This window comes from Carassius gibelio, chromosome A25 (assembly GCF_023724105.1).
Source record: "Carassius gibelio isolate Cgi1373 ecotype wild population from Czech Republic chromosome A25, carGib1.2-hapl.c, whole genome shotgun sequence".
Lineage (NCBI taxonomy): Eukaryota > Metazoa > Chordata > Actinopteri > Cypriniformes > Cyprinidae > Carassius > Carassius gibelio.
In genome coordinates, this window is record NC_068395.1 from 10,845,392 (window position 1) to 10,917,480 (window position 72,089).

The window sequence follows — 72,089 nt, forward strand, 5'->3', positions numbered from 1 at the left end:
CTTCTGAACAATGTCTTGAACGACCCATTTTCCTCAGCTTTCAAATGCATGTTCAACAAGTGTTGGCTTCATCCTTAAATAGGGGCCACCTGATTCACACCTGTTTCTTCACAAAATTGATGACCTCAGTGATTGAATGCCACACTGCTATTTTTTTGAACACACCCTTTTCAACTAATTCAATTAATTGCCCAATTGCACAGCCTTAAGAGCGTGCATATCATGAATGCTGGGTCTCATTTGTTTTCTGAGAATCTACTGAACCTACTGGTAACTTGTTTGCCACATAGCAATAAAAAAATATACGAAAAACCTTGATTATTCTGGTTAGTCACATTGTACTGCTATTATTTTGAACAATACTGTATATATATATTAATCATATTCCTGATGAATTATTCAAATTCCCTATATATCATTTGAGTTAATTATTCTGTACAACTCTTTGTTGTTACAGTTTTGGTGGAGAAACGCGGGCATTTCAAACGTCGTTTTGTGAGCAATCAATCTGTGTATATGGTTTTTAATAATTTCTGCACGTGCGCTATGAAATTGTAACGTTACTTGTGAGATAAGTCGCAAGACGCAAACTCACTCCTAACTGACTGAGGGAAAAAGCTGATCAGTCAGCACGTTAGGTATTTATAGAAACTTAACAGTATAGTCACTGTTATTTTTAATGAAAGTAAACTGCAGTATAATGTTAAAAGTCTCCTGTTAAAGAAAGACCAAAATCTTTTTACAGTGAGAACATTTTAATATGAATAGTTAAAAGATGAAGAAATCTTTTATTAGTTGCAACATGTAAATCTTAACATGAGCGATGTTCCTCTGATTCAGTTAAAAAGGCCTTGCTTATTAAATATCGTTATTGAATTTATGGTAAACCACAGTGATATTCAAAAAAAAATTAAACAATAAAAACTCCTGGTCTAAAATTGGCTTAGCTACCCGATTTTTAAACCTAAAACGTTTAAATAATAAGTGCTATTTTGATAAATGTCTATTGGAGTAAACAGATGGAAAATTCCTGTTTTTTTTTTTTTTTTTTTTTTTTACATTTGTGTTTTGGAAGTGAACGGATCCTTCCTTCACCTTATGTTTAATATAGCACCACAGAATTAAAACTTTTTGTTTGTTACTCATGATTTGATGCAGAAAATCAGCCTGACAAACGATCAGATTCTAAGTCCTATTTAAACTCTGTAATTCCGCTATCTAAACACCATTGTGGTTTAGAAATTTCAGGTTACGCCCTGCTTTCTGATTCCAGCTTGCATGAGTGCAAATCGGCCATCCCGTGGCCGTTTCAGATAATGTGCTCTAATTGCTAATCTTTTCCCCTTGAGGTATTGAATTAGCTGTTTACATTCTCGATAATTATTTGCATTTACAGCTTTGCTCGTGCGAATATTATTACAGGGAAACAAAAGAATTTTCCCTGCCTTTGACTGTTTACATTTACTTTGAGTTTGGTTCAAACATGATTTGAATTAAAATGTAATTGTTTAATAGTGGAAATCTAGATGTTTCAGGTCAACTACTGATTGACCCACTTAGAAGGTAAGCCATCTAGTGGCAGTCTCCTGTTAAATCGACTAACAGACCTCTGTCTTTTCCATTCTGTTTTGAATTGCATGTCCACTTTTACCCTTTTTGATTAATCTCACCCTGTTTGATTAATTTCATAATTATTAATGATAACTTACAGCTATCATTGCATTATAGGATATTATTCAGATTTTCCTTTTAATTCTCACATGCTTATTTAAAATTTTGATTTAAACCAGTTTTGAATTTTTAATTTGAATTAAGTTTTCTTTATGGAACATTAGCACGTTTATCAAACAGCCTTCGATACATTGCTATGTTATAACTTACCGAAAACAAATACAAAAACATATAAAACAAACTTCTAGCGAAATAGTAACAGCATCTAACTTACTGTTAGAAATGTTGCAAGTTCGGAGTCGAGCCTCATTTCTTTATGGTCCATCAGTTGTCTCCAGCGATTTAAAACAGTGCCGATGTTTACTCTGGTTTGGCTCCTTTTCTTATCGGATTTGATTTGTGATTCCGAGCGCGGTTGTTTCCCTGTAGCGGGTGGTGGTGGTAGGGGTCTCTTGCCAAGGGCTTGAGACATCATTTCTCTCTCTTCCCTGAACTGAAATGAAGTAGTGGGCTGTACTTTCCACATGATTGACATCAGGTTCAAGTACACGCCCAAAAGCCGTGCAAGTTATTTGTGTATTGCAGGTTGGCTGGTGGTTATGTTGCCCGCATACCGCCTCCCATGGCCGAAACTGGTATTACGACACCTGTCGGGCCGGGGCTAGTAATGCTAATGCTAATTATGGTTGATATCTCTGCAGCACTATAACTTGACATTTTTTTTATGACATCATCGCCCTTATTTCTTCTCATTCTTTTGATGCGTCATGTTATGGTTATTTTTACCTCAATTTTTGCATATGGCACCCTAATCCACATTGAGTGGGTAGGTGACACAGATGATTTCCAGTGCATTAGAAAGAAACATCTACAGGGCATTGTTTACTGATTTAAAACATAATTCAAGTAATCAAGTTTATATATATATTGCATCTTTGCTAGTTCACATTTCTCAACCATGCAATGTGAGTATTTAGGTGCAATAGACACAGAAACAATATATTTTTTTATGTGACCCACAAGTAATGGTTGATTAACATCATTAATCTTTTAAATGAAACCACCGTTTAACAACTGACCAACAACATGCTCATGAGGTCATCAAACCACAGCGATAAAGCGTGGTATTTAATGATAGTAACTCAAAAAGGTGTAAGATGTGCAGTGAGAGACATGAAATGCTTGCAAACCACAAGTTCCCATGTGTATGCAAAAGAAACGCTGCAGACGTGCAAATGTAACTATGCATTGTTTTATTGTGGTTTTCAGGCTATAACAAACACACGTCTGTTTTCAAGTTCACATGGCCTTTCACAGCTTCATACGTTTATATATTTACACTTACAAACAAGAATTAATTATTTACAGTTGCAATCCTTCGTGATGTTCGAAATACAGTACCTACAATACTTGCACAAAAATAATAACTTAATGCTTTTAGTGTCATAACCTCAAACAGATGAACTCGGTCGAACACTCACAAACATATTCGTATGGTTGATTGTTCAAGATAAAACATTGAGACTTGTTAAGAAGCATCATTCTGCTTTCCAGCATTGGGTCATAAAAAGTGCTCGGTATCTCTCGAGGTCAATACGAAAAAGCATGTCAAACGATCACATTCAGTGGTTGTTGCATTGGATGTTGTAAAAAATGTGAAAAATTCATACAGATTTACTGTACATTACATTTCTAGGTTTCTTTGGAAGCTCATTTCCGCCACGGGATAAAAAGGGCAATTGCAACTTTTTATCCCACAGTTTACTTTTTTTTTTTCTATGAAGTAAGAGATACTGTAAATACGCAATTGCGAGTTACAAAGTCAAAATTGCGAAATATAAATTCGGAGTTGTCTTTTTTTTCCTCGCAAACATGAATTCATATCTCACAATTAAAACGTTTTTTTTACTTACAATTGCGAGTTTATATCTAGCAATTCTGACTTTATTGTGCAATTGTGAGTTTAAAATTGTCAGTTATATTAAATACGCAATTGTCAGTTATAAAATCTGAATTACGATATAAACTTCACAACTTAGATTTTTTTCTCACAATTGCGAGTTTACATCACGCAATTTTGACTTATTAATATAAACTTGCAATTGCGAGTTCTAAAGTCAAAATCTGAGGAAAACAATTTCACTCAAAATTCTGACATTTTCTTACAACTGCAAGTTTGTCGCAACGTTAATATCATGCAATTCTGAAAAAAAAAAAAAAATCAATTGTTGATATAGTTACAGTTTTTTAATTCGTGTCGGAAACGAGCTTCCACAGGTCAAAACATCAGTGGTATCAAGCAGGCAAACAGTATAAAAGTTGTTAATGCGAGAACTTTGGCAGAAGGTTTGTGGCAAACGCAAAGCAATGCGTAAATACAAAAACACTGGAGTCGATCAGAAAAAGTTCCAGATAAATAATCAAAACACGTGACGAGAAACATCTGCGTAAACAAACCAGTTTTGTTCGGACAGTGCATCTATCAGCATGAAACTTCATGGACTGAGTGCGTTTTCTCCCTAGCTGCATGTAACTTCGTAAAAAAACACATTTCATAAACTAGAAGTCCTTTTCTGTAAACAGTACGGAATTTTAAATACGAAGACGTAACAACCTACACAAAACAGCGACAGTTCCAGTGATTTGAACACATTTTAGTCATTATCCCATTGCTTGTAAACAGAAACACTCAAGCGAAGGCGCTCCCGCCATCAGGAGCCGACGTGAAATGCATTATGGGAGGAAATAACAAGCTCAGAAATGGACATTTCAGCCACTTTATCTCACTCTCACTGCTCTTGAGATAAAGACCATCAGCACGCCGTGAAACAAAGCTTCCTGTCAATCAATCAGAGGCTAAGAAAGGCCACGTTGGCAGCATCCCCGTCGTGCTCCGCCTCTCCTCCGCTGTGCGCCGCCGTGTTTTTCCTCTTCACCTGTCGGCGAGTCCTTTACGCAGGTGGCAGCAGGAGAAGAAAACCGGCGGGATTTTGAGGAGAGACCAGAGAGTTAGAGACAGATGGACTGGGAACGCTTTGGATGGATGAGTAGCCTGAGCTGCGGCGGTCTGTGCTCGAGGAGGAGGAAGAGGAGCTCCCACCCATCAACTCCTCCTCCTCAGTGTGCTCTTCACAAAGACTGTCGTCATCACTGGAGAGCGTACAACAATGCGTCTGTCTGTCAGCGCACTCGAGCACAGGCTCCATCTGCACCTCCATAGCCGAAACTGTGACAGAAAGAGATCTGGTTACTCATCAAACGGCCTTTAAATGAGTGGGATTGAAGAGGTGTTTGGACCGTTCAAACATCATGAAAGAAGTAGCCATGAACATTTACATTTATATTTGCTCACATCATAGTAACTACTTTCACCCATGATGCACAAAATGACCTCAAGGGGCTTACAGCTTTTATAAAATGGTTATTCCATATACGTAGTAAGGTTTCACAGAATAAAACAGAGCAAATAAAGTGTAATGATATAAATAAAAACAGCATTCTTCCACCAAACAATGTAGTTCCTCAGAAACAGTTGTGGCTGTATATATTGTATATATTTATACTATAAAAATAACTAAAACTGAAGTGGTTACTCCGAATCAGTGCATCATGAATTTCAAGTTGATGAGCTCAAGATGTCGTGACACTGATGTGACTCATGCTTTAATAACAATTGGTGTTGCCTTATTGCTGAATCAGAATAAGGTGTATGATATAAGAGCCATTTCCCCCCACTTACTTTTTCCGTCCTTCTCGCCCTCGCTCTCCTGGTCGCCCTCGTAGCCGGAGCAGGAGGTGTCCAGGCTCCAGTCCAGGATGTCACCCAGCAGCGTCTCCTCATGAGGGGACAGTTCGGCTGTGGGCGTGGCCAGGAAGCTGCCCCGGTGCGCCTGCATGCTGTCCGCTCGCCTCCTGAACAACAACAAAAAAATTATTATTTGGAAATAATAATGACAAAAAAAAAAAAATAATAATAATAAATAAATATATATATATATATATATAGTTGATTAAAAAAAAACATTTAATATTTTGAAATATCATTACTGTTTAAAATATTCAGCAGCCTTGATAATTTACTTGAAATAGATATGTAAACTAAAATTATTTTAAAATGTTTTACAATTGATGCAATTATTTAATAATAAAACAATAAATATTATACTTATAACTGATGCAAAAAAAAAAAATATATATAAAAATGAAGAAATTTAACTAAGAATAAAAATTATAATATTACATATTATAGCTAAAAAAAAAATAAAAAGTAAAACAAATTAAATGATGATGTAATAAATATATATAATATATGAATATTGCATGCAATTTATCGTGCAGCCCTACAATTAAATAATTTATTAGCAAACACACTTATTTTAAAATGAGCAAGATTTGTCTGTTTATATGACATACAATATTTTTCCTAATATTTTTCAGGGCCCTAGCACTTAAAAAAGGGCAAAATACATTCATGTATACAATTTTGGCAAATTTTAACCATTACAGTTGCAGAATTTAAAGGATTTTCTTAAATGATAGCACCCCTTACAATCTGAAATGAATGCTATTTGAAGTTTCCTCCAACTGTCTTTGTGTTCATGCAGTAATACTGTGATTCCAAGAGTGCACTCATGAGATAAAGGACATTGCTCATTACAGGCTTCACATAATAAATGCAAACATTACCCTGCATCTCTAGACAGGATATGAGCATATGCAGATAGCGTTCGTCCTCACCTCTTGCTGTTGCTGGAGGGAGAGGACAGGAAGGCATGCATCTCTCTGTGAGCTGACTGCTAGCGCTGGGGGCCTCCACCTGCGGCTCCACCTCTGGGACCTCAAGCACCTGACAGAGCTCCTTAAAGCCCATCACCTGAGACAGAAACACACGTCACATCACACACACTTCAGCGCAGAGCGGACTCCGAGAGAAGACGACGACACTCACCGCGTCTCTGCTGATCTGATGATACGTGTCGTCCTCAAACCTCTGCTTGACTCCGGTCAGAGACACGTGTCTGTAGTCTTTGGGCACATCTTGACCGAAACTGTGCACGGAGAGAAAGAGTTCAAAGATTGAACGCATTTGATTTTGCGACTATTGCATGTCAGGTTGTAACACTAATAATAATCACAAAAATATTCATTATTGATTGAAAACAATATATTAAACAAATTACGATTAGATATGTTATAATATAAAAAACAATAATATTAGATATTTGTAATCGTTATGCATTTAACATTAGTATTTTAATTGTTTTTACATTATTAGTTATAATTTACCAAAGTTTTCTTGTTATATTAGCTACATAGCTGTTACTAATTAAAGTCTGAAATTGCATATAACTTTTTATATTTTAATACATTTTCTGTTTCCACTTTAATTTCCGTCGAAGTTTCAGCGCGACATCTTTATTCGCGTAGTTAGTATTTATTTAGGTTTAATCACTGAGGATGTGTCCAGTTCTTCAAACAAATGATAAAAACCATGCTAATAATGATAATAAATATTCTAACTAATAATTAATCTAAAAAAAGAAATGAACAATGATTACAGCCAATCACACGCTACTGAAAGCGTCTCAAATCAGCCACATACGAGGTTCCTCTTCAGTGAGGGCCCTGCCCTAGAAGGGAGCAGCCCATGTAGAACCACTTGCTTCTCTCAGGGTCAGAACAACCAGAAAACTTCCTGTGTGCATTAATTAGACAGATAACGACGGACACTCACCACTTGACATAGAGCGATAAAGCGCAGGAGACCAGGTCATGCTTGGAGAAACCCGTGTTCTCCTCCAGCTGGACGGGCCACACAGGAACTGTTGAGAAACACGAGTTAGGAAACCTGGTCCGAGTCAGTCGTATGTTTGGGTCTGGTCTTAGAGGCATGTGATCGTGGTACCATAGTTGTGCAGCGCTCTGGTGAGCAGCAGGATGGTGCTGGCGAGTCGGGACGGTCCTGGGACGGTGAGGGGCGAGCAGAGCAGAGACAGTTCACAGATGTAGCTGAAGAGATAAGAGGTGCGGCGCTCCACGGGCATCAGCGACTGCAGCACCTCACCGTAATCCAGCACTGTGGGGGTCTGAAACACAACATTAACATGTTAATTAGTCGATTAACACAACAGTGACAGTAAATAGGTCATGCAAATGAAAAAAAGGACCCTTTAAGGCTTAGAAAATTGACTTTGAAGATCTGTGAGATTATATTTTCCTAAAGACGGACTGATAATCTGTCTTTGGTGTAATTAGTTCTTAAATATCATCTTTACAGATAAACAGCGCCATCTAGTACGTCTTTGTCATTACACTGCTGTGCATTCAGCAGGAGGTAACATTGTTTGTAGACTTTATTATTATTGTTCAATGCAATATTAGTCGTTGGTTTTGCATATCATTTATGAGAAACGTAAACGAGTATCAGCTGTAAAGAAAATACATTAATCTGTCAATTTATGACAAATCATTTAATGACAAACGACTTCAGTTTCTTAGTTTTCTGCCAGCGTGCTACTAAGAAAGCTGCATAGCACTCTAAATGTAAGTCTAGAAATATGAAAAATAAAATAGTTAGAAATAATATTAATAAGAATATTTATTAAATTTATATAGTATAATACTCTAAAAATTGAGAATCAAACAAATACAGAAAAATTATTTAAAATTAGAAACAACATACGGACTATACATTTACATGTATATATCAAAATAAAATATCAATTATGAGTGCGTGTGTATATATATATATATATATATATTAGGGATGCACCGGTTGACCGGCCATAAATCGGAACCGGACGGTTTTTGCTTAAAAAACGCGATCCGCAATCAGCCGGTTTTTGGTCTTCTTTCGGCCGATTTTTCCGGGAGTGCGGCCGCGTGCACAGAATACATTGAGATCGTTCACCATGTCATTTGTGTGGAAGTATTTCTAAATCTGTGCGCAGGACACGGGCAGCCGATCAGTACTGGAAATGCAGAGCTACATGTCTGAGGCACAGATAGCAGGAAGCGATCAGCCTTTAGTGTACTGGCGCACAAATAAGAGCCTTTCCTGCGCACTGAAGCTGCGCGAGCTTACTGTTACCGGTCCGAGCCCTGAACACGAGCAGACCGTGAAGAGATGTTCAGATCAACTTCTCACGTGTTGGATGAGAAACGAAACGGACTCTACCATGACGAAACTTTTTTATTTTTTTTTGTAAAGTGGAACTTGCATACACGTTTGAAAAGCCAGAAGTAAACGACAGTTCTGTATAGGATGATTATTTTTATTTTACCTTAAAATTACATCGACTTAATTTGATTTAAAAATCACCTGCTGTAGCACACTGAGAAAAAGTGTTTCATTCATCCAATAAAATTTTTTTAGGGTAATTATTCACATCTAGATTTTTTTACTTGAGAGAATACTTATTTATTTTTCCTTGGCTCAAGTGAAAAAAAATCTAGATGTAAATCATTACCCTACTTTTTTTTTTTTTTATTATTGGATGAATGAAAACACTTTGTTGGTGTTTTATTCGCACCAACATTATTTGATTTTAACATTTTGGAATAATCTATTTATTTAGCATACTTTTATTTAGTCTGTAAATAAAGACACTGGTAAAGACCTTTTTTTTTTTATTTAAAACCAAATTTAAAAACTAAAATAGCCTACTGAATACTTATCAAGAAACATCTTATTGAATATGTGTTGATTTTGTTGTTTGGATTGCAGAACTATGCAGTTGTTGCCTTTAATTTCACATGGTTACAGTTAATCTTTAAATTTAAGGCCAGTTCTCTGTAGGTTCAACCCAATTCAAAAACAAAAGCTAAATGCTGATGTCTGTAACATCTATGTTTGTATTGAATAGGGATGCACGATAATATCGGCACAACATCGGTATCGGCCGATAAAAGCTTAAAATGACCATCATCGGTATCGGCCGATATGAATATTTCTGCCGATGAGCCAAACCGATATTCTCCAAGTGAAATAATTGACCTGTTTTTCAGATGTGAATGTCTGTCTACATTTGTAAAATAATACATTTATGGTAGAATCAGTACAGAAGAGATGCATGGATTTCTCTTCAGTAAAATTAAAGTTTAAATATATCAGTATATATATCGATATCGGTATCGGCATCGGCCAAAATTATTTTGAAAATATCGGCATATCGAATATCGGCCAAAATCCAATATCGTGCATCCCTAGTATTGAATGTAGGTTACTTACTGTGCATATACTGCCGTTAATTTCAGATGGTTGCAGTTATTGTTTTCAATAGCCAAAAGCCAGTTTGGCCTATTAAATACCAAATAAACATCTTGTTTATGCACACTTTCCTTCTTTCTTGTTTGTTGCTTAAAGATTAAAAAAAAATAATAATAATAAAAAAAAAAAAAAAAAAAAAAAATCGGAAATCGGTATCGGCCATGAAAAATCATGATCGGTGCATCCCTAATATATATATGTGTGTGTGTGTCTGTGAATTATAGAAATACTTATTTAAATTAATATATCATAGCTAAATGTTTGTAGAATATTTGTATATTCCTGTAAAATATTTGTATATACAAACTATTTTACAGAAATAAATACATTATCATTAAATACATGATCTTAACATGCTGTCTAACAAGCAGCTCTCTCAGTTTTGGCACTGGACTCTAAACTTCAGACACAAGTTTAGTTTATGTTAATCTGAGTCGGCAGTCTATAAAGAGGGTTCTGTGCTGGTGTGAAAGTGTTAATGTCCGTGTGTAACTGACGCGAATCTTCCCGTCCAGCACGGAGATGACCTCCCCCATCATGCGCACCAGGTCCTCGTACTGATAGGTGTTGTCTGTGAGCCACACGGCCTCGCAGATGGTCAGGATCTCTCTGCTGATGTATCTGAGGGGTCAGACGAGTCAGAGAGTGTTCAGCGGAGCACAGGAACAGTGTGAACAGAGCGTCTCTGTGGCTGTGGCGGCTCACCGTGCGCTGATCACCATGCAGGCGATGCCCAGCAGCTGCAGCTGTGCCTTGGGCACCGAGCGCCGGCTCAGATAGCGGTCCACACAGCCGATGGTCACGTGCAGCACCTGACTGGAGAAGTCCTTCATGGTGGTCACCTCCACCAGCCAGTCCACGAGGATATACCTGGAAACACAGCGGCGATGATGAGGGGGCACATGAAGCCGGAAAAAAACTAAGCATAAAGGATTTGTTCAATACATCTGTGCTCTAATGAACAGACATCGAGAGTTAAATCCACTGAGGCCAAGCTGACCATTACAGGCTGCAACACTGCTTGAGTTATTGACATTCATGGACAAGTCTGGCTTTTTCATTTTTGTTTTAAACACTACTAGGTCTTGTACTACTATTCTACTACTAGGAAATATACATTGAACATTTATATTCACAAGGATATTGCTGGCAATAAAAAAAAAACAAAAAAACACATGCAACGCTCATTGAGTAATGTATTTAGATTTTAGCTATTTTGTTATGTGCTTTTGTCATCTATTTTTCAAAAACATTTGGTGTTTTAGTAATTTTGTTATGTGCTTTTGACATTTTTATTATTATTTTTTTTTATATTTCTATATAGCTTCAGGGTTGCTTTTGTCATTTTTATTCGTTTTTTATACATTCCTATATAGCTTCAATTTTTTTAATTTTGTTATGTGCTTTTGTCATTTTATTCATTTCTTTATATTTCTATACAGCTTCAAGTTGGAGTAATTTTGTCATTTTCATGTTTATTAGTATTTTTTAATATTTCTATATACTGTAGCTGCAATTTGTTTTTATTTTCAGTTTTAGTAATATAGCAACATATTTTTGTTTTTTTTGGCCAAAGCAACAATACTAATCTTTGTTATCAAATTCAAATTAATATTTTTTTGATAATTGTGTTCCAATTCATATTTTTATTTTATTTCAATTCACTTACCAAATATGATTTGACAGATTTAGTTAACAATAAAAATACTTCACTCATTTTCAAGTCAACATGAACAGGTGTTCACAACCCATGTTGTAACAATAATAATAAAGTAAAATATATTACTAACAACAAGAACAATAATAGAAATAGATATTTTTAAATACTTTAAATTCAGAAAAGAAAAAAATTATAATAATATTATATAAATGTACAGACGGATGGATATAGATAAATAAAGATCTAAGTGAGCGTTCCAAGCCTAGAAATCACATTCTTAAATGCGCTTCTATTTCCAGGTTTTCCCTGAGTGTGAACCTGCAGGACTGTTTAGAGACGCTGTACCTCTTCGTGGTGATGTCCTGTCCCTGCAGGTGCTGTGGGTATCTCAGGGGTGACGGTCCCGAGAGGAAGAACTGGGCCACGAGGTCAGCACAGGCTCGCGGCTCCAGACCCAGAGGGTTTGCTGTGCCACAGGACTTGGCGAATGCCAGCTGGGAGATCACAACCGACACGTTAGACAAACACAAAAGACTTTAGCATAGAAAGCATCACTCTTCATTTGAAGCCCCCATACAAGCTTATTAACCCACGTCAGAGTGGCATTCAATCTGGCCCAGCTGCTGATTATTATTATAAATAAATGACAACAATGGCACAGAAAAAGCTCCAGATGAGATGACAGGAATGGTGACGCAGCTTTCCCAGGCCGAGCTCTTCCATTATGAGCGCACTCAAAGCTCAGACATTATGAGAATGAAGTATAATAGAGACGGATGATGGGTAATGACTTCAAACACAGACAGCAATGGTCAAAACATGAGAACAAACTGAAGACAAGATGTTTGTTTACAATATAGCACCATGCAAGCTACCATGGCTATATTCATAGCATGAAATCAGAAAAAAATAGAAATAAATAGAAATATTATATATAAATGTAAATATTATATATGAACAAATACATACAAAATAATATTATACACATTTAAAATAAATTGTTTTCATTATAAATGAAAGTGAAATGCTGAACAAAAAAAAAAGCTTAAAAAAATCTAAAACGAAATCTGGTCCTCAAAATAAATATCATGTATATTAATAAAAATATATATTTATCCTTTAAATGCTTTTATACATAGAAAAAAAATCTAGTATTTATTTTCATTCTCAAAGCAAGTTAAATGTTCAACATAAAATGCAATAAATAAATAAATTTAATTTTTTAAATAATAAACAAAACAAAGTGTGATATTCTATTTTAAAGTAAAAAAAGTATTAAATACAAATAAAATTATTTTATAGTAAACCTAAAAATAAAATACTAATATTTACTTTTTTTTTTGTTTTTTTCAATTTCATAGTTTTTCTACCTTAAAATCAGCAGGCTTTTATTTTGGCGAGTTGCCGGCAAGTAAGTAAATATATGCGCTTCTGGGTTTAGCTGGTTTTGACTCCGTTGAATAAACATCTATAAACATTTCAAAATCAAAACGCGTCGCGGGTGTTTTTATATGAATGTTGATTTAAAGGTGCCATCTGTAATGTTTGGCAAAAAAAAATCAAGTCATACTCCACATTCCATACCAGATGGGGGCAATATGCCTCAATAAAGTGAATTGGTCTACTCTAGAGTAACTAACGAGAAATGGCATATTCTCTATGCTCCGCCCCTACCTTCACAACAGCCATAGCCGAAGCCTAACTGTGCGTTCACACCGCCGGCGTCGAGAGCGTCAAAAATCGCTCTTGCCGCTCTGCTCACGACGCTGCAGAAAGATTTGTGAGCGCTCAGACGCTCTAACGTAGATCGAATGCTTATTTTGTATTTAAAGCGGCCACAAAGCAAAATATAGCTGCAAGCAGCGATGGCGGGCTCAAGCCGCCAGTGCAACGCCACCCCGGTGGTATCGGGAAAACTGTGCCCAGCGGGCATAAGCATTTACAGTAACCCTCTGGCAATCAAGTTTTAAGGGATACGGCAGTTAAAGGGTTAATCCGACCCATCTACACTTTGAAATCACATACACAGAACAATATATATAACTTTAGTAACACTTTATTTTAATATATACAAAAAATGTATACAAACATTTAATTTTATTGTGCATTATAGCTGTCACGTAGATGAACAATTACAGTTGTTTTTATGACTGTAAGTCATACTCTTCAAATGCTACTGATGTTAGAAAAGTGTATAACAAGATCACATATAACTTTAGAGACGGTCCCTAAATTTGAGACTCTCTAATGTCCAATGTCAAGCCAAATTTATGCCTGTTTTTTTTTTTTTTTTTTTTTTTTACTTTCTCTAATTTTCTTTTCTCTGTGCCTGATTGCTTATGTCCTTTACCCGGGCTGATGTCCATCCAAAATTCAAAAATTGAGCCGCAAACATGAGGTGCGAGTGATCGCGAGCGCGGATGGGAGAATGGTGAATGTTTTTTTTTTTTTTTAGCAACTGGGATGGTGTCCCCTCTGGAAGTTGGTGCCCTATGAAGACTGCATACTCTGCATATAGGGAGTCGCGGTACTATCTGGAAGATATATTCCTCAAACCGTCGTTCAAGAGGAGGGGATGCTAGTCCTTCAAGAATCACTCAAAATATTCCGTTCATAAAGCCAATATATAAATTCTTAATATATAGTATTCCACAGTACATCATGTTATTCTAATTAAGTCCTTTTTTTTGGGATCTTTTACATCTCTCAGAACCTGACACATTGTAATTCTGAGAGTCCAGGAAAGTTGCAGTTCTGGAAAATGGTGGCACTCTAGACTAAATGCTCCATTATAGTGTCACACCTAATTCTTAACTTTAATTCTTTTGCAATTTAGGTGTTTCTGTTCTTCTCCATCTGTTTTTTTTTTCTTTCTGACCCTTCTGACCCAGTAAGCATTTTGCTGTCCAGTGGTCATGTCTTTACTTTGTAATTACTGTAGTGATCTAATTTTGAATATTTCTCATGAGGATCTAATAATTTTTATTTTTTTTTTCAGTCTGAGTGAAATGTCTTTTTTGGCTCATTTTATCAGTAAAGGAAAAGTTCCTTCATAGTTATTTTTTTCTCTTCCAGTCTTCATGGTCAACTACGTGTATATCACACTCGTTGCCTTTTTTTATTGCAGCTCAACCAATTCACATCCCATTCGTTAATATTTGTGATATCACAAATCCCGGAAAATGCTTGTTGTAGTCCAAACAAATTTTTTGTTGTAGTTTTTAAAAAGTGATTTTTGTATAATTGTGCATGTTCAAATTTCATATATATATATATAATTAAACATAACCACAGCACCACCAAGTGGACAAAACCTTTACCATCCCCAACGTGTCTCCTACTATATATATATATATATATATATATATATATATATATATATATATATATATATATATATATATATATATATATATTTCAAGTGTACAGTTTACTTTTATTGCATATTGAAATAAATATGTGCTTATAAATCAAGAACAAGCTATTTATAGCTGTATTTATAAACTGCTTAGTATTGACTATTAATGTTAAAACAAGGCTTTATAAAGCATAAACTGACTATTTACTAATGAGTGCAGTTATTATAAAGTGTTACCAATGCATTTACTAATGTTAACAAATTAGACATTATTTTACAGTGTTATCAAATCCTTAAATGATTTATAAGTTTTTTTAATAATGATTTTATTGACCTATAATAAGCTTGCATTACAGCTTAGTCTTGATCTGTGAGCTGAACAGATTTACTGTTACATCCATGAGATTATGTAAATTCAAATAAATATCATGTCACAGGATGTCATAGGTCAGTATCAAATGAGTTTGAAATTATTATTTGCAGCACAAATAAGGTTTTTTAGGATTTTTAAAAATCCCTAAAACTGTCAGAAAAGGATAAGGCCTAAGATATTTCTATGTAAGTGGCTAAATGTATTTATGTTTTTATAATTATAATACATAAACTATGAAATTATACAAAATGTATAAAAAAGTAAATAAATAAATACGCACAGACATTTAAAAAAAGCAGCCAAGACGAATGAGTTTCCTTTTTTATATATATAGATTAAAATTGAAGACAGAAGCAGGTAAATGCGGTCACTTAATATTCAAACCGAGTAGATCCACTTCAGATTTATTTCTCAAAAGTTTATGTTCACGTGGCTGTTTTCGTTTATATTAGCCAAGCTATTATGTATTTTGAAATAATCTTGTCCGTGATGTGTTCGTTCGTACGACGAAAGGCAGAACCCTGCAGCTCAACGTTATTCTGCCAGTCGCGCTTTCAAATAGTCTTGCACACATAAACGGGGCACAAACACCTGCATTTAGCTTGCTGTGTTATAATGGGTGTATTGTGTGCATTTATGGCAATATTTTATTTGAAAAAGCTCTTAAACAAGAACAAATTAGTTTGTTTTGAACTAGTGACACTGTACACGCTGGTCGGAGGCGGTGATTTCAGATAGGCAGCCGGGAATATTTAGTTTTCACACAAACAGTTCAAAAACATCTGAATTTAGCTCTTGGTGTGTTCTAATTGGTGAATTGTGTGATATCGCTGCAATACTTTATTTTTAATAGCTATAAAACAAGAATAAACTCGTTTTTTCTGAGCTCATCATTCCACACGCTCCTGCTCAGAGCGTGATTCATCTCTCGTGTTTCTCACGTATCACTGACCACACATCAATTATTAATGAGCCCTGACATGGTAATAATCATATATGTTGGTTTAGCTTGTCAGTGTGAATTAAATCCAAGTATTTATTTGTATTTTAACCGATTTAAAAGTGAAAATAAAAGAGAGTCTCCTCCCTTTTTATTCCGGTAACTGCACCTGTAGGGGCGCTATTTCTCTCAGACAATGGAAGTCTAACCACACACACTCAAACAGGGGGATAGAGTGAGATCAGATGTCTGACAGTTTTTTTATTTTCTGTTATCCATACAGTGTTGTAAAGTCATGAAACTATGCATATTTCCTCAGAATGACTTTTTTTTCTGTATGAAAAAAGGTTTTGAAGTGTTTGGAATTTAAAAATGCAGGAAAATTAATAATTCCATTTTTACTGTCATTTAAAAAAATCACCACCACTAAACCATCCAAGCTATCCAAAACCCATTCACAATTTAAGTTCCTCAATGTTTTTTCAACATGTATACAAAGTTTGGTGTGTATAGTGTTACTCTCCTCTGAGCAGTATGCATTAATTCACAGCTAAATGTAAAAAAAATCCACATTCAAATCAAAATAGCCGACTTCCTGTTGGTCGTAGCTGATGACTGTGAATAAGAAAGTTGTCCGTCTTAAAAAGAACAATTTTTGTACTGAGTTTGGTGTTTGTAGCTAAAACTAACCCCCCCCACTTTTGACAAAAGGTGGCGCTATAGAGTGCCTTTTCCACACCCTCTTATGAACTTTTGCCAGTGTCTAGCTGTCACTAATACTGATATGTGTTCTGAGTTTGATGAAATTCTAAGCATGTTATATGCCTCAAAATCACCTGAGAAGTATTCCAGTTTGACATGTTGCCACGGCAACAATATTTTTAGATATCAATATCCCCCCAGCAGATTTATATCGACTGTGTTTTAACATTATTCTGATGAAGTTTGAAGCAAATCGAGTAAAAATAAGATGCTGAATTCAAAGCATTTTGAAAATGACACACTTCCTGCTGCCAGTTGGTGGCGCTATAACTTTGACTCCTAATAGTCACATATATGCGATCGACATCATACAATGAATAATCTGATGAAGTTTGATTACAATTAGGAAATGTATGTTGATGGTATTAGACACTTCCTGTTTCTCAATTCTCGCCGTAAACTCAACGCCTCGCTATGAGCAAACCGTTCGAGATATCAAAAATCCCCTGGCAATTTTTTAATCCCAATGTCTTGAGATCATGTTGACCGAGTTTGGTGGCAATCGGCAAAAAACCCTATGACAAGTATTTCAAATTCCAGAGCATGCGCTTTTTACATAACTCTAAATAGCTGACTTCCTGTTGGGCGGAGCCTATGACATGCAATACGAAAGTTGTTCAGCACGATGAGATCTATATGTGTCCTGAGTTTGATATTAATATGTGCAAGTATGTGTGAGCTATGCATCAACATTTCTGACTGTGATCCAGGGGGCGCCGTAGAGCCCCTGTGCCACGCCCGGGTCCCAGCCTCTGCAGGCTCCTAAAGGCCACAGATTCTAAAGTGTGCGCAAATTTTCAAGAGTTTTTGAGTATGTTAAGGACCCCAAAAGCCCCCACAACTTTGACGACAAATATGAATCCTAAACCCTAAATATCCAACTTCCTGTTGGGCGGAGCCTATGACATGCAGTACGAAAGTTGTTTGGTTTGATGAGATCTACATGTGTACCGAGTTTCGTGTGTCTACGTGCAAGTATGTATGATATATGGCCCTCAGTATTCCAGGGGGCGCTGTAGAGCCCCTGTGCCACGCCCGTGTATCAGTCTCTGCCCGGCCCTAATGGCCGCAGGTTCCAATCTGTGTGCCAATTTTCAAGACTTTTTAAGCACGTTAAGGGCCCCAAAAGCCCCCGAGACGTTGAAAAAAAAAAAAAAAAAAATAATAATAATAATAATAATAATAATAATAAAAAATAATCCTAAGGAAAACAATAGGCCTCTCGCCCTTTGGGCTTGAGCCCTAACAAGCTTGTTGATCTCGTGCAGACTAACCACAAGGAGTTATAAGTTAACCTCATTAAATATTGTTGTGGACGAAATATTATGATCCTTTACTTAAAATGAACAATCTCAGACACCTTGGTCCACGTATCACTTTTAATTTATTTTTTATGTCCTTGTACGCAAACAGGGACAGATCATAGATTAATACAAACGCTAAACAGCAATAATCAACCTGTCCTTTATTCTGCTTGGGAACTAATGTGGCAACCCTCAAGCATTCACCGTGAGACACACACAATTGACTCTTTTCACACGCTTTCATAAATTTTTTTACGCACAGAAAAACCACAAAGCAAACAGGACAAGGAGACCAACAGACTAGACAGAGCAGGTTAGTTATGAAATAAAACAACGGGTAAGTTACAGCTAGCTAATTATCAAATGCAGCTACGGTTAGCCATCGCTAACATTAGCACGTTTATCAAACAGCCTTCGATACATTTCTATGCTATAACTTCCAACAAACCTCTAGCGAAATACTAACAGCATCTAACTTACCAATCGAAAAGAAATGTTGCAAGTTCAGAGTCGAACCTCATTTCTTTCATGTCCATCAGTTGTCTCCAGCGATTAAAAGCAGTGCCGATGTTTACTCTGGTATTCTTATCGGATTTGATTTGTGATTCTGAGCGCGGTTGTTTCCCTGTAGCGGGTGTTGGTCTCTTGCCAAGGGCTTCAGCTATCCTTCCGCTCTCTTCCCTGAACTGAAAGTAGTGGGCTGTACTTTCCACACGATTGACATCAGGTTCAAGTACACGCCCACAAGACGTGCGAGTTATTAATGTATTGCAGGTTGGCTGGTGGTTATGTTGCCCGCATACCGCCTCCCATTGCCGAAACTGGTATTACGACACCTGTCGGGCCGGGGCTAGTAATGCTAATGCTAATTAAGGTTGATATCTCTGCAGCACTATAACTTGACATTTTTTTAATGACATCATCGCCCTTATTTCTTCTCATTCTTTTGATGCGTGTAGGTCATGTTATGGATATTTTTACCTCAATTTTTGCATATGGCACCTTTAAAGGGAAGCAACTGTCCTTAGAAAGATTCGATGTCACTTTCATTTCACTTTACCAGTAATACCCAATAAAGTAGTGTTTGTGTTTTATACACTTTAATGACATATTAATAATAATAATAATAATAATAATAATAATGTTTTTTAAAGTAAAACGCTGAACACAAAATGCTAAAAAATTCTAAATTTGTTTCTCTTTTGAAACAGCTGGTTAAGAAAAAGATTAATGGGGAAAAAAGGGGGTATATTAAAGAAATAAAGGTGGTAAATTCACCTGAGCTTCCCAGCATCCTTTAGCAGCGTAGTCCCTGAGTGTGCGCATGCACTGCAGATGTCTGCCGGGGTCAGCCGTCTGCAGACAGAGCATCACAGCAGCCTTCAGCATCAACAGCAGAGAAACAGAAGCACCGAGATCCTGAAGAAACTCTTACCGACGTCCCGCGGTTCATTTCCCACAGCAGATACGAGCTCTGCACGCTCCCACAGCGCGCAGACTCCTTCAGCATGGCCCTGGCCTGGTCACGCTTCTCCTCATCCTGACAAACACACACACACACACACACACAGTTAACAAACAGGTTTGATTTGGATTCAGTCTGAGGGCTGTGAAGAGCTTCTATCATTCCTCTATGAGACCTTTTGACTTTGAAGCACAAATGATAAAACCCCTTGACAGAAAACATCAAATGAGCGACCCGTACCCAGCATTACAATCTGACCAGGTGTCTGAATAAGAGCAAGACTCACATCAAACAGCTGAAGGACTCTAGCCAGACAGTACAGTAACGTCCCTCTCCGGCCCTGGAGAGAAGAAAGAGACATTAGAATGGGTTTAGAATCAGATGGTAATGAATCCTGCCAAATCTGGGTTATGATTAACAGATATATACTTGATATGACACTTCCTGTCAATTTTGTAGTCAACATGAAAAAGAAAACATACATTTATTTGACCAAAAGAAAGTAAAAAAGCCAATATTTTTAAATATTTAAAAAAAATAATAATTTGTGATTAATGACCAAATTTAAATTTTTGGGTGGAGTATCCCTTTAGTCATTTCACATGGAATTTAATTAAGTAAACGCTTACATTAAGAAAAAAAGTCTTAAAACTGTAAGACAGAGAAACTGTGAATGGTTCTAGGAGGACGTGAACTGTACTGGCAATGCATGCTGGGATATTCAGCAATGGCTCACCGGGTTGGTCTCAGACTCGGCTTGGAGCCGGTCGTACACCACAGCCTTACAGCAGCCGCCAGACATGGACCACGGCGGCCGGATGAAGAGCCAGATGAAGGGGTCGGCCAGCGGGGACCGCAGGCTCATGGCCAGGCTGAAGTACCGGGACGCCAAGCGGCCGCACAGGTCAGCACGCCCCTCCTCACTGGGCGAAGCTGCAAGACACACACACACACACACACACACATCGTGAGCACATGACGATTAAATCAATCAATCTGTGCACACATAAAGACACAGGAGCACTGGGAATGAGAGCAGAAACTTACGGCCTTCATTGTACAAATACGCAATTCCTAGTTTGGCAGCAGCTTCAAAGTTCCCTTTGTCCGCAGCCCTAGATATTGTAGAGGACGAGCAGTTTAAAAAAAAAACAAACAAAACAAAAAAAAAAAAAACAAGGACACTTATTAAAATAAAAAAGTAACTTTTTGGACATATATTAAATAGTCCATGTGGTACTCTCATGATCGAATGATGGAGACTGACAAGCAAGAGAAGAAATCATTGAATTAAGTCATTATTTCAGTTTTCTTTGCACACAAAAACTATTCTTGTAGCTTCATAACATTACGGCTGAACCACTGATGCTGATGATATTCTACCGATGTCCTTACTACCTTTCTGGACCTTGAACATGTCAGTTCCCCTGTGGTCTATTCAGGAAGAAAGCTCTCGGATTTCATCAAAAATATCTTAATTTGTGTTCTGAAGAAAAAAAATTGAGGTGTTATGCGTTTGGAACTATATGAGGGTGACAGAATTAAAAAATTTGGGTGAACTATCCCTTTAAGGTTCTTATCTGAATCTCAAAAAACTGAAAAACATGGTAAAAATGTTGGTAAATAGCATACCTCTCAAAGAGCCAAACGGTTTCGGGGGCCGGCCAGCGGTCTTTGAAACTCACTCTAGCCCAGACACTCGAGTTACTATCGATAATGTCACGGAGATGAGAATGAACCTGTGGGATCACATGATATTCATGATTATAAAACCACTTTTGGTAAACAGATCATTTTTTGAGGTTAGATGTCTGCATCCGGCGTGACTTACAGCTCTGACGGCGAGGAGATCCTCAGCGGAGAGGCACTGGAGGACACACAGGAGCAGCTCTTCAGGAAGGGACAGCAGCGTGACGGCAGACGCACGCTTTCGGACACGCTTCCGTACAGGGAGAGAGACACATTTGGCACATCGACAGTGAAGCACTGGAGACGGGGAAGAAAAAACTCACTATTAACATGCAATAAAGAAACCGTGATTCACCAAATAACTTTGTGAATTGCAATTCTGCACTCGTTTCGATTAACTGGTCATTTACAGATTATCATTCAGTGTAAAAAAGAATCCGTAAGATTTACGGTAAAAACACAGCAGCTGTGGTTGCCAGAATTATACCACAAAAAATACGGTAATCTGTTTTAGGGTTTAATGGTTTTACCTTAACTTTATAGTTTAATACCGTAATATAATGTTAATACGCCAACTTATGTATTGAAGTACTGAAATCCTTTTTTGTACCTTTGTAATACACTGGTAAACACCAAAAGCAGATGGTGATGAGAAAGTAACGTGATGAAACAAAGCCCATCACAATAATAAGATAAATGGAGGGTGCACAGTGTCATTCACACAAGCACTAAACACCATCATGGTGAGACTCATTAAACTGAAATTTATGTTAAAATTAAAATAAATAAAAAATTAAAACTTAAAATTAATTTAACAGCATTATATGTAACATACAATCCCAATAAACATAAAAGATAAGGAAAAAAATAAGAAGAAACAGTTATTTCAAAGAAAAAAAACATCAAAAATTAAAAATAATTTTGAAATGCAACACAGAGAAATCTGGGAACGTCAGTTTACGGTAAATTTAGTCCCGGTAAATTTTACAGGACATTACAGTTTACCATTTAACAGTTTTTTACTGTTAAAATACCAGTAATTTTTTACAGTGACAGTAATAACTGTGTCTGTGTCCAGTCTAATTATCAGCATTAAAGTGTGTTTTATATGACATATATCTCCATTACATTACTCACTATGCCCACTATATATATTAAAATTGGCCATTAAACATAAATAAATGCTAATCTTAATTAGTCGAATACTGCACAAAGTAGTTTAGTGGTACTGTGGTACTATGGTATAAGAGATGGCAATACCATGGGACTTAACCACACACTATGGTGCCAAGAGATCACTATAATCAAACATTTGATATTTAGGTTATACCAATGTACTTCAAAGATTATCATCATGGTCCAAGCCCAATAAAACATTTTGATTTTAAATGCTTAAAAACTACTAACTTTAGTAGAAAACACCTATTTTATATAAAAACAAAATGCGTTTTGTTGCTTTGTAATGGCAGTTTTGACATGCTAACAGCTAGTAGCCAGTTTTCCCTCCTTATTGATTAAAGCAGTCCTGGGACACAGGATAACTGACCTCTCTTGAGGAGAAATCACATTAACATTTACTAAAACGACTTCATCAACGCTCTTATGATTGATATAATATGTATATTTAGATGATTAAAAAGTATATTTCAGTTACATACCGTTTAGCAACAGTAATAACGTTAGCTCTTTCTGAAGTTTTGTAACGTTAGCTATTTAATCAAATTCAACCCTGATTGTGATGAAATATATATTTTTTATCAACTAAATATGTAATTATACACTCATAAGGTTAGATAACTGAAAATTAATAATTTAATTAGATTAAAGTAAGTTAAGTTAGTTACTTACCGCCCGCTTTCATTTCAAGGAAGGATTTGAGAAGTCAGCTTTCAACAATAATGCTTCACAGTGAAGTGAAATAAATACGTAAACCCTTGATTACTGTACCTTAAAAAGAATAAAACCAGTTTTACTGATTAACCTACTAAATTACTGTTAATTAATAGTGTTGTACAGTTTAAAACACAACGGTTTAAACATCAACTCTGGGCGCTCACTGGACAGATCACGGGCACGCCCATCGCGGCCGCTGCCGCGTCCTGATTGGCCATCGTGTGAAGCTCGAAGTGCCATTGGTCCGCTTTTCTGAGCGGATAAAAGACGTTGATGCATTGGCTGAAAAGATGCTATTTCGAATTACGCGCTTACAGTCCTCTGGGACCGGAAGACTGATCGAGATGGAGGATTCTGGGAGATGTAGTATGAAGTATAACACTGGCAAAATAACTCAGTGAAAATAAATACAAATAGAACATGATGCAGTTAAAAAACAAAACAAAAAAAAAATAAATAAATTAACTGAGATAAGATTGATTTTAGTTTCAACTAGTTTATGTGAGAAGAAAGAGAATGCAGAGTAATGCAAGAGACATAAAACCAGCCCAGCTATGTAGGAAACAGACTGCTTAGGTCAAAGGTCAATACAAGAATCATTTTACAAAAATATTGATAGCAAAACGCTGCCATTAAAAACTCTGAATCAAGTATTTTAGGGAGGAAGGAGTGCAATACATTTATTTTTACTCCAAGGTTTATAAGATGTCACAAGTAAGTTCTTTGACACAACGTCTTTTATTTCATAAGAGCAATGTATTTCTCTGTTCATATGTAAATATGTCCAGCGTTTGGGTGGAACTGTGTCCCTAAATGTCAGACTTTCACTCAGTTTGTGATCTGTTCTGAACACAGGATGCAGGTCATAATGAGACTTTGTCATAAATGAGGGTTTTGTATTCATGGTAACCATCACAAAGTGCTGACGATTTGCTTTCATCGAGCCTGTCACTTGTGACAGAGGGATTATTAATGGCTTTCACCACAGACAAAGAGTAGGGGGGAAAACACCACATATTATGGAATGATTATTCATTTCATAATTCAAGTCATTTTTTGTTAGGTTATATGATGAGTTCCAAAAAATTAAATGAACAGTTTTCCCAAAATGAAAATTTGTTGAAAATGTGTGCCCCCTCAGGTCATTCAAGATTTGTTTGTTTCTTCATCAGAACATTGGAGAACTGGAGAAATGGATCCTCTGCAGTGAATGGGTGCCATCAGAATGGGAGTCCAAACAGCTGATAAAAACATCACAATAATCCACACCACTCCAGTCTATCAGTGAACGTCTTGTGAAGTAAAAACCTGCATATTTGTAAGAAACAACTCCATCATTAAGACGTTTAATGACGTTTAAGTCCATAATCCGTAATATCTCTTCCTCCAGTGAAACAGTCCATCTCTTGTTGTCTTCTCATGTTAAAATCTACCAATATATTTGTTCAGAACTGTTTTGGACTGTTTTGTTTGTAAACAATGCTTGATGCATATTTCTCGCCTGATTCAGACAAGATGACCTTTTCCCTGAAGAAAGCAATATTATGTTTAGAGGGCTGTATTTTAGCCAAAAAGCAGTGGTTTAAAGTAAAAAAAAAAAAAAAGGATTTTGTGATTATTTTGATGTTTTATCAGCTGTTTAGGACTCTCATTCTGACGGCTACCCTTCACCGCAAAGGATCCAATGCTGAGCAAGTGATGTTATACTACATTTCTCCAAATCTCATATAGAAACAAACTCCTCTTGGATGGAGTGAGCCTTTATTATGTATCTATTATGTATTAAGTATGTATTTATTCAGATACTAATATCACAAAAGGTAAATCAAGTCCATGCACGACTGTCTGAAGTGCATATATTATATTCAAGACATATAAAAGCTGTTCGTCTTGTTAAAGAAAGCAACTCAGATGCATTTGACCCAGCTCATGTAATCTAACAAGGTGATATGTGAAGAGCCAGAGGTGCTTCAGGTGGTCATTGAGAATTAGATTACTGGCAGCAACAAGTAAATGAATATAAACAACACTAAACAACTTCATTTAACTGAGTTACAGGAGTAGCCTACCTTTATGTGATACAATATTTGTATCTGTTTGTTTTTCTCAAACAGATACAAACAAAAGATGTTTGTTTGTTTATTTGTTCGTTTGTTTGTTTTGTTTTTTTTGCACACTTAAGCATTTGACTTCACTTAAATCTGAACGAATGTCTGAAGGCTTTTCAGCCGGTGGTGGTTGCCGAGTCTGCCAAACAAAATCATCCCAATTGCTAATCAAACTAGCCCAAAACAGCCCAATTCTGTGTCCCTCTTTTCCAGTGTTCATCCATCCTAAATAGTGTGTGAGATTAGATAAACTGTGTCCCAAAGCATAGAATGTTAAGAGTATGCCAAAAGTCCCTGGAGGGTCTACTATTTCCGGTACATTTTTGAAGTATGGATCCGTGCACATACTAATGGATAATATTACCCAGAATACATTGTGTTTTGGCGAAGGACTCAGTTCAGAACTTCAAATACACTTTCCTGCTTACTAAGTCTTTCTCTATGATTTAGCAGCTCCCACGTGCTTTTTATGTGGTTTAGACATTATAAATTAGTAGAACAATGTCTTCAGTTGTAATTTAACTCCTGCAGTCCATGCGGTTGATTACATCTCGAATATGGCAGCACATCCGGGTAACTGACCAAGACATCAAGCAGTTTCGGCCCAGAACCGGCCCATATGAAATCCATGTGGGCCAGGTCTGGGACGAAACTGCTTGCTGTCTGGGAACAAAGGTGCAAATGCCATACAAAGCAGCTAGATAACTGAGAAAACACTTTTAAAGGAAGAGAAATTCAATTCAATTCAATGCAAGTTTATTTGTATAGCGCTTTTTATGATACATATCATTGCAAAGCAACTTTACAGAAAATTAAGTTTCTAAAATCTTTAGTAGTAGCTGTCAGTTTACGTGCAAATGACAGGAATTTTCTGAAAAATTAATGAAAGAAATAGTCAGCCAGACGATGAACACTATTAACTGCAATTATAATGTGATTGCATATTAAGTAGCAATATTTGTTAGTTCTGTTGTTGATTCAGGGTTAGCATCATCTGAAGTCCTCTGATGGTCAGCATCATCTCTTCTCAGGTGTTCTGGATCCAGACTGGAGCTTGTGTAAATCCTAGAAATACACCTACCAAATAATCAGCATCACTAAACAAGAGTGTATGTGCCTGCTGAAGAATGAAGGGGTCCAAATGAGGTCTGAATTAACCTTGTGTGTGTTTCCATGGCAACATGAAACAATACTATAGTTGGAAATAGTAGGAGTAGTGCGTAGTTGTGGCTCTCTGCTGGGTTCTAGTTGATCGCCAGTGTTTATTGGCTCTCGTTTGTGAATTCGGTGGAGGAAAACATAACATAAACACAAAAATGATACAGCAGCCCATGTAAAATTCTTCTTTAGGGTCATTAACACAAGACTACTGAACTGTGTAATCTTCAGAAAAATAAATATCCTTGTGTTGTAGTTAAACAGACGGTCAGAAATATGCTCTGGTCAAGATCAGGCACTTTAACTTTAACAAATAAAACTTTGACTACTTACACAATGATGAGGAAATGGAAAAATTATGGAAATTAATCTGTGAGGGACTGATAGTTAGCTTACACTCTAAAAAACGCTGAGTTGTTTTTTCAACCCAACTGCTGGGTTGAGGCCGTTGGATAGGACTTTGGGATGTTTTAACCCAAGTTTGGGTTGAAAATAACTATCTTTTTTAACCCAGCGGGGGTGGGTTGAGGACGCGGACGTGAAGGAGAGCACGCACGTCACGTCAAAATCGTACGTCTCCAGTGCGAGCAGCCGCCATTTTCTCAGCGTGATAGAAGCGAGAAGCGAGTGAAAGACTATGGTAAGTAACGTTAAATATTCAAAATGTAAAGTTATCTTTTATTGTTTACCCGGTTGTATGAAAGGCGGAAGGTTTTATGAAAGGCGGAAACAAAGGAGCTTAACGTTATATCTAACGTTATATAAAAAAAACGGACGCGGTTTTCGCCTCGGACACGGAGGTCTTAACTGCCTCATGTAACGTTACTGAACGGAGGATGTACTTTTAATATAACGTCTGTGAATGTATTTTGTCATATTTACATAAGATTTTACATTATCTGTTCTCTTTGAGGCGTTAACAGACGGTTATGGTCACGCGGTTTTCGCGGTTAAACTGAATGTATGTTTGTCTCCTAAAGGAAACGATTTGTCTCTACTGATAATACTTACCCACATAAAAAATACAAATTATGGTTGTGCTATTGGTTTCATAGATATGTATATGTATATGTATATTCATATCTATGGTTGGTTTCACTTCAAAAAATGATGTCACTTCCTGTACAATGATGTCATCAAGGAACTGGCTTTTGTTAAAGTGATTTGACAAAAGACTGAAAATAAAACCCTAAGATGTAAAGTGATATATTTAGAGTGATATATATATATATATATATATATATATATATATATATATATAATTCTGATAAGGAATTATAACAATACTCCCCCCAAAAAAACGTGTTTGACCAAAACTAAAAAAGAAATATACAAAATTGTCCCTTGTTTACTTATTCTAAAATAATATATATTTATGCAATTATTACTGGTTATTATTAATATTGTGAAAATAAAAAATAAAATACTAACATGATTTCCATCTCCCAATTTTTTTTATTATTATTCAGGTACCCATTACACTGATTAGCGATGTTGTAGGATCTAATTTGAAACATAACTATAACTGAATTTGGCTGAAAGAAGATACACCTAGTATGACTTGAGGGTGAGTATGGGCTAATTTTCATTTTTGGTTGAACTAACCCTTTAATGCAAGCTACAGCGCCTCTAGTGGTACTGTTGGAAACATGCTTGCATTCTTTTTCAATGCTTTGATCAATGTTTTTATGTGCCTGCACAGAGTACTTTTCTGACCTATTTATAATAAAACCTTAAAATGTCATCAGTTAAAGCCAGAAAACCTTGTGACATCTTTCTCTCAATATGCATGTTCATGCATTTCCATCAGCATGTTTATGAGAGATTTGATGCTTATTTGCTTATTTATAATTCAATATTCTCTTTCCAATCAGAGCACAGATTTTAGTAATCATGCATTGATCCAGCTGGTTATTTTAGACGCACTGACCCGTATTGGTCCAAATATTTCTCTTGGTGAAACAGGAAACAGATCATCCTTATTTGTTTTGACATTCCTGCCGTGCGGTTCTCGCCGTGTGAGCTGAATCTGAGGATAATTGAAGAACCCAGACCAGGCGGTTTTCCAGGAAACTCTTGCTGCTTAATTGGTGGAAAAAATTCTGGGGAACATCTGGTAGACTTCACCCTGCCATCTGATGCTACAGTCAATTTAGCGCCTCCATTTACCCTGCTCAAGTTCTCCTCACAGGGATAATTCACCCCTTTCTTCCCCACCCCCCACCTCTCGGAAAAAGGCTGTTTGATGGAACAAAATGGGACATCTAAAAGCCATGCAAGACGCTGTAATTTTAAATTAGCTGAGAAAGATTATATCAAAATGCATTTTTCCTCCCTGAGCTGTCATTGTGAATTCAGGAAAAGAGATGTTAAGTGTTCAGCTGATAAAAACAGAAAGACATAGCTGTCAAAACACATTCTACGTTTCTAGCAAAACTGGGAGGATGTCCAATGCTGAGGGGAAAATGTTTTTTATTTTTGGATTAAAGTTTTACATTTTTGGATATGAATTTGGACCTTAAGATATAAACTCGTTAACGCAAGGGAAAGAGTGAGAGTTGAGATATAAACTCACAAATGTGAGAAAAAAAGAATTTCAAATTATAAATTCACAAATACGAGAAAAAAGTCAGAATTGTGGGTTTTTGATGTCGCAGGTCTGAGATAAAGTAACTAATAGTGAGATATAAACTCAAGTTAGAATTGTAAAAGAGTCCGAAATTCTCATCCGAAATTTTTGCAAGTTAAAAAATAAATTCTACAATGCAAAAAATGCAGAAAATTTAACCAGAACCAATTTTTAGGAGCAGTATGTAAACATGATGCCTTAAAATATAAACTTGCAAATGCAAGGAAAAGAGTGAGAATTGCGAGATATAAATTTGCGAATGTGAGAAAAAATTCAGAACTGTGGGTTTATATCTCGCAATTCTGAGATAATGTAAGAATTGTGACATATAAACTCGCAAACAAATGTGAGAAAAAAATATTTTTGATATATAAATTCAAAAATGTGAGAAAAGTCAGAATTGTGAGTTTAAGTCTCGCATTTCTGAGAAAAAAACAAGAATTGTGAGATATAAACTCACAGATGCGAGAATTTATTTTTCGAAATATAAATTCACAAAAAAAAAGAAAAAAAGTCAGAATTATGAGATAGACTATAAAAAAAAAATGGAAAGGGAAAATGTATATCTTGTAATTCTAAGAAAAAAAGTCAACATGGCAAGATGTAAACTCCCAAAAGCAAATAATAAAATAATAATCAGAAATGCGAAAAAAAAAAAAATCGCAATTACTCACTACTCAATTAACAACTTGAAGTTCAGCCAAACATTACCTATTTTTTTTAAAAGCCGCCCTTCTTTTCTCAGCGGAGAGGAAGCAGGCGTGCTGAAGTCGCGCTGAATCTGCGCGCATGTGATGAGGCAGGAAAGGGAGCTGCTGTAATTGATCGGAGAGTTCAGTTGGAGCGGGACAGGTCAGCGCTGGCCGCCTCTAAACTCAAGACTGGGTGGAGCAGGGAGGAAAAGCTTCTCTGCCAGGATTCCTGTAATCTAGCCGGACCATCACACGCCCAGAGTCGCCTCCTGTGGCCTTTTCCCCTTTCCTCTAAATCAACCTCTTTCCTGCTCAAACATTCACACGCTAACCAGAGTTTAGAGTTTAGGACACGGCCGTTCCACACGTCATGCTCGGTTTGTGAGCAATTACCTGCGGTTTGGTAAGTGCTCGAGAGGACGTAGATGGGAAGCGTTCGAGGTCGTACTAAACTGATTCTCACACAGAAGTGGTGCAGAATAAAAGCAGCACTGTCGATCCTGAGTTTGTCATGTCTGATCAAAATATTCGCTCATATCATGCAATCCGCACATCTGGAATTTCTCTAAACAAACATGAGCCTGAGAGGGGAGAAGTGAGAGCGAAGATCAGCAAGTAAGCATAATAACTAGCAATTTCATATTGTTGTGATAGATAGATAGATAGATAGATAGATAGATAGATAGATAGATAGATAGATAGATAGATAGATAGATAGATAGATAGATAGATAGATAGATAGATAGATAGATAGATGTGCTATGCACGCAGTAGACGGTGTCTGACTGAAGCACATCTGCTGACTGGAGGGATTTATTGGGATGTGTTTTGGGATTTACAGGTTGAGATTGTTTTTCCATTGGCCGCGGCTGTGATGTCCAAATCAGTTACCTCAGATTTAACACGTCTTGTCTGAGATGCCTGCAGAAACCCAGCACATTCTCTGGCTATTGATTAGCGTTAAGCTCGACAGCAGCTTGTTTAGGTTGGTAAAACGTCTTCATCTGGGGGGGAATGTCATTTTCAATAACTTTCAAAGGCATTAAAAGCATCAGTATTATTTCCTTGCAGCAAAGTGAACAACAACAGCCAAACAAAACAATGTTCAAAGCTCAAATTTAATCATGATTCTTCAAAAGATCTCCCGTGAGCACACATTCCGAGAGAAAAACCCTGTGACTCACAAAAAGGAATTGTAGGAGAAACATCTGAGAAATTCATCTGAGCTATGAAAGAGCAATTTTCCTCAAGGCAAGCTTAGCACATAGGCTAACAGCTAAATGCTTATAAAAACAGCCTTTTTGAAGTACTCAAGGTTGTTAATGCTGTCACTTTTTGCTTTCTCTCATGCACAAGGATTCTCAAAACCACTCCTCAACACGGTCAAAGCATTTCAATCGATAAGCTTTCTGTGTAAGGAAAAGGGTATTAACCTCTGAATTGGTATGGATTTTTGTCCGTCTCCGAATTTTAGTGTTAACAGGATTTATGAGTTATCTGAAGGCTAAACTTTCCCAAAAAGGAAATTTCTGTCATCGTTTCCTTACCCTCAGATTGGTACGACTTCCTTTCTGCTTTGGAACATAAAAGAAGATATTTTGAAAAATCTCAGTGTTTTTTTTTTCTTCACAAACAGATCATCAAAAGTGTTGTTTTGAAACCCAGTTTCAAAATATATATTTTTTTGTCTTACCCAGAATAAAGCAAGTCATACAGATTTGGAACAAAACCACGATGACAGAGTTTACATTTTTAGGTGAACTGTCCCTATAATTCATTATCCGTTACCCACCCACTGTATCCATAACAAAGAGTGCCAAATGCTTCCCAGATCAAGGCAATGTAAATAAGCAGTATTCCCATTGTGAAAACGGATGTAAGCTTCAGCCTTTGTGAGCTCTGACCAGGTCAAAGTGACGACATATTTATGCGTGTTGTTTTTGGGGGTGAGGAGACCATGCTAAAATAGCTGAGTTTGAGTTTTAAAGCTGGCACTGGAATAGGAAAAGAGAGACGGAGGGGTGAAACAGAGCTACTGTACCATGCTAAGTCCTTTCACTTGCTCAAGGCACTGGAACAAGAACAAAACTCTACTGACACTTTTGACTTGTCTACCCTTGTACCCCCCGCCACCCCTCAAGTAATCCTGTTCATCTGTCAGACAGGAAATGAATTTTCTTTGCAGGCTATCTCAGAACAAAAGACCCTTAGGTTGCTTGCCTTTCTCTGAACCGTGTGCGTTATAAAATTCCTCTGTTGTTTTTCCGAATACCAACTATATGAGGTCCTTGAAGAGTCCTGGATTTGCCAGATAGAATCACACACACACACAATCCAAAGCAAAACTCCTTTAACACACTTTACACTATGTAAAATTCCCAATATATCAAGCTTGGGTCTTTGGGTCCTTGATATCGGGTGCTGCACCCCTGTCCTAAATCATTAGCGACTACGATTGAAGGAGGGCTGATGGCGAAAGAGGCTGAGCAGGTGTTCTGTCTCTTAAGTCAATCCAGCACACATATTCCACACACACATGCAGACGGACACATTCTCGACCTCTCCAGTCTGTGCTTTCGTCCTATCCTGATCTGCAGCTGCCGGTTCTAGCTTGCAGACACAGGTTCAAGTTCCACTGCGTAAAAAAGCTTGCACATTGCTACGGTGTCACCAGATGGGAGAATGACGTGTGACGTCGCGTTGTCCGGTTGCCGTCGCTGGTCCACTTCTTCAGCATAACAGGAATGCAGGAGACTAACAGCAGCGTTGATGGCAACAGAGGCTATGCGAGAGGCTCGCGGTTAGTGTTAAGTGTCCTGTGTGTGTGTGTGTGCAGGGATGTGTGTCCCTCTCCAGGCTTGTTTTGATACCAGACACCTGCTGAGCAACGGTAAACTGCATGTGTGAATCCGGTGAACCCTCATGCCAGCCTACGTCGTATTTTCCGCAGGATTCTCAGAGAGGACCTGTACTTCGCGACTTGTCCACCGCGGATAACTGAGTGGACGGAGATCTCGGTCTATTATCCGCCACCGTTTTCTTTGGCCGCCGTCACAAGGGACACTGTTCGGAGCTGAAGGAACCCCCTTCCTTCTTTTTCCTGCGCTTCTTCTTATGGACCGTCCAGCAAGCAGCCGCCATCAGTACCAGGACCAGCCCCATGATCAACAGGACCACAGAAACCACCTTGGTCTGCGGGAGATCGTTGTACGTATATGTTACCCCGGTTCCAGCCACTCCAGTCACCAACGAGATGATCCCAAATGGGAAGATGCAGCGGTACCAAGACTTCTCCATCCCTCCCGTGGCTTGCGAGAGCTTCACTAGGGACGACAGCACGTCTGGGACTTTAGGAGTTCCTTCTTGCGACTGGCCTTCCTGGGTTGGGGCCGCTGCTGCCGTCTGTGGTTGGCAAGTGAAGTGCCCCGTGGTGCAGCCCATCTTGCTACAGGATGCTGCTAAATGCAATCTAGGCAAGGAATTGTGGAGATCCACTCACTATGTCTGTGGGGTTTGTCAGTGCCACGGCTCTCTATCTCTCGAGCCCACAGCAGCACGTTAAACACTCGGGCAGACAGAAAGAGCACTGCTATATATGTGGCCAGAAGGAGGGGTGGAGTCAAGCAGCAGAGGGGGCAGCCCGGAGCTTCTGATTGGCTGCAGCTGCACTCTGATGTAAAATGCCATAGTATGAGACTGGGCAGCGAAGCGCAAACAGGAAGGAGGTGGGAGAGGAGGGGTGGAGTTAACCATTCAAGCACCGTTCACTAAAATCCACCCACTCCTTTTCCATACTCTTGCTTGTAAGAGAATGAGTGCATGCATCCTATAGAGTGGATTCTGGGATGGGAACGAGACTATTTTAGTGCTCATTAAATAAGGAGATTGTTTTATTCAGATGCGCAGCTATGAGAGCATGTGATTTATTCATTCAACCAGACAGCATGGCAAAACGCATGCCGGCAGATATCTGATGAATCCAGAGCCTCTGCTCACTCATGTGCCTGCCACGCACCCACGCACTTTTGGCCTCCTACGCTGCACTAACACAAAACACTGCCAACCGCTTGAAAAACGGGGTCTGAGCGGGTGTCCATTTTTAATCCTATTGAGTTTTCCCCATCATGGATTGTGCACTGGAGGGAAAACCAATTTGTAGGAGAGTGAGCAAGAGACAGAGATCCTACGCGCTCATGGCAATGGCGGCGTAATTTATCTCCCAGCCTCATCTCTTTTGTGAAATCATTTCTCCATTTACAGAGCGGCAGTATTGATAAACAATGAGGTGTGAAGATTTGTGATTATTTCAATGGGCTACGACAACAAAGGGGCGAACAAAAGGCACTTCTCGGGTAATTAGAATTGGTTAAAGAAATTCTAACTGCATTATACATGTCACCATGTCCTAACGAAGGCCTCCAAGTGAAACTAATGTGTCCATCCGAACTAAGAGTAAAATGTTCAGCACAAAATGATAAAATCAGGCAATCACATTATCAATCAGGATTTAGGATTCACTGTGGGTGCAAAACCTGCATGACTCCACAGAAATCAAAACCAGGCGACTGGAAATTTTCCAGTTTGGACAGATACTCAGATTAACAGATTAATGGTAAGAGGGTTGGACTCCCAATCAAAGGGTTGTGAGTTCTAGTCTCGGGCCGGACGGAATTGTGGTTGGGGATAGTGCATGAACAGCTCTCTCTCCACCTTCAATACCACGACTTAGGTGCCCTTGAGCAAGGCATCGAACCCCCAACTGCTCCCCGGGCGCCGCAGCATAAATGGCTGCCCACTGCTCCGGGTGTGTGCTCACAGTGTGTGTGTGTGTTCACTGCTCTGTGTGTGTGCATTTCGGATGGGTTAAATGCAGAGCACAAATTCTGAGTATGGGTCACCATACTTGGCTGAATGTCACTTCACTTTCACTTTCACTTTCAACATGGAAATGCATCACTTCACTTTATATTGATCTGCCTGGTTTGTGTTCTTGTAAATCAAACCAAAGAGCATGGTGTACAAAAAAACATGGTCAAGGGTTTGGACAGGAATCAGGGTTGCGCAAAATTGTGTATATTTCAGCTATGCTTTGCATCATGTCTTCATCCATTCCCAATAAAGCACAGTCTTTCACCTTACTGATTAAATAGGCTTAACGGATCAATCGCTGATCCCTATTTCTTTGTTAGTCAGACATTGTTGATGCCGTCTGCTGCAGAAAACCTCATCAGTTATTCTCATGGCATCAAATTAAAGACAACAAAGCCTGAAAAGATCATAATTATGGTTTAAGAAAGCCTTTGTTAAATATTCCTCCAAGATCCAAGCCTCTCTTCCATACACAGCCAAATACGATGTCTAATATGACTGACGTTCATAAGTGGTTCCTGCTCAGTTTATTCCCCTGGCCAAATGACTGGGGTAAAATCAAATGTCGTGATCGTAAACCGGATAAACTGATGTCTGGTGACTCACAACACGCCAGCTCAGACATACTGTAAGGAGAAATCAAGATGTAGGGGAGAAAGAGAGACGGGGTAGGAAAGATGGATAATAAAGAGAAGTAAAGGATCCATGAACGATTGCATTACTCCTGCTGACTTGTGGCATGCTGTTCAGTTACTACTCATCTATTATTGTTGGTTATGTTGTCATTTGCTCTGTAAGAAATCATCTGCTGAATGAATAAAGGTAAATGTACTACTGAAGCTCAGTTGTTTAAATGAATGGGAAATGCTTTTACAGTAATATGCTCACTGTCTCTTACATCACAGCTCTGCCTGGGACTTCCTTGTGCAGTTCCTCCACCTAAAAGTGGTGAGACACTTGCCAGTTTAATTAACAAACCAATATTTTATGAATAATTAATACCAGTTCACAAAAGAAAAGCTTTACCTCCCATTCAGTTGCTTGCAAGCTCCCATCCCAAGCAAGCTGTAAATGCATTTCCTGTTCATTTTTACCAAATGATGGAAGGAAATCTGAAAACAGTTCAATCTATACAGAGACATAGACATTTCTTATAACAGTGTCTTCTACAGGAGATATTTGAATTTATAAAATATGAATATAAATCAGATCATAAGAATGTGCAACCAGAGGATTTTTTGTAAAAAGCAATAAGGATTTCAAACAGGTTGACAACATTTAAACAGATCAATTTGCACTAAATCCACCCATAAAATTACAAAACACTATAATTTAGACACTTTACAGCTCAGTTGACAAACTTATTTTGTGAATAATTCATGCAAGTTCACTAAAACACAACTTCATTAAGCATAAGTACTGCTAAGGCATTTCTTGTGCATTTAAAAATATATTTTTTTTCTTCTGGTGAAATGATGAAGAAAGCTAAAATATTATGAATATTTACTGAGATATTCATTATTTTGTAGAGGGGGGTCAAAACGACAATTTTCACCTGAGATTCAGAGCCAAATTACAAAGGGGTAAAATGACTTAAGAAAGATGCCAGCATCTTTATATTATTTTTACACAGAGATCAGTAGCTCTATTAGTAAAAAATGACTTTAGCTGTCTTTGTTGCATTATATGCTAATAGTGACCATTCAAAAATGGGAAAAAGCTCTTTTCAAGTTTGCATGCCTGTAACTCAAGAAGTATTAAAGATATCTTAATGCCCTTTTCGATTGTGGGTCTTATCACTAATATGCAATCTATATGCAGACTTGTAGAAGTAAAAATCAACATCAAATGTTCCTATAATATCATCTTCTACAGGAGACTTGTCACAAGATCTAGGGAAGACAAAAAAGCAGAAAAGCCTTTTGAACATGTGCCATTCTTTATTATGTCCACCAGATTTGAAGATTTGTCTCTATGGGTGGACAGGGCATTTTAAGGATTTCTATGTGACTTCACTGTTCCCTTTCCTGTACATTAGGGTTGTGTTTCCCAGGAAGGGCTGATGATATTCCTGGGAAGCTTTGGATGAATGTTATTACTGGACTTACAGGGAATAGACTCTGCAAACCTAAGAATTCAAGCTCTGACATTTCAACTAAATAGCTCATGCACAACATTTTGTCCCTTTTTTGATAACACTATTTATTCTGCTCTGTTCATTATTATTCTTTCCTTTCTCAAATTATTGTATGACGTGGAAGACCCCTGGAGCTCTGCTGAATGAAGACCTGTGCAAGCAGAAAATATATTTTATTGACATGGTTTGAGTAGAAACAGCAGAATGTCCCTTTAAAGCTGTTGGAAAGGCAAATGTGATGCAAGTCAAGAGCAGATCAGCCCTTCATTCTGCAATATGAGCTCAAAAGCTGAAAGTCATGTATCTGTAATAACTCTTGACTCATGCGGCAAATAATATTCTGCACAGAGTGCAGTAATTCTGTGAAATGGGAAAGAAAAATGAAAATTCTGTCATCATTTACTCACCATTATGACATTTCATATCCGTTTGACTTTCTTTTTCCTGTGAAACACAAAAGACGTCAGGATGAATGTCTGAGTTTTTTCAATGAAATCATGAAGCAAAAAGGCACCATCAAGAGCACCATATATATATATATATATATATATATATATATATATATATATATATATATATATATATATATATATATATATATATATATATAATGTTTTTATCTGCTAGTTGTTTGTCTCGATTCTTGCCTCTTGTGTTTATTATTATTATTTGTTCATTTATTTTGTTCATCCTCGTGAAGGTGTCTTACACTGTTAGATGCTCCCTGTCTTATCTTGTATAATCTGTGATCAATCAATCAATCAATAAACAAATATATTTTAAAATAGTATAAATCAGCTATTAAAGAATTCATCAAACAAAAAAAGCAATGAGGATTTCAAACAGGTTGAATGCATTTTAATAGATCAACTTACATTTAATACACCAATAAATCTGAAAAAAATATTAAAAATTAAGAAATTAAAGCCTAATTGAATTGATACATTAATTTGTAAAACAGTTGTAACAAATATTACAATATTATTTTATAAAAGTCATGAGGTGGGATTCAAATGAATCACTGGTTCATATATAATAATAATAATAATAAATATATATATATATATATATATATATATATATATATATATATATATATATATATATATATATATATATATATATATATATTATATATCCCAGGCGGTCTACCATCCAAGTACTAACCAGGCCCAAACCTGCTTAGCTTCCATGATCAGATGAGATCGGGCATAGCCTTTTTTTTTTTTTTTTTTTAGAAATTTCAATCAATAAAATACAATAGATTAAACAAAGTCAATAGAAAATACAGAACATCGTCTTTACACATCTTTCCTTTACATCGATAATTTAATAAACTCTTCCACTTTCTGGCAACTTCCACATTAAATCGATTAAAACACAACAAACATTTGGGGTAAAAACATCATAAAAAAAGTCTAACATATTTACACCTTTAAAGTACACATACAGTCTTTCAATATATAATTCTGTTTTTCTTTTAAACACACTGCAAACATCCAACACAATTTTTTCCTTTTTAGCCACCTTTCTTCGGTCCCATATTGCACTTTTCATTAGCATTACACACAGATTGATGAAACTTTTGTTTTTACACTTTTTTTCCCAACCAAACATCACAACTCTGTTCCATTACATCACATTTTCATCCCACTCCTCATTCACATCTTTAATTAAACATTTACATTTCCTTAAAAAGTCCTCCAGCTCCCTACACTGTAAAAACATATGTAAAATACCCTCTTCTTCTTCCTGGCACAGTTTACACAGAGCATTTTCTTCCATTCCTATTTTATTTAAAATAACATCAGTAAAAAACACTTTATGCCTTATAAAATACTCCAAACATTCCAATTTTGTTTCCATACATTTCCCCGTCATGTTTCTCCATATGCAGTCTTTTTTTAAATCTTTGAATTTCTGCACCCAGTATCCATTTACAATCGGGTCTTTAAAAACATCATCTCTAAAAGCACAATAAATCATTTTCACAGTACATTCCTTAAAATCATACAGTTTTTCCCCTAATTTCACATTAATACATTTCTCTTTTGGTTATCCTTCCATCCTTTCTATTATTTTAATCCACTCTTTAGGTATTGCATTTTTAATGATTTCATATTTATTTTTTATTTCTTGTTCACTGTAATCTTCTTTTGTCTCTTCCATTGCATCCACAATAAATTGTGTCGGTAAAAATCCTTCTTTAAATTCATATAAAACATCTCTCACTCTTGTTATCCCCACATCCATCCATTTCTTTAAAAACATTTTTTTGTCTTGTTAGGGCCCGAGCACCGAGGTGCGAGGACCCTCTTGTATCTGCTTTGTTTATTATTATTAGGGCTCAAGCCTGGAGGGCGAGAGCCCTATTGTTTTCCTTAGGATTATTAGGGCTCAAGCCCAAAGGGCGAGAGGCCTATTGTTTTCCTTAGGATTATTTTTTATTATTAGGGCTCAAGCCTGGAGGGCGAGAGCCCTATTGTTTTCCTTAGGATTATTTGTTATTAGGGCTCAAGCCTGGAGGGCGAGAGCCCTATTGTTTTCCTTAGGATTATTTTTTATTATTAGGGCTCAAGCCTGGAGGGCGAGAGCCCTATTGTTTTCCTTAGGATTATTAGGGCTCAAGCCTGGAGGGCGAGAGCCCTATTGTTTTCCTTAGGATTATTTGTTATTATTAGGGCTCAAGCCTGGAGGGCGAGAGCCCTATTGTTTTCCTTAGGATTATTTTTTTAGGGCTCAAGCCCAAAGGGCGAGAGGCCTATTGTTTTCCTTAGGATTATTTTTTATTATTATTATTATTATTAGGGCTCAAGCCTGGAGGGCGAGAGCCCTATTGTTTTCCTTAGAATTATTTTTTATTATTAGGGCTCAAGCCCAAAGGGCGAGAGGCCTATTGTTTTCCTTAGGATTATTTTTTATTATTAGGGCTCAAGCCCAAAGGGCGAGAGGCCTATTGTTTTCCTTAGGATTATTTTTTATTAGGGCTCAAGCCTGGAGGGCGAGAGCCCTATTGTTTTCCTTAGGATTATTTGTTATTATTAGGGCTCAAGCCTGGAGGGCGAGAGCCCTATTGTTTTCCTTAGGATTATTTGTTATTATTATTAGGGCTCAAGCCCGAAGGGGCGAAGAGCCCTATTGTTCCCCTAAGGATTATTCTTATTATTAGGGCTCAAGCCTGGAGGGCGAGAGCCCTATTGTTTTCCTTAGGATTATTAGGGCTCAAGCCCAAAGGGCGAGAGGCCTATTGTTTTCCTTAGGATTATTTATTATTATTAGGGCTCAAGCCTGGAGGGCGAGAGCCCTATTGTTTTCCTTAGGATTATTTTTTATTATTATTATTATTATTATTATTTTTTTCTAACGTTACGGGGGCTTTTGGGGCCCTTAACATGCTTAAAAAGTCTTGAAAATTGGCACACACATTGGAACCTGCGGCCATTAGGGCCGGGCAGAGACTGATACACGGGCGTGGCACAGGGGCTCTACAGCGCCCCCTGGAATATGGAGGGCCATATATCATACATACTTGTACGTAGACATACGAAACTCGGTACACATATAGAACTCATCAATACAAACAACTTTCGTATTGCATATCATAGGCTCCGCCCAACAGGAAGTTGGCTATTTAGGGTTTATTATTCATATTTGTCGTCAAAGTTGTGGGGGCTTTTGGAGTCCTTAACATACTCAAAAACTCTTGGAAATTTGCACACACCTTTGGATCTGTGGCCTTTAGGAGCCTGCAGAGGTTGGGACCCGGGCGTGGCACAGGGGCTCTACGGCGCCCCCTGGAACACAGTCATTAATATTGATGTATAGCTCACACATACTTACACGTATTAATATGAAACTCAGTACACATATAGATCTCATCGTACCGAACAACTTGCGTATTGCATGTCATAGGCTCCGCCCAACAGGAAGTCAGCTATTTAGAGTTATGTAAAAAGCGCATGCTCTGGAATTTGATATACTTGTCATAGGTTTTTTACTCGATTGCCACCAAACTCGGTCAACATGATCTCAAGACATTGGGGATGAAAAATTGCCAGGGGATTTTTGATATCTCGAACGGTTTGCTCGTAGCGAGGCGTTTAATTTATGGCGAGAATTGAGAAACAGGAAGTGTCTAATACCATCCACATACATTTCCTAATTTTAATCAAACTTCATCAGATTATTCATTGTATGATGTCGATCGCATATATGTGACTATTAGGAGTCAAAGTTATAGCGCCACCAACTGGCAGCAGGAAGTGTGTCATTTTCAAAATGCTTTGAATTCAGCATCTTATTTTTACTCGATTTGCTTCAAACTTCATCAGAATAATGTTAAAACACAGCCGATATAAATCTGCTGGGGGGATATTGATATCTAAAAATATTGTTGCCGTGGCAACATGTCAAACTGGAATACTTCTCAGGTGATTTTGAGGCATATAACATGCTTAGAATTTCATCAAACTCAGAACACATATCAGTATTAGTGACAGCTAGACACTGGCAAAAGTTCATAAGAGGGCGTGGAAGAGGCACTCTATAGCGCCACCTTTTGTCAAAAGTGAGGGGGTTAGTTTTAGCTACAGACACCAAACTCAGTACAAAAATTGTTCTTATCAAGACGGACAACTTTCTAATTCACAGTCATCAGCTACGACCAACAGGAAGTCGGCTATTTTGATTTGAATGTGGATTGTTTTTTACATTTAGCTGTGAATTAATGCATACTGCTCAGAGGAGAGTAACACTATACACACCAAACTTGGTGTACATGTTGAAAAAACATTGAGGAACTTAAATTGTGAATGGGTTTTGGATAGCTTGGATGGTTTTGTCGTGGTGATTTTTTTAAATGACAATAAAGATGGAACTATTAATTTTCCTGCATTTTTAAATTCCAAACACTTCAAAACCTTTTTTCATACAGAAAAAAAGTTATTCTGAGTAAATATGCATAGTTTCATGACTTTACAACACTGTATGGATAACAGAAAATTAAAAAACTGTCAGACATCTCATCTCACTCTGTCCCTCTGTTTGAGTATTATGTGCTGAGACTTACATTGTCTGAGAGAAAATGCGCCCCTACAGGTTCAATTCCTGAAAGGGAAATTCGACTGAAAGGGAGGAGACTCTCTTTTAGTTTCATTTTTAAATCGGTTAAAATACAAATAAATACTTAGATTTAATTCACACTGACAAGCTAAACCAACATATATGATTATTACCGGTTCAGGGCTCATGGATAAATTATTTCTGGCCAGAGATACGTGAGAAATAGGAGAGATGAATCACCGCTGTGACCACGAGCGTCTGGAGTAAAGAGCTCAGAAAAAACGAATTTATTCCTGTTTTAAAGCTTTTAAAAATAAAGTATTGCAGCGATATCACACAATTCACCAATTAGAGCACACCAAGAGCTAAATTAAGATGTTTTTGAACTGTTTGTGTGAAAATGATATATTCGCGGCTGCCTATATCTGAAATCACTGCCTCTGATCAGCGCGCACAGTGTCACAAGTTCAAAACTAACGAATTTATTCTTGTTTAAGAGCTTTTTAAAATAAATTATTGCCATAAATGCACACAATACATCCATTATAACACAACACGAGCTAAATGCAGGTCTTTTGTGACCCGTTTAAGTGTGCAAGACTATTTGAAAGCGCGACTGGCAGAATAACATATATCTCTCGAGCTGCAGGATTCTGCCTTTCGTCGTAAGAACGAACACATCACGGACAAGATTATTTCAAAATACATAATAGCTTGGCGAATATAAACGAAAACAGCCACGTGAACATAAACTGTTGAGAAATAAATCTAAAGTGGATCTACTGGAATTTAATATTAAGTGACCGCATATACCAGCTGCTTCTGTCTTCAATTTTAATCTATATAAAAAATTAAACTCATTCATCTTGGCTGCTTGTTTAATGTGTGTACGTATCTATTTATTATTTTGCTCTAACAAGACTTAATCTATATTTAATTAAATCAATTACATTTTATTTTACATTTTATTTTTCCATTTCTGCATCTAAACGCCTAAAAACTATTGTATACTATTGTTAGCAATTTCTTTATCGTCCAATTTATCCGGTGTACACGCTTTTATTTTCATAATAAACTTGTTTGTTAGATTATACACAGTTATAGTGGTCTATAATAAATATTGACAGGTTTTATTCAAGCTGTTTAGAATGATTGCCTTAGGCTAATTTTTTAAAATGTAAATCCAAAAAAAAAAAAAAATAATAAATAAAAAACATTGGAAAACAATAACTTGTACTTTTTTATACATTTTGTATAGTTTCATAGTTTATGCATTATAGTTATAAAAACAAACAAATTTAGCCACTCACATAGAAATCTTAGGCCTTATCCTTTTCTGACAGTTTTAGGGATTTTTAAAAATCCTAAAAAACCTTATTTGTGCTGCAAATAATAATTTCAAACTAATTTGATACTGACCTCTGACATCCTGTGACATGATATTTATTTGAATTTACATAATCTCATGGATGTAACAGTAAATCTGTTCAGCTCACAGATCAAGACTAAGCTGTAATGCAAGCAGAACTTTCACAAATGCTTATGAGTCATTTAAGGATTTGATAACACTGTAAAATAATGTCTAATTTGTTAACATTAGCAAATGCATTGATAACACTTTATAATAACTGCACTCATTAGTAAATAGTCAGTTCATGCTTTATAAAGCCTTGTCCCAATATTAATAGTCAGTAGTAAGCAGTTTATAAATACAGCTATAAATAGCTTGTCCTTGGTTTATAAGCACATTTATTAAAAAGGAGAGTAAAGTGTCAGTTATCTTCCTATGAAAAATAAAAGATAAAAATAAACAAACAACAACACAGATTGATACAGAACTCAGAAATTTTATTGTGGATTTTTGATAAATCCTCATACTACTCCATACTCCTTTTTCAACATGATGGCAATATACTGAGATGTTAAATTGCGAATGGGTTTAGGATAGCTTAAATGGTGTTGCCATAGAAATTTATTAAAGTAACATAAAAAAATACAATAGTTATTTTACTATATCTTTAAAATTTTTCATTCTAACTCTTCATAATTTTTTATATAAGTAGAAGTCATCATTTGAAGGAAGCACAGTAAGTTTCATAGCTTTATCATTTTCAAGAGCCAGCATAAAATTAAAACTATCATAACTTATAAATGAAGCTTGCAATTCTTAGTACCAATAATGGCCACCAGAGGGAGCTATAGGATTACTTTTAAATAATTATTGTAGAAACGAGTATGATTTAAATCATTTATAGAAATCTTTCAAAAAAAATAATATGAATTGTATGTATTTTACTGATAAAATGACAATCACTTAATTAGAATAACAAGCTGAAGTATTGTGAACTGTATATTAAGAATAATTCTTAATAGGCTTTATGGACAGATACGTTTTAAGTGACTCTTGAAGGTTCAGCACCACATCCTCTTTTACCACTGTTTAAAGAATTAATCTTACAGAACAGGTGTGAATGAATTTTGGATAGCTTGAATGGTTTTGTCGTGGTGATTTTTTGAAATAATAGTAAAAAAGGAACCAGTAAAAAAAAGTGCAGCTTCTAAACACTTCAAAAAAATGTACACATAGAAGACAAGTCATTCTGAGGAAATATGCATAGTTTCATGACTATACAACATTATATGGATGACAGAAAATTAAAAAACATACATCTGATGTCACTCTGTCCCTCTGTCACTGTGTGTGTGTGTGTGTGTGTGTGTTAAGTGAATTAGGTGTGAAACTATCAGTGAGCATTTAGTCTCCAAGCGCCAACATTTTACAGAACTGCCACTTTCCTGGAGTCTCAGAATTACACTGTCTCAGGTTCTGAGAGATCTAAGATTCCAAAAAATTATTTAATTAGAATACCATGAAGTATTGTGAAATACTATATATTAAGACTTTATATATAGGCTTAATGAACAGATTAGACTGACTCGTGAAGGACCAGCACCACCTCCTCTTGTTTGATGGTTTGAGGAATATATCTTCCAGAATCCGGGATTAAGATTTAGGAGCTCATTTTTATTCCACCTCCTTTCCTGAAAGTCTGTCTTGCAGAATTGACTAAAAATTAATCTTCACATTAATTCCTAATTCTTTTGCAATTCTTTTGTCAGTTCTTCTTGACCTGTTTTTCTCTTCCAGCTTTCCTGGACTATTGTATAGCACTCATAAATGATTAAATAAAAAATAATGGTAGTTATTAAGATTGATATGATTTGGAATTGGTAAAATGTGCTTGGAAAAAAATCACAATAAAACAATGTTTTAATGTTTAAGTTTGGAATATTAACTGACATGAATGAATGCTATATAAATATTGTTCATGTTAACATAATGTTTATAAATGAAATCTTATTGTAAAGTGTTACTAAAGTTATATATATATATATATATATATATATATTGTTCTGTGAATGTGATTTTAAAGTCTAGATGATTCGGATTAACCCTTTAACTGCCATATCAAGTTCAAGTTCAAGTTCAATTTATTTGTATAGCGCATTTACAACAGCCTCCTGGCTGACCAAAGTGCTTTAACATAAGAGCAAGAATATTACACATACATAAAAATAGACCAGACAAAAATTTTAAAACCACCCATTTCAAAATGTAGCATAACACAGTAGTCAGTACACTAAGGAAAATAAAAAAGTTTTTAGCAAAGATTTAAAAATAGACAAGGAAGGGGCCAGTCTGATCTCTAAAGGCAGGGTATTCCAGAGTCGTGGCCCAGCCACTGCAAATGCACGCTCCCCTCTACGCTCCCCTCTATCCTTTAAAACCTCACTGCCAGAGGGATATTGTGAATGCATGTGCCCGCTGGGCACAGTTTACCTGATGCCACCGGGGTGGTGATGGCATTGGTGGCTTGAGCCCGCCATCGCTGCTTGCAGCTATATTTAGGGCTCAAGCCTGGAGGGCGAGAGCCCTATTGTTTTCCTTAGGATTATTTTTTATTATTATTATTATTATTATTTTTTTCTAACGTTACGGGGGCTTTTGGGGTCCTTAACATGCTCGAAAACTCTTGAAAATTGGCACACAGATTGGAACCTGCGGCCATTAGGGTCGGGCAGAGACTGATACACGGGCGTGGCACAGGGGCTCTACAGCGCCCCCTGGAATACTGTGGGCCATATATCATACATACTTGCACGTAGACACATGAAACTCGGTACACATATAGATCTCATTAAACCAAACAACTTTCGTACTGCATGTCATAGGCTCCGCCCAACAGGAAGTTGGCTATTTAGGGTTTATTATTCATATTTTTGGTCAAAGTTGTGGGGGCTTTTGGGGTCCCTAACATACTCAAAAACTCTTGAAAATTTGCACACACTTTGGAATCTGTGCCCTTTAGGAGCCTTCAGAGGCTGGGACCCGGGCGTGGCACAGGGGCTCTACGGCGCCCCCTGGAACACAGTCATAAATGTTGATGCATAGCTCACACATACTTGCACATATTCATATGAAACTCAGTACACATATAGATCTCATTATGCCGAACAATTTTCGTAATGCATGTCATTGGGCTCCGCCCAACAGGAAGTCAGCTATTTAGAGTTAAAAAGCGCATTTAGTTGTAAAAAGCGCATGCTCTGGAATTTGATATACTTGTCATAGGTTTTTTACTCGTTTACCACCAAACTCGGTCAACATGATCTCAAGACACTGGGGATGAAAAATTGCCAGGGGATTTTTGATATCTCGAACGGTTTGCTCGTGGCGAGACGTTGAAATTATGGCGAGAATTGAGAAACAGGAAGTGTCTAATACCATCCACATACATTTCCTGATTTCAATCAAACTTCATCAGATTATTCATTGTATGATGTCGATCGCATATATGTGACTATTAGGAGTCAAAGTTATAGCGCCACCAACTGGCAGCAGGAAGTGTGTCATTTTCAAAATGCTTTGAATTCAGCATCTTATTTTTACTCGATTTGCTTCAAACTTCATCAGAATAATGTTAAAACACAGCCGATATGAATCTGCTGGGGGAAATTAGATATCTAAAAATATTGTTGCCGTGGCAACATGTCAAACTGGAATACTTCTCAGGTGATTTTGAGGCAAATAACATGCTTAGAATTTCATCAAACTCAGAACACATATCAGTATTAGTGACAACTAGACACTGGCAAAAGTTCATAAGAGGGCGTGGAAGAGGCACTCTATAGCGCCACCTTTTGTCAAAAGTGGGGGGGTTAGTTTTAGCTACAGACACCAAACTCAGTACAAAAATTGTTCTTATCAAGACGGACAACTTTCTAATTCACAGTCATCAGCTACGACCAACAGGAAGTCGGCTATTTTGATTTGAATGTGGATGGTTTTTTACATTTAGCTGTGAATTAATGCATACTGCTCAGAGGAGAGTAACACTATACACACCAAACTTTGTCTACATGTTGAAAAAACATTAAGGAACTTAAATTGTGAATAGGTTTTGGATAGCTTGGATGGTTTTGTCGTGGTGGTTTTTTTAAATGACAGTAAAGATGGAATTATTGATTTTCCTGCATTTTTAAATTCCAAACACTTCAAAACCTTTTTTCATACAGAAAAAAAGTCATTCTGAGTAAATATGCATAGTTTCATGACTTTACAACACTGTATGAATAACAGAAAATTAAAAAACTGTCAGACATCTCATATCACTCTGTCCCTCTGTTTGAGTGTGTGTGCTTAGACTTCCATTGTCTGAGAGAAATAGCGCCCCTACAGGTTCAGTTACCGGACTAAAAAAGGGAGGAGACTCTCTTTTGGTTTCACTTTTAAATCGGTTAACATACAAATAAATGCTTGGATTTAATTCACACTGACAAGCTAAACCAACATATATGATTATTATCAGGTCAGGGCTCATTAATAATTGATGTGTGGTCAGTGATACGTGAGAAACACGAGAGATGAATCACCGCTCTGAGCATGAGCTTGTGGAATGATGAGCTCAGAAAAAACGAGTTTATTCTTGTTTTATAGCTATTAAAAATAAAGTATTGCAGCGATATCACACAATTCACCAATTAGAACACACCAAGGGCTAAATTAAGATGTTTTTGAACTGTTTGTGTGAAAATGAAATATTTGCGGCTGCCTATCTGAAATCACATTTAAAATAAATTATTGCCATAAATGCACACAATACACCCATTATAACACAACACGAGCTAAATGCAGGTGTTTGTGACCCGTTTATGTGCGCAAGACTATTTGAAAACGCGACTGGCAGAATATATAACATTGATCTCTCGAGCTGCAGGATTCTGCCTTTCGTCGTACGAACGAACACATCAAGGACAAGATTATTTAAAATACATAATAGCTTGGCGAATATAAACGAAAACAGCCACGTGAACATAAATTGTTGAGAAATATATCTGAAGTGGATCTACTGGATTTGAATATTAAGTGACCGCATATACCAGTTGCTTCTGTCTTCAGTTTTAATCTATATATATAAAAAGGAAACTCATTTGTCTTGACTGCTTTTTTTAATGTGTGTACGTATTTATTTATTTACTTTTTTAAAAATAAATTTTGTATAATTTCATAGTTTATGTATTATAATTATAAAAACAAAAATAAATTTAGCCACTCACGTAGAAATATCTTAAGGTTTTATCCTTTTCTGACAGCCACTGGATGCCTGTTTGATTGTATATATTCCCTATTGCTGTGAACCGTGTTTTCAGAAATAATTGCAACATTTTAGCATTTTAGATGGATATACTGGCTGTTTAGTAGATTTTGTATGTAGTTTTGTTATTTCATATATTTATTTATGTTTGACAGAAAAAGTGTGAAGATTTTTACAACCATGTAGGTATTTTTTTTTTCACATGGAAAGTGCCACAAAAAGTCATTGTTCCATCACATTCCTAAAAAGTAAATATTAATAATAATAATAATAATCAGTCAAATAATTTTTTTTCACACGAATCTCTGGGTTCTTCCAGATGCTGGCTTATACAAGTGAGATCTTCCAGTAACCACTTTAATGTTTACAGAGTTTACAATAACACTTTGTTAAAAATGTGAGTTCCTCCAGGAACCTCCAGAGCACTTTGAGGTCTCCATGTAATGAAAGGAACTCCAGAACCTCAGAACTGGAAACAAAGTGCTTCAAAGATCGCATGAGTTCTTGCACGAACTGCAAAGAGTGTAATCGTTCCTCCAGGAACCGTATTACGAGTAAAAGAGCTTTGAGACACTTAAGATACATTTTAAGGTTCCTGGAGTACTCAAAAGGATACCTGAGGCACCTTTATTTTTTACAATGGCAGCATCAATCATAGCCTCTATGAACCGTCAGGAGGACTACTTTTATTGTTCTTTGTAAGTTTGCACCCATTTGATATTTAAAAAGGTAATGCCAATCACAGTTTTTTATTGTATTTACTTATTTATTTATTTTGCCGGGAAAGCTTCAGGACCAGACATGCAGTAGCGTTCGAACGCTTTTTTTTATTGTTTACGTATTTGAAATGGGCTATAGCAAACAATAACAAACAATTACACTGCAGGGAGTTGAACCCCATCCTGGTGGTTAGTCAGGAGTACCAATACCAGTGCATTTTTGTTTTTTGTTATTATTAGCCTATATTGAAAAATAAATATTGTATGAAGAATATTATGGTATTTGTGAAGTATTATAAATGTACTATATATGTCTGTTTCTAATTAAATTAGTAATATACTGTCATTAATTATGCACACTCACAATACACTGAGCAGAACAGTGAAATCGTGTAAATCTGATAATGGCTTAACAAGGATCCAGAAAAAAGACATAAGCTCTATCATCGTGGTCCTTGTCTCATTCACCGTAAAATCAGATCTGTACACAACCAAATCAAGTCTTTTTAAGAAAATGTATTGTTTTTTCTTGTTGTTGTTAATATGTGTTTAAAAGCAAATATAATGTTTGCTTTGATGTTGTTGATTTAAAATGCTTAGAGAGCATTAACTTACATTTGAAAAAAATCTAATTATATGTAAATGTTATGGGTTTAAAAACAGGTTCAAAATATAAATAAAGTAAGTAATAATTGTATATAATGACTTTTGAGGGAGTATATAGGGAGAAAAAAAAACTTTCAATGCCATAACACCATCATTAATTATGCACACTCACAATACACTGAGCAGAACAGTGAAATTGTGTAAATCTGATAATGGCTTAACAAGAATCCAGAAAAAAAGAGATAAGCTCTCTCATCGTGGTCCTTGTCTTGTTCACCATATAATCAGATCTGTACATAACCAAATCAGGTTGATTTTATTTTATGTGTTTAAAAGAAAATGTGTTGTTTCTTTCTTGTTGTTGTTAATAGTGTTAAAAGCAAATATAATGTTTACTTTGAAGTTGTTGATTTTAAATGCTTAGAGAGCATTAATTTATTTGTGAAGAAATCAAAGTATATGGAAATGTTATAGGTTTAAAAAGCAGGTTTAAAATATAGATAAAATAGTTGCATATAATGACTTTAGAGGGAGTATATTAGGGATAAAAAAACTTTCAATGCCATAACACCATCATTAATTATGCACACTCACAATACACTGAGCAGAACAGTGAAATTGTGTAAATCTGATAATGGCTTAACAAGAATCCAGAAAAAAAAGAGATAAGCTCTCTCATCGTGGTCCTTGTCTTGTTCACCATAAAATCAGATGTGTACATAACCAAATTAGGTTATGAAAAAATCTTTCTGTAAAGATGTAAATGTGTTAGCCTTGAAGTGAACAGAGAACTCCCTCATGTGTGCTAAAGTACACTGGTACAACATTGGTGTTTATTGAACACTCTTTGAAGTTCTTCACGTATACATGGTCTATTAAGGTGCCTTTTTCAGTTGTTGGCTTTTTAACAAGTTGAATAAAACCCTTATCTGACATGAAAGAGCACAGAGATTTTGATTTCAATGCGTCATTATTAAAGTCTCCTATAAGTATATTTTTATTGCATACTGAAGACATTAAATTGATCAGTTTGCTCAAATTTTCTTTGAAAATTGACAAAGGATATGTTTGGGGTCTATAAACAACAGCGAGTAATATGTCATTTTTAGTAAAATGTGTCACCAAGCACTCCAAGTTAAGATTAGGGAATGTTATAGTAGTGTTTTCCACATCACATGCTGTATATAATCCAACTCCACCATGTTGTTGGGTTTTTAGATCATTAAAAGGAGGGCAATTGCTTGTGTATGACACAGAGCGAGAAAGTCCCTCAAAGTTGTAATTGTTTAAGTGCACCATATCTGATTGATAGCATTCAGGCAACCATGTTTCAGTTAAACCAATGCACATGGGCTGCAGCTCTTGAGTACAAATCATCAAGTCTTGTTTATGACACCGTAAACTCTGTACATTTAGCAAAAACACCGAAAAATTACTTTTGTGGTCTGTCAAAACGAAATCATCATGTGTCATAAAACAGGGCATTTCATTAAGAGCCTCAAAGACTTTTTCATTACAATAAATACTTTTTTCACTAAAATCTTTTATTGTCAAACCAGGCAAACTTCTTACACGACTCAGTGCTACATAAGCCTGTCCAGCAGCAAAAACTTTTTTTAAGCTAACAACTGCACTATCAACAGTTAAACCTTGTACCTTATGAACTGTGCATGCCCAAGCCAACTTTAAAGGAAACTGTCGACGAAGACCTCCTTTACTACAAACATTTTCCTCCTCTGCATATATTGGTGTAGATTGTAATGATCTTGTTGGCTCAGACATACAGTGTTTACGTCTTTGTAATCCTACATTATTATCATCAAAACAGATGTAGATGACTTCAGGTAACTTCTTTTTATCAGAACGTGCAATGTGTGTAACAGTTCCACAAACACCATTAACCAATCCATCATTAATATCTATATTTTTTATGAGCATAACACGTGCATTTATGCCTAATAGCAATGTTGGAGACAAGCACGTATTGTAAACTTTTACGTGATGACCATCAAGTAATTCTGTTTTTCCAGTCTTTTTACTACGCGCATAATCTTCAGACTCTATAGTTTCAATCTCTTCACAGGTTTTAATTAACATCTCTAGGTTGTGCTCATGGACTTCATCATTTGTGGAAAAAATATGTAAAGAATCATTATTTTCTTCACCATTGTCACAGTTTGATAATATTTCTAAATCTTCATTTCTCAGTTGAGTTTTCCTATTTCGTTTTCTTAATCGATTTAACAATTCTGCAAATGTGGGGTCCTGCTGTCTAACAATTTGTGTTAATTCAACAATACTAAAATAATTTATCCATAAGTCGAGTCCAGGTACATCTACAAAGAGAGGTTTACCTTTCACGGGAGCCAATTGGAAAAAGTCACCCGGTTTGTTTAATTTGTCTTAATCTTCCATGAATATATGCTAAAAGTTTATGATCTACCATTGAGATTTCGTCTATAATTAAAATCTGAAGGCCATGGAATTTTGCACGCAAAGAATTTAACTTCTCTTCACCCAAAGGTGCGTATGGCAACTTCATATTTGTGCCGATACAGAAAGTTTGATGGATTGTAGATGCCTGGAGTTGGAAGGCTGCAATTCCCGTTGGAGCAGTTAAAAGAACACAAATATCATCTGGGTTCAAAGCAATTTGTGACAATAATCTTGTTGCTTCATATTTTATGGCTTTTATTAAATGGCTTTTTCCTGTGCCTGCTCCGCCAGTAATAAAAATATGAAATGGTTTTGGGTTTTCTCCTCTAATTTTATCTAGACACCACTGTCTAATTTTATTGAAAATTGCCATCTGGGTTTTGTTTAAAGAACGAATTAAACTCAAACCATCTACATTACTCAGAGTATTTTTTTTCTCTAACTGAGGAAGCTGTTCACTACTGAAGGCTAAATCTGGAATACAACTTTCAGTTTCGTTTATGTGTTTGAGAGATTCATGTCTTAATTGCGCACATTCAAAATGCTCTAATCGTTGTTCAGGACAGAGCAAACACCATGCATTTTCTAATATGCCATCATTATCTACAGCTGTTTGTGCAGTATCCAGCATATCTGCATCTTTTTCAAAAAGTGCTCTATTTGCATCTACTACAGTGTGCACTAAATGTACAGATCCATTGCTTAAACAAACTTCACCTTCCCTGTAAAACTGTTCAAAATGATTAAAGCCCTCTGGTTTTAACTGACTATCTACACGATAGGGAAGAAACAATTGTAATAAACTTTGATAAAATTTTTCAGGAGTCTTTGTCACTGAGAATCGAGCAAAACGCACAATAGCTGGTTGAGTACGTGTTCTTTTTACAATGAAGCCTAAATTGTTTTTTAACTTTATTTTATTAGCAGAAGATGTACCTTGGTATACAATGCGATACTCAGATGCAAATGTAGCTAAACACATATCATCAAAAGCAGTCTGATTTGGTCTATTCTTGTAACGATCCACAAAACTTGTCATCCATATTTCTTCGCTTTTCAAATGTTCAGACTCCAATTTGTTTTGAATAACACTTAATGGTAAACTCATACGAACGGTATCGTCACCTGTGGGAATAAACTGAACATGTCTTGAGCACTCCTTTAAATGCATATTTGTTAATCTGTACACAGCTTCTTGCGCACTAACTTCACGATTGTGCAAATACACACTGCCTAATTTCCTCAAAGCTTGCCTTGCATCCGTATTTCCTTGAGTTGATGCTTCCCGCTGTGTATTGGCTAACAACAAACCCATTTCTCTTTCCGATTTTGAAATGTAAGAAATTATATAAACAATGCAGGCATAAGCATCAGTTACATATTGAATATCCATATTAGCATTCCAGCACTGAAGGGCAAACTTGTTATACTGATTAACCCAAACTTCATTTAACTGTCGTTTTAAAACAATGTGTGTGTTATTATGTATGCACTTATATGCCATTTCAAATAAATCCTGATTTATACCTACACTGCCAAACAATTCTTCCAAAGAGTTTATGTTCTGATCTAAAACAGCTTTCTTCACTGTAGCCATTATATCATGAGCATATTTTACATTTATTTTGTCGTTAATATCAGGATTTGTACAATCATTTAGTTTTTCACTGTTGTTATTTTGAGAACTATCACATGAAACATCTTCGTTGGACACATCTTTCTCTGGCACATCTTCAACTTTTCTACGACATATAAATGTTCGCAACGATGGAGGTTTTGGAAAATTGAAACGACAAACTGTGTTTTTCTTTTTACAACTTTTAGAATGGTGTTTACTATGAAGTTGCACAGATGTAACAATGCTATGTAGCTCTTCATTTTCAGTTGGCACCTCACATGAAACATATCTGTCTATAAATTCAACTACTTCTTCATCAGATTGTTTATCTATTTGTGGAGCGTTTTTTATCCAGAACAAACAATGAACATGAGGTGAACCTCGCTGTTGAAATTCAACCCTATAGAAATAATCAACAATTTCCCCTATAGGTTGAAGAGGTGACATAAGGACCTCTTTAAGAAAGCAATGCCACCTAAAATCAAACATACGTGCTGCAGTGACAGGATTATTACGCAAAATCGCACATCTTTCAGCCCATTCTAACTGATCTGATGTTTCTGCTCTACCTTCTTGTTTTAAAATGCTTGACATTAAATTTGTCCATCTCATGTCAGCAGATGAAAATGAACAAAACCATGTGGGAATGCCCAGCTGTCGAACCATTGCAAACAAATCTTTTTGTACACCTTGCCAAAATGCAGGGGTGCCTCTTATTGGCTTTAAAAACCTATAGCCTTCATCAAAATTAAGTATTTTCTTCAAAGAGTCTGTGTCTTTAAACATGTCATTCGATATGGACTTATGACATCCTTGGCCTTTTCTTAGAGCTATGGAGACATTAGATAAAACCTGTTGTACCTCTGATAAATATTGTGCAAAAAAAATGTATTCAGTATTTTGTGCAAATCTTCCATCTGCATGCAATATTCTATTGTTAAAATATCTTGATAGTGTTAATCTCTTTGCCCTTTTGTCATGATATGTTGGACAACCGTTAGGAAATAAAACAGGAAAACATTTTGCCTCATTAGTTTCATCTGTCAGCAGTTTTACAGGATTATTTCCTTCAGCAGGTGCAACGCACAAGATATTGTCAACATATTGATCAAGTACTTCTTGCCCAATGTCAACTGGTTGTAAGCATGTGTCCATAAAAACACAGTGCTGTTGTCTGTCATGTAACTCCTCATCATCATTTGCATTTTCCACAGTCTCCTCTATGCTACTATCATCATTTTCTGCAATATCTTGCCTATAAAATTCATTTAACCAATCTTCATTAAACATTACGTCTGCATAATACTTGTTATGTTTTTTTAAGTAACACAATGCAAGTTTAATATTATTTGCATCAACATACTGATATTTATAATGACCTTTATATGTTAATTTGCGTTTTAATTTGATGCACACTAATGAATTGTCAGTATTTGTTCTGGGCAAAACATTTGTTGTGTGTCTAAGATTAGCCAAACAACATGTCACAGGACCATGTACTCCATTTTGACCACCTTTCGGCAATGCCAACATCTTCATAAATGGTATATGCAATGCTATTAAATGTTGTTCCAAACTATTGAGAGAACACAACTCTTCTGGTATAGGTTGTAGTTCTAGATTGTTAATGGCACTTTCTGCTGGCATTTCACCCTTTTTCAATTTAGAGTGACAAGTAAAGCAAATCCAAAGCTGACCTTTACTTGATTTCGTCAATTTACAAGGCAGAACACATTCATTGTTGCACTTGTGTAAAAACACATCAGTAATACATTTCTGAGCTAATAACATTGTGCTTGAATTTTGATTGTAATGATCTCTTTGACAACATAACACTTGTTGCCTAAATAACAATCTGTGACAAACACAACAAACAAAGTCTAGATCTGAATCAACCTTTTGTGTAAAGTTGTTTTTGACAAAATCGAACAACTGTTGTGTTTGTTTTATGTGCTCTTTCTTTGTTTTGTTATATTTTTTTATAATTTCTTTATGTACTGGATTATTTGCATACTTTACCTTACTTCTTTCCTTTACTTTATACCTATATTTTTCATTAGTCCAATATCTCAACCTGCTGTACTCTTTCAGTTTCTGTTTATGTTGCACATTGCGACTATATTTTAATTTGTTGTAGTCTTTCAGTTTATTCTTATGTTCCAGATCTTCACGATACTTTATTCTGCTGTACTCGTTTAGTTTATGCTTATGTTGCCGATCTTCACGATACTTTATTTTGCTGTATTCTTTTAGTTTATGCTTATGTTGCCGATCTTCACGATACTTTAATTTGCTGTATTCTTTTAGTTTATGCTTGTGTTGCAGATCTCCACGATACTTTAATTTGCTGTATTCTTTTAGTTTATGTTTATGTTGCAAGTTGTTACGATACTTCGTTCTGTTGTATTCCTTTAGTTTATGTTTGTGTTGTTCATTACGATATTTCAGTTTACTTGCTTGTTTTACTGATTTATTATATGACACCTCACTATGATACCTAGTCCTACTCACAGCTTTTGCATGTTGCTGAAACTCCATGTTCTTATGATATTTACATTTCTTGTATTCCTTCATTTTGCTTTTGAATCTTTTTAGTGAATAATATTTTTTAAGGTGGCTGCTAGTATTAACAAATACATCTTTATTTGAATTTTCACCAACAGAATCTAGTATGTCCAGTGTCTTGTGTCCTCCACTCTGTGCCTTTACACTTTGTCTTGTTCGTGTATGTTTATCATCAATATTCTTTTTATTGTGACACAACTCATAACAGTTATGAGATTCAAATTGTCTTACACAAACAACAACTTCATAATGATTTTCATTGGAGTGTTGCAAGTATATGCCTTGGTTGCACATCTTTTCATGCAAACAACTAAACTTCAACCATTTTCCAAGGTGAAATGTAAAAATGTCAACCCCTAAATAGTTTGCTGTGGATTGAATTTCAACCTCAGTGGCCCATGTTCCCACGTACTTCATTTTTGAAGAAGATAAATAATCTTCCATAGATGTGTATTGAGATCTTAAGAGATTCTTGTATTCAACGCTGTGCAACTGCATATGTTTCACAATTGCAAGTCTAAGTGTTCTGTGAGCTTTTTGTGTACCACATATCACTTGTGCCACTGCCCGGAAAAAACAATTCCCATCTTCAAGAATTCTTTCTGTTTCACAAGGAGAGCCCATTGGTCCACTGTCTGATGGCAAAGGTAGATTTTCACCCTGGAACTCTACATGTACTTTACTACACAAGTTTTGTTTTGTTTCAGAACACAAGGGACTGAAATAATACACTGTGTTAGCTCTATCTCCTAAGCAAATGACATCTGCATTTGAACTGCATTCAGAAATTGATTCAATTATCTCTCTGTTTTCTTTAAAATTGTATTTCCGTTTCTTAACATCCTTACATTCTGTCATTTCTTCTGAACTTAAAGGCAAAGTTTGAATTTTTCTCTTCTTACCAACACAATACCTTGTTTCAGTCTTATCAGTTGAGATTTCTGCTTGACTGTGACATGTGTTACTGATTTTAATTTGGTGTACACAAACACCAGTTATTTCAAAAAACTTTTCATGTCCGCGCATACATGCAGCTAAATTTTCAATGTGCCTCAAAACACTGGCCAAAGTTTTGTGATATACAGCTACACTGAAGCCATTACCATCAATCATTCCAGAACTGCTACGTGCATGAGAATCGACAACGGCAAATTGTGTATTCTGTTTAATAATGGCACAAGTATTACCATTCAGGTTAAAAAAACATGTGTCATATTTGTCAAGTATAATTTGCAAACCATCAGCTAATGTCACCCATGCACCAGATCTAAGAAATTCTCCATCAACAACATCTACACATCCAGAAACGCATCTGCCATATTCAAATTTGAAGGCATTTGTATTGAACACGTATTCTTGAGGAAGATCTGGAATACATAGGAACTTATCGTCAGTTGGATCAGTGATTGAACCACTTTGATGCAAATCTGAATACAAGCTATCACCAAGATTTACCACGTTGTCTAAATCACAGGTTTCCCATGAGAACACACTTTGTACGTTGTGCATTGCCATAGCAGCCAAACTAACAGCAACACACTGTCTTCCTGCCCACTTGAACTTAAAGTCTCCTTGATGAAATGATCCACAAACACTTTTCCTTTCATTTGATGGAAACACCGTACTTTCGTCAATGTTCTTTGCAGGGCATGAATTAGTTTCTACCTTGACATTGCTGTTACATGCAGACATTTCTGATTCGTTAACCTGTACCTTCACACCACATATATTCAGGGTATCTGCATTCAAACTCACCATAAGAGCATCTATGTGCAAAATCAGATCTTGCCAATTAGTGTTAAAAACCACAACTGATGTACCTATGTCTGATCCCAGACCAGATGCGTTACGAACATTACAGTCTACAACGACATAATAATCATTGTGCTTCATGATCGCGCAGATCTCTCCGTTTATGGTTAACAGGCAAGATTCATTACTAAAGAAAATTTCCTGTACTATTTCATACAGCTCAATCTTTTTTACATCCGGTCTCTGTTCTACTGATACTTCGCATATTTTGTTAAAAACAGTGTGTTGACCACTGATCCAATGAGAAAAGTGGAAATCTCCATAACCTTCCTGCATTTTCTGACATAAAGATCCATCACTAAATAATTTTGTTCCCTCGCTATGAATGTCTTTAAGAACTGATTTCTTCCAGCTACACACATTTTGCATTTTATGCTTTACAATTGAAGCAACACTGGAAGCTGCTCCTATAAACTCATTTTTCATGTCTGTCGATCGTATTCTGACCTCATTAGCCGCAATAATGCCAGACACATCTGTACACATACAATTCTCCTGTGTTTCATAAACTTCACTCTGTGCTTTGACACTTTGTCTTGTGCGTGTGCGTATACCAACATTGTCCTTTTTATTGTGACACAACTCATAACAGTTATGAGATTCAAATTGTCTTACACAAACAACAACTTCATAATGATTTTCATTGGAGTGTTGCAAGTATATGCCTTGGTTGCACATCTTTTCATGCAAACAACTAAACTTCAACCATTTTCCAAGGTGAAATGTAAAAATGTCAACCCCTAAATAGTTTGCTGTGGATTGAATTTCAACCTCAGTGGCCCATGTTCCCACATACTTCATTTTTGAAGAAGATAAATAATCTTCCATAGATGTGTATTGAGATCTTAAGAGATTCTTGTATTCAACGCTGTGCAACTGCATATGTTTCACAATTGCAAGTCTAAGTGTTCTGTGAGCTTTTTGTGTACCACATATCACTTGTGCCACTGCCCGGAAAAAACAATTCCCATCTTCAAGAATTCTTTCTGTTTCACAAGGAGAGCCCATTGGTCCACTGTCTGATGGCAAAGGTAGATTTTCACCCTGGAACTCTACATGTACTTTACTACACAAGTTTTGTTTTGTTTCAGAACACAAGGGACTGAAATAATACACTGTGTTAGCTTTATCTCCTAAGCAAATGACATCTGCATTTGAACTGCATTCAGAAATTGATTCAATTATCTCTCTGTTTTCTTTTAAATTGTATTTCCGTTTCTTAACATCCTTACATTCTGTCATTTCTTCTGAACTTAAAGGCAAAGTTTGAATTTTTCTCTTCTTACCAACACAATACCTTGTTTCAGTCTTATCAGTTGAGATTTCTGCTTGACTGTGACATGCGTTACTGATTTTAATTTGGTGTACACAAACACCAGTTATTTCAAAAAACTTTTCATGTCCGCGCATACATGCAGCTAAATTTTCAATGTGCCTCAAAACACTGGCCAAAGTTTTGTGATATACAGCTACACTGAAGCCATTACCATCAATCATTCCAGAACTGCTACGTGCATGAGAATCGACAACGGCAAATTGTGTATTCTGTTTAATAATGGCACAAGTATTACCATTCAGGTTAAAAAAACATGTGTCATATTTGTCAAGTATAATTTGCAAACCATCAGCTAATGTCACCCATGCACCAGATCTAAGAAATTCTCCATCAACAACATCTACACATCCAGAAACGCATCTGCCATATTCAAATTTGAAGGCATTTGTATTGAACACGTATTCTTGAGGAAGATCTGGAATACATAGGAACTTATCGTCAGTTGGATCAGTGATTGAACCACTTTGATGCAAATCTGAATACAAGCTATCACCAAGATTTACCACGTTGTCTAAATCACAGGTTTCCCATGAGAACACACTTTGTACGTTGTGCATTGCCATAGCAGCCAAACTAACAGCAACACACTGTCTTCCTGCCCACTTGAACTTAAAGTCTCCTTGATGAAATGATCCACAAACACTTTTCCTTTCATTTGATGGAAACACCGTACTTTCGTCAATGTTCTTTGCAGGGCATGAATTAGTTTCTACCTTGACATTGCTGTTACATGCAGACATTTCTGATTCGTTAACCTGTACCTTCACACCACATATATTCAGGGTATCTGCATTCAAACTCACCATAAGAGCATCTATGTGCAAAATCAGATCTTGCCAATTAGTGTTAAAAACCACAACTGATGTACCTATGTCTGATCCCAGACCAGATGCGTTACGAACATTACAGTCTACAACGACATAATAATCATTGTGCTTCATGATCGCGCAGATCTCTCCGTTTATGGTTAACAGGCAAGATTCATTACTAAAGAAAATTTCCTGTACTATTTCATACAGCTCAATCTTTTTTACATCCGGTCTCTGTTCTACTGATACTTCGCATATTTTGTTAAAAACAGTGTGTTGACCACTGATCCAATGAGAAAAGTGGAAATCTCCATAACCTTCCTGCATTTTCTGACATAAAGATCCATCACTAAATAATTTTGTTCCCTCGCTATGAATGTCTTTAAGAACTGATTTCTTCCAGCTACACACATTTTGCATTTTATGCTTTACAATTGAAGCAACACTGGAAGCTGCTCCTATAAACTCATTTTTTACTTCTGTTGACCGCAATCGAACCTCATTGGCCGCAACAATCCCGGACACCTCAGTGCACATACAAGCATCAGAAGGAGAAATTTCAGCCTTACTTTTGTTGAGTGATTGCGTGCGGCGCATTCGGAATCTCTTTAGCTTAGGCATCTACAAGTAAAAAAAGCACATTGTTATTATAGTAAAAGTGACATCAAGCTAAAAATGTACTGTAAAAGATAAACAATATATTGCTACACACATAACAACACCAAAATAAGCTACGTTTGAATCAAAATTAAGTACAGCAATTCTTCCGATTGTTTCTGACTAATCTCTGACTATCTTTCCATTTGGAAAAAATTAGATTACTCAGATTAGTCAGAAATTAGATTACTTAGCAATTACCCCCAATTCAAAGCTAAGATAGAATGTTTTAAGTATGATAATATATCATACTTAAAACATTTGACCATTACACACTTTTAAACCTTTTCAAAAACACCATTAACAAACATTATTAATCGAGCTGTCTACAAAATGAAATAAATCATTTACTATTACCTTAAATTTTATCAAATTATGTTTTAGGATAAAAAAAAAGACATACTAGCTAAGAATTAACAGTAGGCTAGAGTTTGAAAAATTACACCCAAAAAATAGATATGCAAAAATAAACAAGGACTAACAATACTGTTAACATAGTATGAACATTAAAAACTAATCAAATAACATATTAATAAATTACATTTACATTTAATCATTTAGCGGACTCTTTTGTCCAAAGGGACTTACAAATGAGGACAATGGAAGCAATCAAAAACATCAAAATAGCTAGTTGTGAAAAGTGTAAGCATATAATTTATTGAGCAAGCACTGTCATTAAACAAATGCCAACGTTTCAACTTTAATTTAAAGACTCTGATTAACCATTACATTTAGAAACTCACTCACAGTACTATAAATTTTTCGTTGAAATGGTGTCATTAAAAAGTGGGTAGTCCCACAGGCACCCCTATTTCTCAAAACATTTATCCTCCTCCATTTGCTATTATTATTATTATTTATATTATTATTATTATTATTCATTTGTTTTATTTGACATTGACATCTTTTACTTAATAGTGAAATTTTACCTAATAATATTTCTTATGTATTTTTCTTTCTTTGCTACACAAGGAAAAAAGTAGGATGTCATTTCTCTTACAGCTATTGTATTTTACATGCAATCTACTTAAGATTCTATTAAGATGGATGAAATGTTTCATAAAGTTTAGTCATTTCCCTTGCTACTTGACATTTTTTTTTTATTTTGCAATCTACTTGAATATTAAAATGGATGAAATGTGTTAAAGGTTGATTTTAGACTTTGTCTAATGTTTAATTGACAAAACAAAATTCAATTAAAAATGTGTTTCTTTCTTTATTTGGTTTTATTATATTAATTGTAAAGGGAAAATAGTGTAAACAAAAGTGAATGCAACATTTTGATAATTTATAGTCCAATATTAAGTTAAATTAACTTTTACATTTAGTAAGTATAGCATATTTGTTTGGTTCAATTTAATCTAATGTTTCATTTATATATATACTCAATATTTTTTTTTGTTTATTTGACATAGAATTACAGTTGTGCTGTTTTATAATTTTAATTATATCTAATTAATTTTATTTCTCATTTAAAGTAATTCAGTTATTCAGATTTACAAATTTTAATTTTAGTGTAAAAATGTTTCACCAAAAAATTGTGTAAATAATATTTACACTTTTTACAGTGTAGTTAAAATACAAAATGTATCTTTTTCCTTGAATAATACTTAAACAAAACGATTAAATGTTTATGCTGAACTTTACAGTTTTATATCCTATTAATAATTCCAGTATGACTGACAAATTCTTAAACATAGTTAAATATATTTCTGTTCACTGTAAAACATTTTGAATAAAATGTTAGATAATATTTTTACACAAACGCAATATAATATATTGTTCTAAATAAAAACCAAAACAATGGTTAAAATAATGGTTAAATTGGAACTATAATTGCCATAAATTCATACAGCACAGTATCATATGACCTTACATTGAAACAACAATTTATTTGTATGGCCTTGCCTCAATCCTCAGCGAGTAATTGTAAGTTTTGAGCACAGAGAACTATATTGTGCAAGCACATTATATTATATTTTGAACAGAAATTAACAATCGCAAAAAAAAATAAAAAATAGTTTGAGCAAAGGAAAAACGATTCTGTGCTCAATTAATGTATTTGCTTGTTTGCTATTATCAATATTAACATGCAGTAATAACCCCTCTCACGCAATTTACTCAGGTGCTCTCTCACAAACTCTCTTTCTCTCTCTCTCTCTCTCTCTCAACCTCTTAATACTGTGCGCGCTCAACTCTTGACACACGCTCTCAACTTACAACAGAGTTACAAGTGTGCCACAAAATCAGCCAATCAGAAAATTAAAGGTCAATTGTGGTTGGCTGTTGGTCTCCAGTCAAATCGCTAGTAGATCAAAATCGGGTGTGTCTTGTAATTTAACTTAACTGACAACAGCACATTTCACCCTCATATGCAGTAAAAATCAAATGATTTCTTGTAGATTTTTTTTTCTTCTTGAAAATAGCCTTACTAACTTATTTGTAATGCTTATTTATATTTTATAATCTATTGCATTTTTTCACAGTTACAAACGCGGATACAACATTCCTGCAGTCTGCTACAAAATGGCCTACAAATTACTATTACAAGTAGAGCACATCATAATTTATCATAATAAATATTTTTTAAAGCTAACGCAGTCATTGAACAAATGCAAGCGTTTAAACAATGCTTAATTTGCACGACTATAACTAACCATTACATTCATAAACTCAGATACATTGTGTATAATTTTCAGTAAAGCACAACACTGTAACTATGTACTGCAATGCACACTTTACCTTTACCTTTCAAATTCACATTTATTTTGTTGGTGCCACTGTTATATATTTAGTTTAATGGTAGAAAGTTTTTTTTTACTATTATTGAAATTGTTATAGTGGTTATTTTGTCAAATTATATTCACTCAACCGTTTTCCAAAACTTTTTGATTACAATTTTTCAAATATGCCTTTAAAAAAAAATCAGTTTCCCACTTACCCTGCTGAAAACTGTTGAAACGTCCCAGGTAGTTGCAGTAGCAGAAACAATAGTCCTCTTGTCTCAGAGTACCTTCTTTCTATTTGAGAAAGATAACCTACGAAACACTGCACCGCAAAACTGCTGAAACCTGCTTTATACCTGCAGCATGACGTCATCAAAAAGTGGGTAGTCCCGCACACGCCCTCATTTCTCAAAATATCTCATCCTCCTTCTACTATTATGTATCATGTACATTATTATTATTATTATTATTATTATTTATTGTATTTATTGTATCGAAATTTTACCTAACAATATTGGTTATGTATTTATTTATCTTTGATCCCTTTTTAATGTTTTTCCCTTTTGCTTCTTTTCTGTAAACAAACAAACAAATAAATAAAATGAGTACACCTACTAGATGTTACATGTTAGCATGTTAGCATTCATACAGCACATTATATATATATATATATATATATATATATATATATATATATATATATATATATATATATATATATATATATATATATATGCACTTAAAATGTGTAATTCTAAACTTAATTCTAACATTTTCATGAAGTGACAAATGCTTATTCCAATGCTTCTTTACAACAACAAAAAAAGAAAGAAAGAAAAAAGAATTTTCCTTTGTCTCTATACATAAAAATAAAAGTGCTTAAGGAAAAATGCCACCACTTGCTAGTGCTAATAGCAGCAATTACATTTACATTAACCGACCATTTGGGCTATAGCATTAATTGCTGATATTTACACCTAAAACATACAACAAAATATAATCCACTTGATTGAATGAAAAAGACCCATACTTAATTTAGTAAAACTTTTTAAAAAAGATCGTTACACACATTCTAAAATCCATTTACTCTTCATGACTGATGTAACAATGGTTTTTCACCATCAAAACAATGGGCTTTTCAAATGACTTAGGAACATGCTGTTATACAGCTGAGTCGTGTCTTCAATTTCAACTCGGTTAACCACTGCACATTTCACTTTATACTGTAGCAGTTAAAATCTAACATGCAAATATTATATACTGCTAGCATGCTTCAGGCAATTCTCTTGGTGATTTTTCTGTTTTTGATCATATATATATATATATATATATATATATATATATATATATATATATATATATATATATATATATATATATGATCATTCTAAAATGCATTTATATCGTTTCATATAGTTAATAAAAAATTCACACAAACATCTCCTTGTCTCCAGATATTACAAATATATAGATTTTCTACCCAACACTTCAATAAGAAAAAGACTTTAGCTTTAAACACAATAGTGTCTATTTTCTATGTATTTTTTTACACTATTTCGATCAAAAATAATTCCAAAACGATTAATTGATTCAGTTCAGTAGTTTAAATTATTAGTTTCATTTATTAACAGAGACATGCTTAAACCTACTGGCGGTTCTAATTACACACACATAGTATCTTTTATTATTTAAATGATTTCAAATATCAGTATTCAACACTTTATGTTTAATATATCAAAACATTGTTTATGCATTTAAAACTGCAGGTTAAATGCATTAATGTCCTGCACTAAACCATGAATAAACATCTTTCAAGTAATTTCTGTGCTGATTTCATTTATTTGATAACACAAATGTCACATTCTAATTCACTAATTAAATGCAAGATAAAAAAAAAAGCTTTAAAAAAATTACAAAAATGTCCATTTAATGTCAAAATAACTTTTAACTTATTGGAAAAGATTAATTTATCTCAATATGAACCAACCACACAAAATATAAAGACTATATAGATAATAACAGACTCAAAAACATATTTATCACCATCAATAAAATCCCAGAAAATATCGAGATTATCGAATATTACAGACCACGTGCATGTACAGGTGTGCACATAATTTTTTCAGCCTGGTTATAAGAGAACCTGAAGATTTGTTTTGGTCCTCACACTGCATTGGTCCTCACACAATTCCACTCCTTGCGCCCCACTGCTCTGCATATTTTGCAGTTTCTCTTTGTTAACACACCTGTTTCAGATAATCAGCTCATGAGAAGTGAGCTCCGTGCATGAACTGTGTTCCTATTGTTCATAGCTCCCTATTCCCTTAGCAGGGGAAATCTGTTAAAGTTTACCTCACTTAGAACATTCACTGTGCTGCGCAACGATTTTACACATGGACAACTGTGACATCATACCTCTGTAAATCAATACAATTTAAATTCACATCTTGCACACTTCAATGCACTTTGATTGGAACATATACATTCGCTTCCAACTGGAATCATGGCGGAATATCCTGTAATGTCCACTTCTCAGGGCACTTACGTTTGAATAGAACAAACATCTGAAGCGCTAAGAGAAACGTTCGAAATGGGCAGAACAGTTGGGCTGGAGGACTGGAATTGAGAACCGCTAATATACAGTGACCCAGTACATCAGGGGCGTAGCCATCTTTTCAGAAGTGAGGGGGACAGAAATTATATATATATATATATATATATATATATATATATATATATATATATATATATATATATATATATATTATATATAACATTTCTGTAATCTATATAGCATACCAACAGTTTTTGAACTAGATATTTTGTTTTTAAAGAAGTCTCTTCTGCTCACCAAGCCTGCATTTATTTGATCAAAAGTACAGCAAGAACAGTAATAATGTGAAATATTTTTATATATAAAATAACTTTTTTTCCTATTTGAATTTATTTTAAAATGTAATTTATTTGTGTGATCAAAGCTGTATTTTCAGCATTTTTACTCCAGTCTTCAGTGTCACATTCTTCAGAAATCATTCTAATATGCTGATTTGCTGATTATAAATATTTAAAACATGAGGTTTTTTTTCAGTATTCTTTGATGAATATAAGGATCCAAAGATCAGCATTTATGTGAAATAAAAAGCTTTTGCAACATAATACACTATATCTCTTAAAAGCTTTGGATGGGTTAAATGCAGAGCACGAATTCTGAGTATGGGTCACCATACTTTGAATTGATCAAAAGTGATGATAAAGTAATATTTTTCAAAAGATTTCTATTTCAAAATAAATGCTGTTCATCTGAACTTTCTATTGATCAAAGAAACCTGAAAAAATAATCCACTCCGCTGGTTTAAACATTATCATAATGTGTGTTTTTTTTTTTTTTTTTTTTTTGAGAAGCAAATCATAATATCATTTACATTACATTTACATTTAATCATTTAGCAGACGCTTTTATCCAAAGCGACTTACAAATGAGAACAATAGAAGCAGTCAGGTCAACAAGAGAACAACAACAGAATACAAGTGCCATGACAAGTCTCAGTTAGTCTAGTATAGAACGCATAGCCAGGTATATATATTTTTTTTTTTTTTTTTTTTTTTTTTTTTTTTTTTTTTTTAAATGAAAAAAAGAGAGAAGAAAAGGAAAAGTACTGGTGTTAGTAGGTTAAGTGCAGGCGAAAAAGATGAGTTTTTAGATGTTTCTTGAAAATGAGTAAAGACTCAGCTGTACGAATTGAGATTGGGAGGTCATTCCACCAGCTGGGCACAGTCCAGGAAAAGGTCCGTGAGAGTGATTTTGAATTTCTTTGGGATGGCACCACAAGGCGTTGTTCACTTGCAGAACGCAAACTTCTTGAGGGCACATAGGATTTAACCAGTGAGTTTAGGTAAGTTGGTGCCGTGCCAGTGGTCGTCTTGTAGGCAAGCATCAGTACCTTGAATTTGATGCGAGCAGCTACTGGTAGCCAGTGTAACCTGATGAGGAGAGGAGTAACATGAGCTTTTTTTGGCTCATTGAAGACAACCCTCGCTGCTGCATTCTGGATCATTTGCAGGGGCTTGACAGTACATGCAGGAAGGCCCGCCAAGAGAGCATTACAATAGTCCAGTCTAGAGAGAACAAGAGCTTGGACAAGAAGTTGGGTTGCTTGCTCTGACAGGAAGGGTCTAATCTTCCTAATGTTGTATAAGGCAAACCTGCAGGACCGGGTCGTTGTAGCAATGTGGTCAGTGAAGCTTAATTGATGATCCATCACAACTCCTAGGTTTCTGGCTGTCCTCGAAGGAGTTATGGTTGACGAGCCTACCTGTATAGAGAAGTTGTGATGAATCAATTGGTTAGCTGGAATCACCAGTAGTTCAGTCTTTGTAAGGTTAAGCTGAAGGTGATGGTCATTCATCCAGCTAGAAATGTCACTCAGACAGGCTGAAATGCGAGCAGCTACCGTCGGGTCATCAGGCTGGAATGAGAAGTAGAGTTGGGTGTCATCAGCATAGCAGTGATAAGAAAAGCCATGCTTCTGAATGACAGATCCTAAAGATGTCATGTAGATGGAGAAGAGAAGTGGTCCAAGTACTGAGCCTTGAGGAACCCCAGTAGCAAGGTGGTGTGACTTTGAAACATCACCCCTCCAAGACACACTGAATGATCTGTCAGAGAGGTAGGACTTAACCCACAGGAGAGCAGTTCCAGAGATTCCCATCTTTCTGAGGGTGGACAGGAGAATCTTGTGATTAACAGTGTCAAAAGCAGAATTATTTCTGAAGGATCGTGTGACTGGAGTAATGATACAAAAAAATACATTTTAAAATATATCCAAATAGAAAACAGTTAATTTAAATAGGTTAGTAAAAATATTTCAATTTTTTTCTGTGTTGCTTTACTTTGGATCAAATAAATGCAGGCTTGATGAACAGAAGAGACTTATTTAAAAATATATTAACAAGTTTACAGTTCAAAAACTTTTGACTGGTGGATACTAGGCAACTAAAAATTTTCTCAAATTACTAGCTTTTAATTGGCTTAGAAATCTATAACTACTGGACAATAACAAATAATAATGATTTGTTTATATACTACAAACAAACTTTTTTATCAAATAATAAGGCAGAATAGTTTCTATTCTGTAATAAATGCTATGTCAATTGGTACTGCATTGTTACTTTATTTATTCTGCTGGAGATTACTTGAAAAACCATATATTGTTGCAATCGTATGTTTAATGTCTTCCTGTTTGCAAAAGTTTCTGGGCTTTTTTGCTGTGTAAAAACTGTTTTCATACAGCAATAGCTGGACGCTTTTGCCCATATTAGGATCTTCCTGAAATGGCATTCTGCGCAATGCCCTCCGTGAGTATGAATGAAACGCACACTGCAGGAGAGTTTGCGCTCTGTGATATTCATCTCGCTGTATTCTGGCTCCGAATTAAATATCAAATCATATGCAGACTATCCAGGTCTCTTTGAGTTTAAATCTGTATTTATTCCCACCAGCTCTTGAAAACCTCTATGAGAACAAACTTGACTGAAAAAGTGCGGGGGATGAGTTTCCATGATATTAAAAGTGGGGGGACACGTCCCCGCATAATCTACGCCCCTGCAGTACATATTACTATCAAAAATTAATACATAATAGTTATAATATTATTTCACTTTATTTAGCTATATAAAAACAAAAAACTAGGCTATAAAATTCTAGTAGATAAACTAAATAATAATAAAAAAAAGGTAGTCGTAATATTAAATACAAATAGGCTACATTTCTTTTATAGAAAACTTATTCATAAAGGGACACTTATTGTGAGTATATTTAAACCTTACTAACTGAAACAATTATTCCAATGTTTCTTTAAAAAAAAAAAAAAAACTTCCTTTGTCTCTATACATAAAAATAAAAGTGCTTAAGAAAGAATGCCACCACTTAATAGTGTTGATGACAGCAATTACATTTACATTAACCGATAATTTGGACATCTCTAGCATTAATAGCTGATATTTACACCTAAAGCATAGAAAGAAATATAATCCATTTTAATGAATAAGACCCATACTTAATTTAGTAAAACTTTAAAAAAGATTGTTAAACACATTTTCAAATCCATTTACTCTTCATGACTGATGTAACAATGGTTTTTCGCCATCAAAACAATGGGCTTTTCAAATGACTTAGGAACATGCTGTTATACAGCTGAGTCGTGTCTTGAATTCCAAGTCAGTTAACCACTGCACATTTCACTTTATACTGTAGTAGTTAAAATCTAACAAACTCTTGGTGATTTTTCTGTTTCTGATAATAGCCTAGTGGTAAATATATTTTTAATGCATATATTTTTTTATATTTTATTATTTCCTATCTTTTATATTAACAGTTACAAAACATAAATAAAAAACATGTTCACACTGCTACAAAATAACTGTACCACATCACAATAAATTACGTCGTCTTTTAAAACAGACTAAATAAATAAATACATGCCTCTGGTTGCTGCTTTTATTTCAAAGGCATTTTATGTACTTTAAAGGCTTACATTTATGTAAGTTGCTATTTAACTGTGAAAATGTACAAATCCTGATTGTTCATACTTTATTTATCACCTGCTGGAGATTAGCCTACTTGAAAACCATGTATTGTTGCAATCGTATGTTTAATTTCTACGTGTTTGCAAAAGTTTCTGGGCTTTTTTGCTGTGTAAAAACTGTTTTCATACAGCAATAGCTGGACGCTTTTGCCCATATTAGGATCTTCCTGAAATGGCATTCTGCGCAATGCCCTCCGTGAGTATGAATGAAACGCACACTGCAGGAGAGTTTGCGCTCTGTGATATTCATCTCGCTGTATTCTGGCTCCGAATTAAATATCAAATCATATGCAGACTATCCAGGTCTCTTTGAGTTTAAATCTGTATTTATTCCCACCAGCTCTTGAAAACCTCTATGAGAACAAACTTAACTGAAAAAGTGCGGGGGATGAGTTTCCATGATATTAAAAGTGGGGGGACACGTCCCCGCATAATCTACGCCCCTGCAGTACATATTACTATCAAAAATTAATACATAATAGTTATAATATTATTTCACTTTATTTAGTTTTATATATATATATATATATGTATACAATTATAGTAGATAAACTAAACAATAGTGTGAGATATTATAAAAAAATAAAAGCTAGTCGTAGTATTAAATACAAATAGGCTACATTTATTTTATAGAAAACTTAAAAATAAAATGCTAATATTTACTGCTTTCTTTGTCTGCCTCTTTAAGGAGATTTATGTATTACCCAATTTTAAATAACTTTGAATAAAAGCTCTAAAGAAAAAATATAAAATAAAAGCGTTTTTATCATATTCAAACTTGTATCTTATTCAAACTATTCAGCAGGCATTCACTGTGGCATGTTGCCTGAAAGTATAAGTAAGAGCGTCAGTGGATGAATGTCATAGTTTTGCATTGTGCTTTAAAAACGGCATGGGATACACTAGATTTATGTATTCATGTTGAAAATAAAACTTATATAGTGCAGTTTGTGATCTAAAATGGTAGGCTAATTGTGTATTAACATTGTCAGAACATATTTAATGGATCTTTTTTTTTTTTTTTTTTTTTTGGTTATGGACCATTTATGTGCACCCCTGTATATAAACACAATTGAACTGATATTTGCAGAACATTTTTTAACCCAAAAAATATCGAACAATAAATAAGTTGCATCAACACTTTTAAAAGCTTATTTCCATAGAGTTTTATTGCTGCAAGCTTGGAAAACGAAGAATATAATTACAAAAGTTCCACAAAAAATGTTTGAAATACTGAAAAAGACGATCTTTCCCTTTCACATTCAAGTGAAGTCCATCTGGACGGAACATTTCAGAACATATACATCCTCCAGACACAAATGCTCTCCACGTTCGCAAAAAAAAAACAACATTGTCCATCTCACTAGACCATCTTTCCAACAATATATTGCATCGCTTCACTGTATGTTTAGTTTGCTTGTCATCAACATAACGAGGCAAAACAGAACAAATAGCGAAATACAGTTTGTACTTAAAAGAGTGACGAAGGCGTTCCACAAGCAATGCCATTCGGTTAACGATGGTTTC

At 35.6% G+C, this 72,089-nt stretch overlaps 1 protein-coding gene, 1 long non-coding RNA gene and 1 pseudogene across 2 annotated transcripts in view; all 3 read right to left on the reverse strand.

Moving 5' to 3' along the window:
* Positions 1-2,904: 2,904 nt before the first annotated feature.
* On the reverse strand, positions 2,905-23,576 carry LOC127947283 (cyclin-F-like; annotated as a pseudogene).
* Positions 23,577-31,070: 7,494 nt separating this feature from the next.
* On the reverse strand, positions 31,071-33,516 carry LOC127947291 (transmembrane protein 100-like). Its single transcript, XM_052544303.1, has one exon. It carries the CDS (start codon positions 33,410-33,412, stop codon positions 33,023-33,025), a length of 390 nt encoding a protein of 129 aa, XP_052400263.1. The 5' UTR covers positions 33,413-33,516; the 3' UTR covers positions 31,071-33,022.
* Positions 33,517-71,696: 38,180 nt separating this feature from the next.
* LOC127947292 (uncharacterized) overlaps positions 71,697-72,089 on the reverse strand; it is a 1,377-nt gene continuing 984 nt past the window's right edge. Inside the window, exon 3 of the long non-coding RNA XR_008151264.1 lies at positions 71,697-72,089. This exon is cut by the window's right edge and continues 200 nt beyond it. This is a non-coding gene — a long non-coding RNA (uncharacterized LOC127947292).

Excerpts from the sequence above, each read along its gene's own strand:
- LOC127947291 (XM_052544303.1), bottom strand. The coding sequence starts at position 33,412 with ATGGGCTGCACCACGGGGCACTTCACTTGCCAACCACAGACGGCAGCA.